Below are 58,352 nucleotides of genomic sequence, written 5' to 3' on the forward strand. Positions count from 1 at the left end.
TTATTTTTATCCTATAATATCTTTTGATTTATCTTTTCTAATTATCTGATTTTTTTTTATTTTGATTTTTATTTTGGAGGGTTAGGATTGAAAGTTAAAGAATCCCACTGGGAGTGGGAATTCAATCAGAAGAGTCCAGACTGGATTCAAAGATTGAATTCTCATCCAAAGGGGAATTGGGATTGATCAGAAACTCCTGATCAATCCCTATATAAAGCACCTCCTGGAACAGAATGAAACACACAGAAAACAGTAAGCAAAGCTACTGATTTGAGAGAAAAGGAGGTGTATAGGAAGTTAGGAAAAGTTTAGGAGTGGTCTGGGAGTGAGAAAAAATTTTTAGAAATTTTTGGCGAAAAATTTTTCTGGAAATTTCTGGGAAATTTCCAGAATCCGACGAAAATTCTGACGAAATTTGAATTTTCCGGTAACAATTCCGGCGAACATTGAAGTTTTCGGTGACCTACCCAGTTTCCGATGAAGAATCCCAGAAACCGGCGATCTTCCGACCAACTTCCGGCGAAATTTCCAGATTCCGGCGACATTTTCCTGAATCCGGCACCGGTGTTCTTCGGTTTTTAGAGAGAAGGGAGAGAAAAAAAGAAGAAGAGAGAGAGAGGGAGGAGCGTTCTGCCGAAAAAACGAAGGGGATTGCCTTTTATACCCTCCCAAAATGACGTCGTTTTGGCCTTAAGTAACCCAGAGGATCCGCGCGTTTTGCCGAACCCGACCCGACCCGGGCGTCGACCCGCTTTCTGACCCGCGCGTGCCAGCCCCCCTCCGAGCCGAGCCGAGCCGCCAAGCCGCTCCCCCCGAGCCGTTTCTCTTCCTTGAGCCGAGTCGAGCCGAGCCGCGATCCGAGCCGCTCCAGTTTTTTTTTTTTTTCTTTCTTTCTTTGTTTATTTGTTTATTTTATTTTTTATTTATTAGATTAGGTTTATGTAATATTCTTTTTATTTATTTTTTATTATTTTATTTTCTTTAAATAAAAATACAAAATTTCAAAAAAAAAATATTTTTGGGGAAAAGTTGAAAGTATCAATTTTCCTTAGAAAGAAATTTTCAAAAAAAGGGTTTTTGAGGAAAAGTTGAAAGTATCGATTTTCCTCAGAAATAAATTTCAAAAAAAAATATTTTTAGGGAAAAGTTGAAAGTATCAATTTTTCTTGAAAATCAGAATTTCAAAAAAAATATTTTTGGGGAAAAGTTGAAAGTATCAATTTTCCTTAGAAAGAAATTTTCAAAAAAAAGGTTTTTGAGGAAAAGTTGAAAGTATCAATTTTCCTTGAAAATCAAAATTTCAAAAAAAATATTTTTGGGGAAAAGTTGAAAGTATCAATTTTTCTCAGAAATAAATTTCAAAAAAAAATATTTTTAGGGAAAAGTTGAAAGTATCAATTTTCCTTAGAAATAAATTTTCAAAAAAAGGGTTTTTGAGGAAAAGTTAAAAGTATCAATTTTCTTTGAAAATCAAAATTTCAAAAAAAATATTTTTGGAGAAAAGTTGAAAGTATCAATTTTCCTTAGAAATAAATTTTCAAAAAAAGGGTTTTGAGGAAAAGTTGAAAGTATCAATTTTCCTTCAAAATCAAAATTTCAAAAAAAATATTTTTGGGGAAAAGTTGAAAGTATCAATTTTCCCTACAAAAAAATTCATTCTTTCCTTCCTTTCTATCTTAATTTTGATTTTGTTTTTTTTTCTTTAAATAATCCGACGACGGAGCCTCTGCAAGTGAAACAGTAGTTCTTTCTTGTATACTCCTGAGGTGAGGAAATTTTCTCAATTTTTTGCTAAAAGTATTAGAGTCAATTGAGAATAATTTCCAACAACTAATTACTTGGTAAAATTTTAAGGCTTTTTGGATAACACAAGTTTAAGCTGGTACCATCTTTTGATGGGCGTTGTGAGGGTGCTATAACCTTCCTCACACGTAACCGAACTCCCGAACCTTGTTCTGGTTAGCAGACCTGAACCTATTCTTTTAGGGACCCTTAAACTTAGGTGTTCCCTGAAAGGACAGATTCCTTAGGTGGCCAATCGCACCTAGATAAAAAAGATTGGTGGCGACTCCCTAAAAGTCAATGTCTAGCGATAGATCCCCGGATCTAGACGTTATGACAATATGAATACACTATGTGTACTTATTAAATTACTGAGTACGATTATTTCAAAAAAGTATATTAATATGGCAACGTTATCAATTTTAATTTCGGATATGTGGTCAATTTTTTGAAATACAACAATGTTCATTATGCAAATTCCAAAATGTAATTCATAATATCAGATATATAAACGAAATATTTTCTGAGCATAAATAAACAACTGACAGCAAACGTTTTTCTGGGCATAAACCTACAATTGACTTCATATATAAAGTATCAATTATGTTTTTTTGATGCAATTAATGAAGGCATTTTTAGCAAGAAAATGCCTTCAATCACCCATAACAGAAAACATTGAAGGCATTTTTTTACCAAAATCGCCTTCAATAATCCTCCCAAGAAATTATTGCCTGAAATATTGAAGGTATTTTGGGCAAAAAATGCCTTCAATAATACTAATTAAAAATTAATCGAATGGATTATGAAGGATGTTTTTCTACGGTAACGCCTTCAATAATCCCAACAAAATGTTTATGAAGGCGTTTTTGGATATAACCGCCTTCAATAATCTGACAATTAAAATTTATCGTTGGAAATATTAAAGGCGTTTGGAGCCTCAAACGCCTTCAACCATCTCATCCAAGTTTTGTCTATGGAATATTGAAAGCGTTTCTTACAAAATCGCCTTTAAAAATCTAAAAAAAAAATTTACTGATTGGATTATAAAAGACGAGTTCGACAAAAAACGCCTTCAAGAATCAAGTCCATAATTTTGCTATTGATTATTAAAAGCATCTCTCCATAAAAAACACTTTCAATATTCTATGAAAAAATTTTTAAACCAATTGATGAAGGCATTTTTGTCAAGAAAACGCCTAAACTAATCAATAACAAATAATCTGTGCCTAAAACCAAAAAAAAAAGCTAAATTAAGTACGGATCGAACCAACAACCTTATCGTAAACATCCGTACAATCCAAACAATTTGATAACCTTAATATTGAAGGAATTTTTGCAAAAAATTAAAAAAAAAAATTAATAAGCCTGGGAAATTTTTAGTCTAAACATTAGAGGCGTTTCTTGTATATAGCACCTTCATTAATCTCATACAATTTTTTATGACGTGATTATTGAAGGCGTTGTCTGACAAAAATATGCCTTAACTATTCATCGAAACTTTTAATAAAAAATATTCAAGGCGTTTTACTCAAGAAACATCTCTAATATCAAGTCTTGGGTGGCGTTTATAAGTAAAAACGCAGTTATTTGAATATTTAGTGGCGTTTGGATAATAAACTGTCATGCTCCGAGATCAAGACGTAACACGGCCATATTACCTTGAAGAAAATCTCAAAGTAATACGAAGCCTTCTTTCTTAAACATTCTAAAATTCTTCAATAAAACAATCTACCAAGTAAAATTCATATCTTTAATCCAACTGATGATACATCTTTATATATCCAAATACAAATCATATAAAATACAAAACTGCCTCTTAAAATCTCATCGGCCAACATATTCTCTGACGATTAAGTAATCTTTCCCATTTCATCTTCTAGCTTCACACAAAACTAACCAAACTTATCACTTAGTCATCTGTAAAGAAAAAGTAAAAAGAGAATGAGCAAACCACAGCTCAGTAAGTATAGGCTCACACACCTTACCAGATCAAGCATCGTTTTCTTACACATCATATAGATCATTCAAAACATTCATTAAATCATAATATCAAAATATTTCAAGATCATCGTTTTGTCAAATATTTCATAAATTCATAAATCAATGTCAAAATATGTCACTTCATAAATCATTGCAAAATATGCTATCATTCAAATATCATAATTAAACCAAATCATGGATCAATCATTAAAATCATTATTATCATTATTATCATTCATTTATCGTTAGCTATGGTCACTGCTATAACCCGTGACATTGGCCGTATCGATAATTTCATTTTTATGATCATTGCTAACTATTATAACCTGTTAGCCAGGGCTTACGCTAACTACTATTACCCGTTAGTCAGTGTCATATGATCATGTCTTTGCTAACTACTATTACCCGTTAGCCAGGGTCATAGAACTAAGTTCTGGTGTCGATGATCCCACTTCCCGGGGATATAAAAACGTAGCCATCATAAAATCATTCTTTAAACATAAATTATTTTCTCATTTCATTCATAAGCATGATCCATCATTTATATAGAGAAACACAAAATAATCATATGCTTGATCCTATTTTCATACATCGAAAATAAAGAAATAAAACATTATTTCATTTAGAAACATATATATATATATATATACATAGATTCGGAAACAAGTAAAGTGTGTGACATTCTACTTATCTCTATTCGATTCCACCACTTAGGTTTTCCCCCAAAATAATTAATGGCCTATCCAAGATCATTTCAATAGATCAGAATTTAATCAACCCTTTTTGAGACCATTTATACAAAATCAACTAAGTTACACAAAGGGTTAACTTAACTAATTAATACTGGCAGCCTGCCCTCTTTTCATTAAAACAGTCATATCTCAATATATCCAAATCAAAATTATGATCTCTTTAATGCGTTAGAAACTAGACTTGATAAGCTTTCTGACCATATATGGCACACATCATAATTCGTTGTAGATTAATTATAACAATTTTTGAAATCCACGTCATATACTGCTGTCAAACAGCCTGTATACCTTCTAATAAAAATTATATATTTATTCACAAGAAACTCCAAATTCAATTCCGCTTATTTCATTGAAAAGTAGACTCAATAAGCTTTCCAAACATGTATGGCTCAATCTGTAAATCCTTGTATACAAATTAAGAAGAATTTCGCAATTCAACCCTGATGCTGCTGTCTTACAGCCTACATATCCTTAAGTTAAAATTTAGACAACTCTTCATAGAAAACTTAGATTTGACTTTTGTTTGTTTCATTAAAAACTAGATTCAACATGCTTTCCAATGATATATAATAATCACAGCAATAATATATCAATTAATGCAAAATTTTATTTTAATTCATTATTACAGATCACAACATCTCATCCAAAAATAGAATTTCTCCTTCAATTTTTAAAAACTCAAATCCTTACTTTCAGCCTTCAAACTCCATTCAATAATCATCAATAAATCTTAAGAATATGAAATAAACAAAGCCAGTAATTTACCCAAATAGATCATCAAGATTAATAAAGGATTTCATGATTTTTCTTGATTTTTCTCTCAAAACTTCAACTCCAAATAATAACAATCAACTTAATATTTCTTTCAAATAAAAAAAAGGCATGTACTCACCTTTAAGGGATTAACTTGATTGTAGCCTTTGATTGTGAATCTCCAACTTGATTTTTCATATTCTCTAACCCTAAGGAAAATGAGGAGAAAGAACTATATTTTCTTTCTGTTTCATGATAGTTAGGTTTTCTTTCATCTAATACTTCAGCCCTTTTTCTTTTACTAAATAATATCTTAATAAACTAATTGACTTTAGTATTAGTGTAGCCCAATTATTATTTGGGCTGGGGTATTACATTCTCTCCTCCTTATAAGAAGTTTCATCCTCGAAACTTGATTTACATCCACATCTTATTCCTCTAGTTTTGCAATCATATCTCTTACCATATGATTGTTTCATTAAACTTTGAAAAAAGTAATCATCTTACCTCAAAACTTGTTCTTTCTAATCAACCATTCGAAAAAAAAATAAAATAAAATTTCGATACGTTAAAACTCATATCATCTTGAATTTTTAAATACTTATATCCAATTACATAGCGTCGACTAAGATATTCTCTTAACATAGATTCATCATATACACTAAACATCAAAGGTGACAATATTTTTATTTATTAAAGATTCATCACTTTCTCAACTAATAATAGCACAACAATTTAGAACTTAAAATCAATTCAAGCTTCCACTGCGCACTCTGATATTTCTTTTCAATAAAATTCAAACAAATTAACTTTCATAACATCGTTTTGTAACAAGAAAAGCATGTGTTCACAAAATTCCTTGCAATATGCTTCACACCATGTGTTCATAACCATAACAACCTTGAATAACAATATCAACAAATCATTTTGTCACCAAAAAGATATCATATAGTACTTTAAATTTTCTTTTCTTTTCCACCGACAACATAAAATTTTCTATCAATTAACCACTAGAATACATATGACATGAATGCAATAGATCATATCCATAAATTTATACCATATAAATTCAAACATAAATCTTTGGTTACCTAAGTTGTCTCCAATTTCAAATATTGTTCTTTCTAATATACCAATTATCATATAACAATTGATTCTTCATAATCCCCACAAACATCATAATGTCTCAAATTCTCTTTTTACCAAATATATTGCTATCATCTTCACATCAAAGTTAAAAACTATGCACATAATCCAAAAAAAAAAATTCTTTTATAAAGTTTGAACCAATAAGAACTCCAAACACTTGAATTCACACCAAAAGTATAATTATGAACAATAGCCAAATGCATCACATTATTTCAGAAGTTCTATCAAACTTCTCTAAAATTGAATAAATGCTCAGCATCACCAAGTACACAAAATCATCACTTATAAGATTTCAATCAATCTTTTACCCTTGTAAAATTCAAACAATCATTTGCACTTGTAAGATTTCAAACAATCATTCTTAACCAAAACATATATATATATATATTTCTGTAAATCGATTACTCTTTTAAAACCAACTTCTTTACTAAATTATTTGGATAACCACAATTTTAATTTCTTGCTAAGTACACAACCTTATACCACAATAGGCCATATTCTCCATAAATATAAAATTCGAAGGAATCTAATAGTATACTTCAATTAAAAACTATAACCACAAATTAATCACTTTAGCCATTAAAAATATCAGTACACCTCAAATAAGAATTTAATAATCAAACTTTAAATTAACTATACAAACATCCAACTTGCATAATCAAACTTTAAATACTTTCTTAATAAAAATGTAGAACCAAATCAAGTGAGCATCATTCTTTACGTATATAAAGCTATTTACCACAATTATAACATTTTGGACTAAATCCATCAAAATAAATTTCCAACATTATAATCTATAAATAATTGCATCAAAATTTCAACATATCATTTCATTCCAACTCCAATATTGTATACTTTTAATTCCAACAATGTACACTCCTATTTTAATCTTCATCCTTGATCAAGGATTCACTTAACACTTATCAAATAATTTCAAAACCTCATTAAGTCAAAAGTCTTTTCTCAAACCCATAAGATATCCAACGACCAAATTGTTCTCTTAAATAATTCTTTAACTTATAAAATATATCTCATTATAAATCGCGTCAAAAATCTCTTCAACTTATAAAATCGCACTATATCAAAGTAATTACACTTTCTCTTAACTACAAGATCCAAAAGCAATATATAAATATTAACAAAATAACTACACCAAGAATCCATTGAATCATTGATTCTTTAAAATTCATTGAAACTTTAACTACTCCAAAATTCATCGAATCATTTACTTGTTCTCGCCACTATAGTCTATGGATCAAAGTTATGTCCTTGAAAAATTATCACATTATCCAGAGATCATCATCTAATTCTTAAAAATCTTCACATAATATATAAATTGTAACCATACTCATAGAATATCTCTTTCAATCCAAGGATTATAAACCATATTCTTTAAAAATCACCGTTAATCTATTTATCATAAATTAACTTCTTAAAAATCTCCAAAGATTATAATCATAGTTCTTAAAAAATCCTCAAAATCATATTATAAGCTCCTTAACATCTTACATAGTTTAAGGATCATAACCTGAACTCTTAAAAAATCTCCAAGAAACATAACTTAAGCTTTTAAAGAAAATCTCAACACAATCTACAAATCATAATCTACCTCTTAAAATTCTCCAAAGATCGTAACCTGGCTCTGATACCACTATTGTCACGCCCCGAGATCAAGATGTAACACTGCCATATTACCTTGAAGAAAATCTCAAAGTAATACGAAGCCTTCTTTCTTAAACATTCTAAAATTCTTCAATAAAACAATATACCAAGTGAAATTCATATCTTTAATCCAACTAATGATACATCTTTATATATCCAAATACAAACCATATAAAATACAAAACTGCCTCTTAAAATCTCATTGGCCAACATATTCTCCAACGATTAAGTAATCTTTCCCATTTCATCTTCTAGCTTCGCACAAGACTAACCAAACTTATCACTTAGTCATCTGTAAAAAAAAAGTAAAAAAGGGAATGAGTAAACCACAGCTCAGTAAGTATAGGCTCACACACCTTACCAGATCAAGCATCGTTTTCTTACACATCATATAGATCATTCAAAACATTCATTAAATCATAATATCAAAACATTTCAAGATCATCGTTTTGTCAAATATTTCATAAATTCATAAATCAATGTCAAAATATGTAACTTCATAAATCATTCAAAATATGCTATCATTCAAATATCATAATTAAACCAAATCATGGATCAATCATTAAAATCATCATTATCATTATTATCATTCATTTATCGTTAGCTACGATCACTGCTATAACCCGTGACATTGACCGTATCGATAATTTCATTTTCATGATCATTGCTAACTATTATAACCCGTTAGCCAGGGCTTACGCTAACTACTATTACCCGTTAGCTAGGGTCGTATGATAATGTCTTTGCTAACTACTATTACCCGTTAGCTAGGGTCGTAAAACTAAGTTCTGGTCTCGATGATCCCACTTCCCAGTGATATAAAAACGTAGCCATCATAAAATCATTCTTTAAACATAAATTATTTTCTCATTTCATTCATAAGCATGATCCATCATTTATATAGAGAAACACAAAATAATCACATGCTTGATCCTATTTTCATACATCGAAAATAAAGAAATAAAACATTATTTCATTTAGAAACATATATATATCTATACATAGATTCGGAAATAAGTAAAGTTTGTGACATTCTACTTATCTCTATTCGATTCCACCACTTAGTTTTTCCCCCAAAATAATTAATGGCCTATCCAAGATCATTTCAATAGATCAGAATTTAATCAACCCTTTTTGAGACCATTTATACAAAATCAACTAAGTTACACAAAGGGTTAACTTAACTAATTAATACTGGCGGCCTGACCTCTTTTCATTAAAACAGTCATATCTCAATATATCCAAATCGAAATTATGATCTCTTTAATGCGTTAGAAACTAGACTTGATAAGCTTTCTGACCATATATGGCACACATCATAATTCGTTGTAGATTAATTATAATAATTTTTGAAATCCACGTCATATACTGCTGTCAAACAGCCTGTATACCTTCTAATAAAAATTATATATTTATTCACAAGAAACTCCAAATTCAATTACGCTTATTTCATTGGAAAGTAGACTCAATAAGCTTTCCAAACATATATGGCTTAATCTGTAAATCCTTGTATACAAATTAAGAAGAATTTTGTAATTCAACCCTGATGCTGCTGTCTTACAGCCTGCATATCCTTAAGTTAAAATTTAGACAACTCTTCATAGAAAACTTAGATTTGACTTTTGTTTGTTTCATTAAAAACTAGATTCAACATGCTTTCCAATGATATATAATAATCACAGCAATAATATATCAATTAATGTAAAATTCTATTTTAATTCATTATTACAGATCACAACATCTCATCCAAAAATAAAATTTCTCCTTCAATCTTTAAAAACTCAAATCCTTACTTTCAGCCTTCAAACTCCATTCAATAATCATCAATAAATCTTAAGAACATGAAATAAACAAAGCCCAGTAATTTACCCAAATAGATCATCAAGATTAATAAAGGATTTCATGATTTTTCTTGATTTTTCTCTCAAAACTTCAACTCCAAATAATAACAATCAACTTAATATTTCTTTGAAATAAAAAAAATGCATGTACTCACCTTTAAGGGATTAACTTGATTGTAGCCTCTGATTGTGAATTTTCAACTTGATTTTTCATATTCTCTAACCCTAAGGAAGATGAGAAAAAAGAACTCTATTTCCTTTCTGTTTCACGATAGTTAGGTTTTCTTTCATCTAATACTTCAGCTCTTTTTTTTTTACTAAATAATGTCTTAATAAACTGATGGAATTTAGTATTAATCTAGCCCAATTATTATTTGGGCTGGGGTATTACATAAACACCTAAAGTTTTATAAAAACACAAAAATTAGTAACGTTTGTAAGTGAAAGGCCGTTACAAAACTGTCGCTAAAATGCTATTTTGCTGTAGTGTTTATAGATATATACAACATGAATCTTGTTTAGATGTGTATGGTTTTGGTGAAATGGATGGGATAGAAAAAGACAATAGAAATTGTTGTGAAGAAAGAAACATATACTAAATTACTCAAAGAATATGTATTATACACCACTTCCACTTGAACAAATATTTTTTTTCTTTAAAACGTTAATGAAATTACTATAAAAGATTTGACAATATAATACCCTACTTAAATATAGGCTAACCTTGTCCAAAATTATACGTGACATCGATTAAAAATGTCTCTTTGATAAATAAACCACAACAAAACAACCTAATTTTTACTAATGTTTTAGCATATTATATATATATGAGTTGTGGGTCTATGATTAAATCACGTTTAGATTTTGTGATGACTCTTAATAAATCTATTTTATGATATTGAAACTTATTATATAATACTTTATAATATTCTTTCGCTAAAACTAAATTCATAATAGCCAATAATCTATCTGTTGGTAGAATATTGAGTATTTAATTTCAATGAATAAAATTCAAACCTTAGCATTATAAATAAAAAATATATAATATATATAAACAGATTCATAATCAATAACTTAAGGCGCCCATTGTGGAGACACAAATGATTAACAAATTTTGGAAAAATTAAATATAGAAAGCTTATAAAGAAGCCATGAGGACATTATTTCTGAAATAGGAAAAATATTAAAAATTAAAAAGAGGTTTCAAGGTGTGTGTTAGTACCACTTTATTTAAGATTTTATTTGTTTCCACTACTTAATTAATGGTATGCAAAAGAATTTTTGACATATAAAACTCAAAAATATAATCAAACTCAGTGATTAATTGTGCTTTAAACTGATGAAATCAATCTAATGAGCATCAACAATGTAAAAGCAAAATTATTTGACTTGATTATAGAAAACTAGCATAGAATTTTTCCTGCTTTTGTTCTATGTATATAACTTCTATTCAACATAAGTTGGTTTTGTATATTCCAAAAACCAGAGGATATTTATTTATAATCAATTAAACGTCTTTTTATAAGTGTACGTAATTATCCAAATAGATGACTGTTTGCACCTATCCAAATTGGTGTTTATTTAGACAAATACAATTATCACAAATAACTTTTAATAAATAATTATGTCTTTTAAAAAGAATTTTTTTACTATCACATATAATTGGTGTCTTTAAAAGAGTTATGAACATATATACATGGAAGAACCCCCATTCTTTGCAAGCTAAATCGAGCTTGGCTAATTCAGAATCCATGGATTCTTCACAAAGCAAGTTCTTCGGATCGATGACCGGGATTTCCAACGTAAGACTATCATCGGAATTGGTCGTTTGATCAAGATCAGGATGTAGGTATCTTGGTGGAATGGTGGTCATGGTATCTTTAGCCAACTCTTGAACACAAGGCACAAGCAGAGAATTCCCCAATACCAATTTTGATTCCATGTTATTAATAATTTGTCTTCTTTTTCTTCAGCCTGATCTTCAGGAATTTTTAGAACAAACTTTGAAGAGATTAATGAAGATGCTGATCAATATAAATTTCAAAATCAAGGAGCCTCCACCTAGTTTATAATCCACCTCTGCATGGATGCAGAATCTCTCTTGTTGTAAAAGACAAATTAAGTGGGAGATCTACCACGACCTAGTAATTTTAGTCATCGAAACCAAAAGTTTAGTACTTTATTAACATTTCTATCAACAATATTATCGATTGTTGGTTATTCTGAATTTGGTTTTGCCAAAAGAATATTCTACACTATTATATAATAAGTTTCATTCTCGTAGAATCAATTTATTAAAAGTCATCACAAAGTCTAAACGAGATTTAATTATAAACCTGCAACTCATGTATAATATGCAAAATGCATTAGTAAAAAGCTTTTTTTTTTTTTTAGTTACATCAAGAGGACAAAACATTAATACAAGTAAGGAAAAAAGAGAGAAACCTGGTTCAAAATCAAGCCTTTGATGTCCTCTCAAGCGTCTTTAACCACTAGGCTAAAGGCTTGAGGACAAAAAGTTTGTTGCTTTGTTGTGGCTTTTTTATGAAAGTGACATTTCATAAGGTTGGCAACTCTAACTCAAATGAGTTTATATTTGATAGCTTATTTTATTTTCAAATCGTTTATAGCAATTTCATTAACATTTGGAGAACAAAAAATTTGTCCAAGTCCAAATGGTGCACACTACATATTCTATGAGTAATTCAGCATATGTTCTTTTCTTCACAATCTCTTCCCTTGTCATTTTCAATCCAGTCCATTTAACCCAAGCCATACACATTTAAACACATACATGTTACACACACACATATATATATATATAGAAAGAGAGAGAAATTATGTGATTATCGTTGGTAGAGTTAAAAAATTCCACTATCAATGTATCAAAAATGAAATTACTTTAACCTGATATCATTTACATGATTTGCCTAATCTTTTGAATAAGTCATACTCTCAACCAGGAAGAAGACTTATTCCTTATGGAGGAACTTGTGAGCCTCTTGGATTGCCTTCTTATATCTTGCAAGGACGACCTCGACAGAGGTACAATTTTCATCCCATAATTAAGAAAGAGATCGAAGCAGTTTTAGGTAAAAGCCAACTGTTTCTACAAATGCTGGAAGGCAAGGACATGCATAACACCTTCTAAAATTCTAGGTTTCTTTTATGTTTTCCAACGTTTGTATTTATTTTCCCTATGTTGCTGCAACTCTTAACTGAGTATGCTTTTATTTCAAGCTATGCTAGCTATAAGAAATTGCTTGTTCTGCTGCTGCTTAATCACAGGCTGATTGTTTATTTTTACATAAAACCTATTTGTACGTGGAATCAACCAAGGATTGTGTATTTTCTTTTTTTCTTACTAAAAAAAAGCTGTTATCAATGGATGGTTGGTTGACTTGGAAAAAAGAGTTTGCTCCTCTCTTTGTTTAGTAGGAAACTGTAAGAAGGTAATTTCTCGTGAATTCACTAGATCCGGTGTATAAACCTACATCAATCGGCCTAAAAAGATAATGTTTTAGGCAAAGCTTGAGAATCCCTTGCCCATTAATAAAAAAGCTGTTGAATACAGACAAGCATTACAAAGCTAAATGCATTTATTTCTTTGTTCTTACATATGTTTATCATATAAGAAATAGATTTATGTTTAATGTACTGTCAATGTATAGATTCATTATCAGTAAATAAAACAATAACATCTCGTTAATAACATATAATCTGATTTACTGACAGTGTATAAAATCTATATATTGACAATATATCAAATATAAATCTTATAAGAAAGACCATGAATGTTTAATTTTCAATCCACATTTATTTCAGAGCATTGGCCAGGCAATTGAGTCAGTTGATTTGTGGCCTTAACCATGCTATATTCTCATGGTATCAAGGTAAGATTTGCCTTGGAGCTCACGAGCAAATAAACCCTTGAAGTATTCTTCAACTCTTAATGTTTTAAATAATGCTGGTTTTTGTGGAGAAATCAAGCTTGGTGCTGGACCTATTTCACCATCATATCTGGGGCTGTAGAATGTAGCGATCGAGAGTCTCTGTCTTTCAGAGTTCACTGTTGCACGATGTTCGATGCTCCGATAAGCTCCATTTGTCACCATCTACCCACAATATGATAATTCAAAAAATGATGCATCAGCAGTTAAAGTGGTTCAAGTAATAAATTAATCGGAACATTTAGCTCATAATTTTCTTACTCAAAGAGTTTGGTTTAAATCTTCCGTACCAAATATAAGAAAAAAAAAAAGATTATGCTGATATCCATCCATTTAACTTAATGATTGATGCATGTTTTTCCCACTCAAAAAGTTTGGTTTAAATCTTCTGTACCCGGTAAGAAAAAAAAGATTATGCTTATATCCATGGAAAATGTTTCCTTTAACAAATCAAACTTATGCTTCTCTAAAGTGTATTGATGAATGATTATTACCTCTAAAAGGTCTCCAACATTGACAATAAAGGCATTGGGAAGGGGCTTAACAGGAATCCACTTCCCATCTTTCTTGATCTGAAGACCTTCAACTTCATTAAGCTGAAGCAAGATAGTTAGACCAACAGCATCAGAATGAGGTCTAAGGCCAATGGCTTGCTTTGGTTGAGGACATGGAGGGTAATAGTTCATCCTAAATGATTGCATTCCTCCTTCAAAAAAGCCAGTCATTTCTTCAACTTTCATGTTCAGTGCTTTTGCCATCTTTGTCAATAGAGTCATGGCCAGAGATTCCAACTCCAATGAGTAAGAATCCAATGTTTCCCTACATTCAAAATTAAAAAAAAAATTTTCAAATGTTTCCATTTTCATGTAGAAAACCATATGAAGGAAAAAAAAGAAAAAAATTTTAATCTAATCGTTGAGCTATAAAATCACACATGTTGTTACAAGTCAACTATTAGTATATATATATTTTTTTCTATCGAATGAAGTGTTAAAGAGAAATGAGAGAATTGGAGAGGACCTCAAAGGAAGAGGGAGATTGGGGAGCAAATGGGGTTTTCTGAAATGGACAGGGAGGCTGGTAATGAAGAAGAGATCACCCCAATCAAGCTTTTGCTTCTCTGATACAACAAAGGATTGCCCAAATCCTTCTACTTCTCCTTGATATTGCCAAAACTTTTTCTTCTCGTCCATTGGGAGGTTGAAGAAGTCTTGAATTTCTGTCTTTGTATTCTCCACTAGAGAAGTGCTCACTTCATGATTTACCAACTACACAAAATAATTTTGTAAACCTCTTTTTTTTTTTTGTTAAGTTATAAAAAAATTTTCACTTTGAAATACATAAAAACATGATTTAATTACTTTTTTTTTTAATTTTTTTTCTTGCCATCTGTATAGTGGCATATATTAGTGTTACCTATAAACTACTATTGCAATGTCAGTAAACAAATGAATCATCCAAATTCCTTTTATCCTATACTCGATCAATACTTGCTAGCATGATAAAATAATCAAGTACATTAATTTTGAATGAAAATAATTTTTATGAATGAAAAAAGAAACAAATTATTAAGTATAATTTTTTGAACAAAAATAAGAATATTTCAATTCTGAAAGTAATTAAAGAGACACATACACTTATTATTAAACAAGTTTTTGGCACATATGAAATGTACGTGTAATTTTTATATCTAAAAATTCAATTTAATAAATAATTTATTTTGAATACTATGGTAATAATGAAAATAATTAATATTTTAATTTTAATTTTAGTATAATATAAGTAAAATTTGATAATTAAATTTTTATACAATTTTGATTTTGGTAATATTTAATATGTTTTGGTAGCTTTTGTTAAAAGACTAAGAATTTTCAACAAAATTTTGCTAACTTTTAATATAATTTGGGTAACTTTCGGTATTAATTTAGTAACTTATGATATAATATTTGCAACCGTTTTGATAATTGTTTATTAAATTTTGGTAACTTTTTATATGTTTTTGACAATTATTGATAAAATTTATGTCATCATATATCTAATTAAATTTTTTTTATTGAATAAATTCATCATTGTAAACCCTTAATTTTGTCCAAATTGATTCAAATTTATTTAACTTTTATGCTTAATTTGAACATTTCAATTTGAGCTAGCTTAAGCGTTTTAATTGAATTTATTTAGATTTTGATTTAGATTAATAGTTTTCAAATCATTCTGCATAAGCCAAAAGTCCAACCTAATTTCATTTCGGCATTTAAAATTCAATCATTTGGATTTGAAAGCTCAATAAAAGCTCAAAGCATAATTAAAAGACACAAAATCTAATTGTGAACCCAAATATATTTTAAGGTCCAATTTCATTTTATTAAAATTTAATTACTTTAATTAATTGAAAAAATTACAACAAAAATAAAAAAAGACAGAAGCTTGTTTGACATGGAACTACCTTTCTCATATTCACTTTCCCTTCCTCAATTTGTCCCTTTCATTTCTAGTTCCGAATTTTTCGTCTTCAATTTTAACCCATTGATTTTAAACACAATTCATCAAATGACTCGTTGTCCCAAAAGCCAACAAGCTCCACCACCCTAGGAGCAATAAGCTCCTCTACCTTATTGCCAACAACCCTCTAAAAAAATAGTCCCGAGGCCAAGTTTCAAAAATCGACTTTTATTAGAAACCAATTGACAAAAGGTGAGGGGAGGGGAGGTTCCAAAAAGATCACAAATAACACAACAAGGGAAAAGCTTGAGAACAAAAAATAAAAATAAAAAGAGGTTCCAACGACAATTTCCCACCCTCACTACCTTCATCACAGCCTATCATCAAGGGAGCACGCCAAACCCACTACCATTGCCTCAATAGCCCCCTTCCATCCCACAATCACTAACACAGTGCCACACTTCCATATCACTACTCTTGACCAAACCAACAAGAAATCACATAAAAAAAGGACCCAAGCTCTACAGCCTCTCTAGCCAAGCCAGACTGAACCCCTCCTTTGCCACTCTCTACCTCAGCGAAGCCTCCCTTCTGACCTTCTCAAACTTTTTTCTTCATCCACAAAACCACCTACAACGTCATCTACTTGGTCTTGCCACTAGAGTTCCATGCCATCTCTAAACGAACATCCCCATCACCACCAAAAACACTACCTAAAACAACCCGTCTCCAACCTCTTTCATACCCCAGAATCGAAAATCAAAACAAAAAGGGCACAATCTTCCCCAAGACCTTAGTCACAGCCACAATAAACACACGAAAAGAAAAACAAAACAAAACAAAATAAAATTACAAAACAATCAAAATAGAAAAAGAATGTTTTGGTTCATAGAATTTTTTTTTTTTTTTTTTGGTTTACAGGCATTTTAGGAAGAATATTTTCCATCTTATTGAGAAAGAAGTGTTATAGGCTAAATTATTTTATTAGAGTTAATGGACCTGTATGTGGACTTATGTAAAAGGCCAGTGCCTATAAGGCTCTCTTTTATCTTTTCTAGTTAGTATTTTTCTGTTATGTTACCGTTAGAAATCAGGTGAAAGGGAGAAGATGCAAACAATGAAGAATATTGGTTTGTTATGGTTAGCTGTGCATAAAAGGAGATGAAGGAAATAATTGTAGATTGATTTTGTTTTACGAAAATGAAATGAAACTTTCCTCTGTCTAAAAATTTCTTCTGTTTGTTTTCCTCTATTGTTCTCCTATGTTTCCTTCCTTGTTTTTTACTGTTGTTGATCCAGAAGGGTATGCATAAGTGGTATCAAAGCTCAAGACCTGGCAACCATGGCTGATGAAATCACTACTCAACTACAAAAAGAGATTCAACAGATTCAACAAGACTTAGCTAAACTTTAGAATGAGATACAGTAGATGGATTCTAGATGCGAGCAACAAATGTTAGGGATATATTTGGAATGGAAGAAGGATTTCAAGGAATTTCTGGACCAGATGTTTGCTAAAAAGGTAGTTTCACGATACAATGGGCAAGAAAGAGAGCAAGCATCTGTTAGTAGATTAGAGAAGAGGCTGGGAAAAGACATTGTTTCAGCAGTGAAGCACCAAAACAACCTTTATGATAAGAATGTCTTGAACAACTCCTTATCAGCCATCCATAATAGGTACTTAATTTTAAATTTTTCTAAGGGTTTTAAACTTGAATATCTTAAATTTAATGGGGAAGATTTTAAAGGGTAGTTCATGAAATTAGAACAGTATTTTGAGGCTGAAAAAGTTCATAAAATTGCTAAAGAGTTGTAATGTTAAGTCTAAAGAGGAAGGCATTATAGTAGCATTAACACTATACCAAGACTCAATGTGGATTTGAGAACTTAGTGCGAGTAAATTATATTAAGGAGATGAAAGACATATTTGCCTGTGAAGAATATGATGATCCCATGGCTGAATTAGTTGAACTAAAGCAAATAATCATTATAGAGCAATTTTATGAATTTTTTTTATGTATCTTAAACCTTTTATAATTGTCTGATTCCTATGCCTTGAGCATCTTTATCAGTAACTTGAAACGAAACATTTCTTAATCCATTAAACTCTTTAGACCCACTACCCTGAACCAAGCCTTACACCTTGCTAAGCAAATTGAGTCTATCATTTAACCCAAGCCCAAAAGAATCCACACAAGTACAAAACCATGCATCCTATACAACATACCAAACTATCTCTAGCAATACTCACACCAAAACCATCCAATTACCACCTCTGTTACCTACACCCAAAGCCCCACCTGACCCTTACCTATTATCTTTCGACAACAATAAAACTTTTACTCAACAGCTTAACAAATCAAACACTTATCATAGCAGCAACAACAGCTTAAAACCCATCACCAGAAAACCCACCCCAACTGAAATGGGGGAAAAGAAATAAAAAAAAGGACCATGTTATTGGTGTGGAACCAAATACACAACAGGCCATAAGTGTATGAGGTCTCAATTGTACCAATTGTTTGTTGACAAATACAAGGAGAAAAAGTGAGATAGATGAGTTCTCGGACTGCATAGATAACCCTGAAGCATTTTTATTGAAAATGAATGAAGTGAGCAGCCATGGCTCTCTTTACGTGCCCTGTAAGGTTCTTATGGATCCCAGACTATGAGAATGCAATGGGTAATTAAGGATCGTGAACTGATTATGTTGATAGACTATAGTAGTACCCACAACTTTATAGAAATAGCAGTGGCCAAAACATTGGGGTTATATACAATACAAAACTACCAAGTAGGGTTACAATAGCAAATAGGCAAAGTGTCAAGGCTGCTAGGTTATGTTAGATGTTGCAATGGTCAGTTTCGGAGTCTGTGTTTATGGTTGACTTTATGGCTCTATCACTGAAAGGGCATGATGCTGTCTTAGGAATACAATGGCTTAAGACCTTGGGGCCCATAGATTGGGATTTTTTTGCCTTGACTATGCAGATTCAGTACAAAGGTCAAAGGACAACATTTAAGGGCATACAACCTAGAATGTTTGCTATAGTCAATGGGAAGTAAATAATGAAGTTCTCACTATCATTAATTGATGAGATTGAGAAGAAAAAGAATGACAAAATTAGAAGCTGCAAATCCCAAACTTTGGCTTGCAATTGCAACACAAAAAATAATTGAAGTGAATGCCTTGACCAAGGTATTGTTCAAGCAACAAGATAAGTTTATTCAGAAAGCTACTACCTGGTAGAATTTTTATTATTATCGTACCATAAATGTCTTATATGGTGGTGGACTTGGTCCTAGTGTTTTAAATATTGTTTACGGTGCCAAAACTCATGGTGTTGTCATGTTTGACGTAAACAAGGATCCCACTTTAACTGCTTTCGTTGTTGCTGGTTTTGTTGCTATTGGACAAGGGTGCATGCTACTTAGCACAATAGCTTTTGTTGGTGATTCAAAATCATGGGATAATAAGTTGAAGAACGCGCCAAACTACTGCAAGATGGAAAGTTATTTGTTCGAGCAACTAAAGACTGTGTAACTAAGACACTGAAAATACTAGAGGGGAGGATTCATGTGCAAGCTTTGAACCATTTGCTATATTTGACAAATGTAGCATATATATTCGATTGTGTTATCATTTTTCAAGAATAACATATTGCTTACAAAACTAAGGCTTCTTGCAAGGTGACCATAACCAAGCTTCAAGCTGGTTATATGTTTTTTGCACCTTTACTGAATTATTCAAATACAAAAAGCCTTAAGATTGGTGATACTATTGAGCTTATTTTAGATGCTATTACTCCTGAAATGGTTAAAAGACCTCATGCATTGTTTACACTAGAGTGTTACAATGGTTATGGAGATGAACTGATAAGAAAATTACTAGCTTCCATCCTTGAGGACAAGGATTTCTTCATGGTGGGAGTATTTTTACGGGCTAAATTATTTTATTGGACTTAATTGACCTACATGTGGACTTGTATGGAAGGCATGTACCTATAAAGCCCTCTTATCTTTTCTAGTTAGTATTTTTATGTTATGTTATTGTTGGAAATGAGATGAAAGAGGGAATATGCAAATAACCGCGAATATCTGTTTGTTATGGTTTGGTGTGCATAAAATGAGGTGAAGGAAAGAATTGCAGTTTGATTCTGTTATGCGAAAATGAAATGAAACTTTCTTTTCCCTAAGAAAGTTCTTCTGTTTCTTTTCCTCTATTTTTCTTCTCTGTTTCTTTCCTTGTTATATCTTTCTTTGATTTTGCAAAAATTGTTGTTGATCAAGAAGGGTACGCATCAAGAAAAGAACAGTGAGGTTGAAGAGCTCGGTTTGGGGTTGCAAGCGACGGTGGGAGCAATGGTCGTGTAGGTGTCGACGATGGCAACCGAAGTTTTGGATGACTAGAAATGGTGGAAAGGAAGAGAAGAGCGAAGGTAACAATATATCACATTTTGGAAGAATTGAATGATGGGCAACAGTGAAAAAGGTATGAAGCCAAGGGTTTTGAGTTTAGATCTAGGAAATCCCAGTCAAATTTAGGCAAAATCGAGCTTAAAATGTGACAGAGGAGGCCAAAAGAAGTTCAGAGTTATTTTTTGGAAGAGAAAAGACGTGGGATGCTGATAGCTGATGATGATGGCAAGCGGCTAGGTTTAAGAGGGGGTCTGGCTTCTGTCTTTTTTAAGAAGAAACGAGCTTTTAAAAAAAAAAAAAAGAAAATGAAATGATAAAAAAAAGTTTGCACTCTGTAATTGGTAAGAAAAAAAAAAGGGTTAACCTGACCCGTGACCTGACCTGGATCCACTCCAAAGCCTTCTGCCTGACCCAGAGAAAGCCCAACCTGTAACCCATTCAAGTTTTGCTTTGTGGACCAGCCTAAAGGTTTCATTTCCAGTATCTTCTTTATTTGTTTATCTTGTCATTTTGTTACATTTAATTATATTAATGCTTATATAGGTTGAATCATGAAATATATAAATAAACAAATATATGAAAAATAATATATTTTTAACAATGAATTAATTTGTGGATGGTTATGTTTTAAAAAAAGTTACTATCATAAAAATTAAATAAATCAAAAAATAAAAAATAAAAAGAGATTTTTTTTATGATGAGATTTCAAACAAAATCGTGTAATGATTCTTATGAAATCTTTAAATGAAAATATTTTTTTTTAAATACTGTTAACACATTGAAGTATTTATAAAAAATTTTCAATTTAAAAAAATTTCTCTCTTAATCATAAAGCAAAAAATGCGAAAAATATGATAAAAAAAGAAAAATTAATAATCAAAATTAAAAAAAATAAAATAAAATGATGATAAATAAAATTTTAAAATAATAATAATAATAAATAAATAAAATATAAATACATAAATAAAGTGTGCATACCTATGCATGAATATTATGTTTTATTATTTACATCTTAAATACATAATTTAATCATAAAAAATAGATGTAAAATTTTTGAGAATGAGATTATAAATAAGTCCAAGTAGTGAATCAATAAATTTAATAATTTTTATATACTTCTTTCGACTTAAATTGTTTCGGTGTTATTGACTTTCATTCAATTTAAAAATTTTTTTGACTTTAATGTATTTAACGTTAAATTTTAAAATTTTTTATAAAATTAAAGTTTATGATTTTTATTGTCAAAAAGTACATAAAAAATCATAAAAAATAATTTAAAAACTTAAAAAAATAAAAGTTTTAGATTTAAAAAAATAATTTTGAAACATTCTAAAAAAAAGTAAACTAAGAAAATGGAACGGAAGAAATATATATAATAATAACATAATTCATGAGTTTAAATGTGTATGACGTAGGTGAAATGGACTGGATACAAAAAGTCAACTATAGAAGGTTGTGAAGAAAGAAACACAATACTGAATCACTAAAACAATTTGTAGCGTCCGCCACTTCGACTTGGACAAATATGTAATTTTATTTTTCCGCAAAACGTCAATGAAATTGACAAAAAAGATTTGAAAATAGAATACCCTACTTAAATATAGCCTAACCTTGTCCAATTATACACGACATTGATTAAAAACGTGTCTTTCAGAAACAAAACCACAACAGAATAATTTTAATTTTACTAATATTCGGGCATATTATATATGAGTAGAGGGTTTATGATTAAATCATGTTTAGAATTTTTTATAAAAAAATTCATAATTTAAATTTTTTAAAATAATTTTTTAAGAGTAAACAATTACATTAAATATCAAAATTTTAAATTTTGTTGTGAGTTTGAATTATTTGAGTTAATAAAATCAAATATTTTAATATAATAGTGTCGAATACTCTTTCAGTAAAACCAAATTTATAATTAAACACCTTGACCTCCCATGGTGAAGATTAAAAGTATAATCGAGTCGAGTCAAGTCGAATTGATACAGTGAAAAGTTCAAGTTCGAACTCGACTCACAACTCGCAGTTTGATATTCGATTTAAACTCGATCGAATTTTATCTTTCAAGTTCAAGCTCGATTCGTGATCGAATTCGAGCTACTCGAACTCACTCGATTAAGTTTGATTAATATGTAAAAATAAACTCAATTCGTATACTCGATAAGAGTTCGATTATTTATACTCGAGCCCAAACTCGAATTCGAAATATTTTATTAATTAAAATAATAAAAATATATTTAAATATAAAAATTTGATTACGTTCGCGAGCTACTCGAACTGAATATAAGAATACTCGAATTTGGCTTGATCAAAAAGTTAAATTACTCAAGCTCAAGCTCGACTCGATAATAATTAAATTGAATTTAAATTTTTTTCGAATCGAATTCGAGTAGCTTACGAATATTAATGTATCATTTATACTCCTAGTGAAGACACAAATAATTATTAACAAATTATGGAAAATTAAATTAAATATGAAAAAGGTTATGAAGAAGGCATGATGTGGACATTATTTCTGAAACTATTCAAACTTTGACGCATTCTCAAGTAATCAAAAAGTAGATTAAAAGTGGATTTTGATGGTTCCTTAGTAACTTCCATTTCTCTTTAACATTTTGGGTTAACCATGTTTAATATTATTAATCAGAAGTTAAAAACGACTAAAGGCTGCACTGTTTTCTTGGATACAAAATCTGTCCATAATACATGTATTGGTATAGATCTACATAATCAAATCAAATTATTCGTGAGTTATTTAGATTTAATTCAAAAAAATTAAGTTTGACTGTTAAAATTTGAATTATTCGAATAATGAATTAAATTAAATTTGAGTAGTTAAATATCATACTTGATAAGTTAGCAAGCTTAATAAAATTTAATCAAAATTTTATTTTTTTAATATATAAAAATAAATAATAAATATTTAATATCAATATTTATAATTTTATTGAAATTAATCAAGTTTATGAGTTTAGCTCAAACAAGTCAAAATCAAATTAGGAACAAAACTTCAGCCTAGCAGTGTATAGACCCGATTTGGCTTGTTTACTCTCCTATTGTGATACATTTATTTTAAGTTCACAAATATTATGTATGAACAAGAGCCAGAGATGAATGTGCATACCTGGAAGAACCCCCATTCTTTGCAAGCTGAATCAAGCTCGGCTAATTCAGAATCCATGGATTCTTCACAAAGCAAGCTCTTCAGGTCGATAACCGGGATTTCCAACATAGGACTATCATCGGAATTGGTCGTTTGATCAACGTCAGGATACAGGTATCTTGGTGGAATGGTGGTCATGGTATCTTTAGCCAACTCTTGAACACAAGGCACAAGAAGAGAATTCCCAAATACCACTTTTGGTTCCATGTTATGAATAATTACGATTCTTTTTTGTCAAACCTGATCTTCTGGTTTTTAGAACACACTTTTGCAGAGATTAATGAAGATGCTGATCAATACATGTTTCAAAGTCAGAGCCTCCATCTAATTTATAATCCACCAATAGATGGATGCAGAATCAATCTTGGTATAAAAGACAAATCAAGTGAGAGACCCACCCTAAGCGTGATTCCATGTGTGTGCCAATTCATATATGAAATATGTACATTAGGTAAATCTGATGTTGACATGTGATCTGTTTTTAAAACATTGAACTTTTTATTTTAATGATTAAAATTTAAATCTTAATAATTTTAAGTATAAAAAAATTTGAATGATTTGCTTCTCAAATACATCCGCTAAGCAAAATTTAGACAACAAACAAAATGCAATAACAATTTTGTATTACTATTTATGCTTCCAAATGCAACCTTGACAGAATTTGAATTGAATAAGTCATCTGAATTTTACATTTTGTATGAAAATACCAGAAGCTAATCTGGTAAGATTAATTGCAGTAATAATAACATTTAAATCCCATTTGGCATTGTACTACCAAGAAAATTTTCCTCTAAACAAGCTGTCAAATTTAAACAGGAACCAACTTTTCTGAATATGCAAGAAATATGAGAAAAGGGCTAGCAACCAATATCTGAAAGTGGAAAAACCAAGTAGAAATTTATTTCAAGTTCATCACAGATTCAAGTTAGTAGGAGATTGAAACAATGTTTCTTGAGCTACTCAACAATGGACTGTTTATGAAATTAAGTAATTAACTACAGCACAAGTCAAAAACATCAATTCCAGTGAAGAAAAGGCCCTAAATTATCAAATGTATGATCCAATGAAATCACCAGCAAAATTACAAAACCACATCTGAAATCTACAACTACCAAAATAAAAGTGAAAGTAGTATCTCCAAGTTTAAACAAGTTGGCCCACTATTTGATTACTTCTTGTGCTCATCTCTAGCTACAATCTTGAACTTTCCTGTCTGTTGTTGCTGCCAATAGAAGAAAACCCATCAATAAAAACTTCAACTAGCTATTACTAACAGGTTTACATTTGATGCCTATGTGTAAGCCATCACTAAATCACATGCTACGACCTCATTAATGTGGAAAATAAAAGTTTGAAAATCCTGAAAATTACTCATAAGTATTTCATTAGGAAAAATAATTATTTCAACAATCATCTTAATTAATGAATTAACATGTGTTTACTAACGAAATATAATTCACTAACAATGAATACAATTTATACACAGCACATCAGTAATAACCCCTACATTAAAACCAAAAATCATTAAAATTACGTAGACAGCTTAAAAAAGATTTACCTTTTTCCACAATGCAGTGTGGCATTTGCAAAATCCAGCAACAACAGCACCCTTCTTTCCTTCTTTATATTCAAAGCAAAGATCCTCATTCAAACCACAAGTGACATGAAACTCCAACCCACATTTAGGCTCCGAACACTCGATAAAACACCCACTCCTACCATTACAAACATAACATTTCCCTTTCCATCTCTTCTCAGGAACCTTAGAACAATTAATCCTTTCTCTCCCTTCAGGATCCTCAAAAAACACTTCGGGAACCAAAACAGCACAAACCAAATGAGCCCACTTACCATCGACATTTGTGGGCTTCATTGCACCTCCTTTGGTTGGACATAAACAACAAGCAAAATGCTTATCCTTGTTAGTTTTCTCTGATTTGAAAGCTAAGCAAAGATTGCAAAACCAATCACCTTCGGGGATTTCTTTTATCAGTGGATTTCCATAACATGTGGAATGTACCATTAAGTCACACCCATCGCAAAATACTATTGGATCTGTTGGATCACCATCCGTACTTTTACAAATATCGCACAAAATCCCATCTTCCTCCTCTTCTTTGCTAGCCTCCTTGAAACGTAGGATTTCTTCTTCTCTTTCTTCTTGGCTAATTTTGATGCTTTTTTGGGAACTTGTTTCAAGTAGGGTTAGCTTGTTTTGCTTCAATTTATCCTTTTTAACATCAAAAATGCATTTTTTGGGACTTTTAGCAATTGGGTTTTTCTTGCTTTCCTCTACAAGTTGGATTTCATTTTCTTTATTCTCTTCTTGCCTAGCTCTGATGCATTTTTTGGGATCTTTGTCAAGTGGGATTTTTTCGCTTTTCTCCAAAATCTCTTTTTTAGAATCAAAAATACATTTTTGGGGACTTTCAGAAATGGGGTTTTTCTTGTTTTCCACCGTCTCTACTTCCGTCTCATACTCAACATTCAAATCAAAAGGGAAAAGAGGCTTACCAGAAACAAAATCAGGTTGCCAAGCCCATATTCTCTTCTTGGCTGGCAAGCAACATGCAGTAGTTTCACCTACCGGAGGAACCCTGGACTCCTTCCTTTTCTTCGCCGGGAGGCAAAAGCGGTTAGCTTTAGAGTTATTGAACTCTTCTTCTTGTTGTTGCAAAAGCCTAAATCTTTTGACAGGAGGTAAGACTTGGAATCTGGTATCCATTGTTTAGTGGTTTTGTGAAGAGAAGATTGAGATTGTTTTTGGATGGTTTGCTATAGTGTCTGGATTTTGTTTTTGGAGGTTAAAGGGATTTCAGATTTGAATGGAAAAAAGAGAGGGTTTTGGAGCTGGTGGGAAGAGAAGCCGGGAACATGGAAATATTTGTTTTTTGGTCTATTTTCAATTGTTTTTGGAATTTGGCGGTAAAGTTAAGGAAGCAAAGAAATCGGGTTTTGGTTAAAAAACAACCTTTGATTAGTTTTGCTCAAAAGTACCCGCCAAAATTTGGTGCAAAAAGGCTTTCCTTTTGCTCAAATTGTACAATTTTGGGCCTTTTCTTGGGTTCACAAAGGTTATTTAGTTTAGAGATGAAAATAATATATTAATATTTATAAATTATTTGAGTTTTATTTAAATAAAATTTAATTTAATTATTATTAAGTTAAATTTAAATTTAAATAGTTTGATTTTATCGATTTAATTAATTTCAAATATTTTTATACTCAATTTAAGTAACTCATAAATTTAATTAAATTTTTATATTTTAATATATTTTTATTTTTTTATTAATAAAATATTTTAAATTTAAATTTGAATTCAAACACAAATAATTAAATTTTTATCAAATGTAAAAATTAAACTTATTTTTACATGTTTATCAAAGTAAACTTCAAATCTAAAATTTAAAATTGAGCTCAAGTTTAAACTTAATATTAAACTTGATTGATTACACCCTTAACCTAACCTTTATTAAATCATTAAATACTTAAAAAGGACGTCAAAATTAAAAGCTAATTGAAGTTAAATGTTTTGGAAAGGGACAGGATTAGGAGTATTAAAAAGATAAATACGTTTAAAACATGACCTTGAACCGTGTATAGCAATTACTATTTTCATACGTGTATAGATGATGGGTTTCAACATATATAAGATGGTCTGAAAATTCGGGTTCAAATCCCCTCCTCTTAACAAAAATATCCATAAAACCTCACGGCAAGTTTGTCATTTACCCAAATTTTAACAGTTGAAATCTGTTTATCCACACAAAAATTTTAAAAAAAAGAAGATGATTGTTAAACTGACAATTTAAAGAGCACAACACGTAATTAAATGATGCAAAATTTTAACAAAAATCATATATTGATTTAAGAAAACAAAAAATATATATTTTGTGTTTTTCATTTAGACTTTGGTTGTGACACATAATTTAACACGATCCGAATTCAAGACGCTAATTGCCTGGTCTATTGGTAATGGAAGACAGCAGCAATTTTCATACACTTCCCTGCAAAATAGGGAGTAGAGACATTATTTTCACCAGTCGGTGAAGAATTTATGTTTGCATGGCACCTCTTAATGGAAAACTAGTGTTAGCTGCATACCAGGGTGTGCCCTGTCTGTGTTCGAAACATGTCAAAGGTGGACAGTAGAAATTAGTTGTTGAGTACACAGCTTTGGAAGGGCCTAAAAATTTGACACCACTCATCCGAAACAGCAGCGGCAGATTTCTTCTGACCTATAAAAGCTTATCAAAGGCTTCAACATGATACACCCATCCATCTCTTTGAACTGGAAAACATCATGAAATATCTCTAGTTATAATAGCCAGATCAGATAAAAGCTAGTGACCAGAAGAAAGTCCCCCTTCATTCACTGGATCATCTGTCTTACAGCTTAAAAAAGTTGTTGCACACCACAGCAAAGTTATCATCCCTGTCACCACCTCATACCATGAGCTTGAGAATTGAGATAGCATTGATATTTGGTGGTTTCGTGAAATTACTGAAACCAAAACCCTATAGATCTTCTGGTATTTTCTGTTGCCCCAAGAAGCCCTGTGAATCGGCAGTGACACAATACATAGAACCAAATCTAAAGCTCTCACTGCCACCAAAAGCAAGGGCATGTGCAGAAGATCTTGAAAAGACTTTAGCTCTGAAAGAAAAATCGGAGGAATCCTGATAATTCCTTTAGCATCAAGTTACAACTAAAATTTGCCATTATGCTCCATGGCCAAGAAAATGATTGTCTTCAAACTCAAACATAGTACTTAAATATGCTAGAGTTTTCTCCAGCTGAAAGGCACAAAAGCTATCAAAATAGAGGTACTGCCTAGTGTTGAAGACATCAACACCTAGAAAATAGAGTTCAATTCATCAATATAGGTTAACCAACATAAAAGCATTTAGAAAAAAAAAAAGTCATGCGTTGTACTGAATTAATAATTTTGAGGTGACTTTAGGGTGTAACTGCAAAGAATATGTGCCCATGGTTTAAATTTCAAAGGCACTTTGCCAAGTGAATGTGAATAGTTAATCAAGTCATAAATGACCTTTGAAATATGCTATGATACACAGCCATCGAATTTTTTTGTTACAATTTCAATTTTGGCAGTTCAAGATTTTGTTTCACGAGTTAGTAGAGAATTTATGATCTAAGCTGCTTAGTTAAGTCTATGTTACTCCCTAGTAAGGATTTTATCTTCATTTATCAATCTCTCTGCCTCTCTCAACTAAATCTAAACCAATTTTGAGAACAATATGGCCATTTACGTGAAATTCAAATACTAAAATTGCTTATTTACCGAGCTCTAAGCCCATTATGAGCCATATAGGCAGAATTTGTAAAAGTTTGCCTGGAACTATTAGGAACACAACAGAATAATCCTTTTTCTCTGCACCAACAGCTAACATTATTTGGGAGTAAATGCAATTGGAAAGTGAAATCTTGGTCAAAATCATTAACACTTGATGATTTTATCTACCTAAGGCTAGGGTATGATCTTGAATCTCTAACTCTTTGGTAAATATGGGTATTATTGTCTCATATTTAAAGTGTCTTAAAGGCAAACACTTCAAAAATGGAGTATGATATATGATCATAGAATCAGAGTCAAATTTTTATAAGATGTATATCTAAATTAAGTGAAAAGAGTAACAAGAAGTCCTGAAAATTTTATTGAATATTAGAAAGTAGATGTAAAGTTCTAGCTAGGCTGATATATGTTTTTCATCCTCATACTGAAGTAGTAATCACAGTTTTGGTGTTTACTGATAAGTGATATTGGTGGCAACAGAAAACAAGGCAATTGGGAATTAGTCTTGCTATAGGGACCATAAACTTGTAGCAAATATAAATAGTAGGGCTATAGGAGCTAGTTTGCACACATTTTGAATGTTTGCAAAATTTTTCTTCTAAGAAATACATGCTTGTGTTATTAAGCCATTGTCCCTCGTATCAAAACTTGAGCCTGATATCATTTATGGGATTTGCCTAATCGTTTCAATATTAGGAAACACATGCTTGTGCCATTAAGCCACTTTCCCTCCTTTGAAACCTTGAACCTGATATTGTTTACGTGATTTGCCTAATCATTTTAACATTAGTCATCCTCTCAATGAGGAAGACTTGTTATTTATGGAGGAAATTGTAAACCTCTTGGATTGCCTTCTTGCATCTCACAAGGACCTCTATTCAGGTACAACTTTCATCCCATAGGAAAGAGATTGAAACAGTTTTAGGTAAGCCAACTGTTTTCTGCAAATGTTGGATCACAAGGACATGCATAGCATCTGAAATTCTAGGTTTGTTTTATGTTTTCCAACATTTGTTTATATTTTCCCCATGTTGCTGCAACTCTACCTGAAATAGCCTACGTGTCTTTTATCTACAAATGCCGCCGGAAGGCAAGGATATGCATAACACCTCGGTGTCTTTTATGTTTTCCAACTTCTGTATTTATTCCTTAATGTTGCTGCAACTCTTCTTGAAATGCCCTAGGTGTCTTTTATCTACAAATGCATAATGTAGCTAGAATTCATCATGCCACAAAAAATTAGATAGCTTAACCTTAGGAGGACTTCATATATTTAACAGTGGGCAGGTTTGTTTAGAAAACTATAATTACTAATTTAGAAGATGTAAAGCCTATTTGCAATCTTCATTCAAATAAAAGTCCAGCCCGCTATAATGATTATTATTGATAGGCTATTTGACATTAAAAAAGCTACACAAGAAGGGACACTATCTACATGGCCTTCTGCGATCAACCAACCTGGCTTGCTACTAGGAGCTCAATCCTTCAAAAGAAAACTACACATATAAATATCTTCTAGGACTCTTTTAGTGATATCCAACTATGCAAAACAATGAAATGTCTACAGTGCTAGCTAACATACCTCATGCATCATTGGATAATCACTGAAGCAGAAAATTTGCAGGGTACAAGTTTGTAAACCTGAAAGGGAAATATAGAAAAAGTTAAATTAGTATGTAAATAGCTCAGATAAAGTATTATAAAATGTGTAAGCATAAATATTTAAACGTTGAAAAATAAAAAAGAATATGACATGTAATTGTTGAGTAACTAGGGACGGGATACGTTAGAAAGAAAAGGGGGAGCAAGAAAGAGGAGATAATAATTATCAAGATAGATAGCACCACATTTTATTTCCTTAAGCCACTAATCGAATATGAAATGGACAGTTAAAATTTACAATATTTGACTGAATACTACCAATGATGACCAAGAAAGCAGTCATGTAAGTTCTTGATAGCTGATAAATCAATAAAATATAACATAATTGCATATAACTATGCCTGGCAAGGAGGGAACAACAAAGTGATATAATATGAAGACGATATGAAATATCAGGCTTAGATGCGGGAACAGCAGCCACAGGTTAATGCAATTTTTATCACATGTTATAGCTGACACAGCTCAGAAAATTTTATGGTACTACATCCAAAACGACAGAGCAAAATGATATATACGCTTTCAGAAAAGAATGGCGTATGCCCTTTGATCTACTCAAATAAAACCTCTAGCAAAATCATACAATTTTCATGCCAAAGACATGTAAGTTTCAAATCCAGGAAGGGAACTAATCTTACCATAAAAATTAAAAGACAGCCAATTTAAGGTATAGCTTTAGCTTTTTCTACAATTATTAACCATACAAGATGGCAGACACTTTAAACCATTTGCATTTCTTCATGATAAGCCAGCTATATAACACCTAGAGTTCAAGCTGAAAATGCAGCCCCTACTTTCCTACCAGGAATTACTTATACTGCACTTTACTTCTACATGATGCATAACAAGTTACTTCCTTGACTCTTCACCACAAATCCCTCAATCACCCCCTCCTCAAGTGGTCCCTCCAATTATGCTTCCAGCATTCTTTGCTCTGAGACCAAATAGGTGAGTGTCTACTAAAACTTACATACAAGAAGCACAAACCAAGCCTGCTGCGTATTTACATAACAAACTAAATGAACAGAAGCGTCATCCACTCGCTAATAGCTACCGATTCAGAAAACTATTGCAAAGAGGCAATACACAGCATAAGACGTATTCCAAAATAGCTACAATGGAACAAGTAATGAAACCATCACTGCAGCTCACACTGACACATCAAACCTTCTCAATATGAAAGTCAAACATTCAATAATCTAGGAATGTCACAAGGCACTACTCAACCATGGATTGCAGCACCATACAAATTTTACTAATTTGGCAAACTATGTGTCTAAAAGAGCAAAAAGAATGAAAATCTTTGAACAACAACAAAAACAATGGAAAAAAAAAAATGAAAAGAAGGTGATTTTCTCAGAAATTTACATCACTTACTTGACCAGAAAACTCATCCTGCATCATCTTGTTGACCATGTCTTGGCAATGTGTCGCATAACTCATGCAATGAATAAGCTTCTTCCAGCACTTAAGTCACTGTTTTTCCAAATTGAACAAGACATGGATGGAATCCCTTAAAGAAGTGTAAGAGAGTTTATCTTGACGCCACTTTCACACAATAAAGGTATTGAGGTATTTCCAATCCATGACAAACTCCTCTATTCTCTACAATTTGCTCCATCCACTTCAGTTGAGTAATCAGCAGAAATCCATTTCGTTCTAGTAAACTAGTAGTAGTATGAGAGACAGACAGACAGACAGACAGACGGACAGACAGACAGACAGAGAGAGAGAGAGAGAGAGGAAGTAGACTAGAATTTTACAAGCACACCAAAAGGCAATTTTTCCATGGAGCATAAGATTTGAGTTATAAAACTCAACTAGAGATTGCACGCTTACATAAAACAACTAATAAAATCTTCCAGAGTCCAGTAAGCTCTTAAAACCAAGCAGTAGCGAGCAACTTATCCAAAGACCAGTCAGGGCTGAATTAAAATTCAAATATGACTTCTTGAGAAAGAAACAGCCTATTACTCACTGAAGCAACAAAAGTTAAAGACTAGCCAAGTACTTGTCTTAAATTCATTGCTCTAAGACCCAAAAGGGCAATAAAAAGCATAAAGCAAAAAAGAAATGGGAAGAACACTAACTAGTAAGCAGAAAATTAGCTACTGAGAAAACATTTAATTCACAACTTGGCACTTTGATTTTTCACCCATGGAAATATGAGTACATAAATTATGGAGAAAATGGTAACAATGATATATGATATACATACACAAATATGAGCAATTTGCTTTTAAAGGTGAAGAAGCAGCTGCAATATCAGCAGCAGTACCAATGCTTCCATACAGGCAACCAAGGCTGTTAAATTCAGATGTGATGTGAAATCAAGAGGGAAGCCATTAAGATTATGAACAGATTCAGTTCAAGAAACTTGACATACTATAGGATAGAGAATATAGAATCCACTGCTATATAGATAAGAATATAAAAAGAAATCCTAAAGCACATATTCCTTCAATCATACAATGGCATAGTCTTATCTGAACACTGACATACAGTCTACGGATTTCAAAGTCAGATATTTTACATGGTCATAGTCTGAGCTGAATTACTTCATTACCTGCTTTATTGCCAGATCATTCTTAAATACCGTTACTCAATCCAACAACCATATATGTCCAGTCCTATCCCATGTGACTAAGTTTGAGGCAAGTGGGTTCTTTTGTTAGCCTTGTAAAAAAAGAGTCTAATCTTATGATCTGGATCCTGGTTCCATAGGTAAGATATTAAAAACTAAGGAATAAATTTCAGAAGCAAATTTATACAGAATTTCACAGAGTTGAAATAAGGATTTGTATACTCTGCTGAGTTGTTGCTTTCAACTTCGCAGTTAGGTAAAGATTAGGAAGTAGGGCTAGGATGTTTACGTATTGCCCAGATTAAAATGGAACCAAAATACAAAACTAAGACAAATGTTATTTATTATAACAAAAACATGATATATGTTGTACAATCAGATAGTCAATATAACCAAACTACCAGATGACAAGAAATGCCAGTCTGGTATAATTGGTACAATTACAACAGTGATCCAAGCAATGGAGGCCTGAGGGTAGCCACCATGGTAAAGTATGGTTCTACTATCCTTTCAAAATCTCTGATAAAGGTGGCAATAATCCCCAAAAAAAATGGTCACAAACTGTGATGAAGTGCTCTAGTAACCTAAGTGGCAGACTTCGTAAATAAATACTAAAAGGCAGGCCAGTGGAAACCAGATAAAACTGGTAAGAATTCTACTGCTCTTACATTTATAGGAACTCCAGGTCTCAGCTACTTGATCTCACTTGTATCCTAGAATTTATACCAGCACAAATAATTCTCCCCAGTCAATCTACCAACAAAAAAAAAAGTGTCCAATTAATGCTTTCTATATCACAACCCTCAGTCGTTCCTATAGGTGACATCACCTATAAATCTATGTAAGCTGAGCTTAGGAAAGGCATATGATCAGCGAACAATAAAAGAACATATATGATCTTGACATTGTTTTCTTGACACACCCAATCAATCCCATAAAATTATAGATGAAAATGAATCAAGAATCGTATAATATAAAAGTACAATTTTGCCAAAGCAAGTGAAAATTATGAATTGGAGCAACAATGTGCTCCTACTTGGTGCAAATCATAAAGTTTTGCACCATTCTTACATATAACTGGGAATCTAGAGTTTAGTATATAGATCAAATGGCACAATCAAGAAAAAGGTCTTAAGGCTAATTTCTGGTATAAATAAACAAGATGCAACAAACCTAGCAATCACTTCTTAATTGCAGGAAAAAGTTGCCAGAACATACTTCTATTATCTTATTCTCAGTTAAACAGAAAGACTATACAAAACTAAGCTCCAAATTAGAGAACAAATTTAAGTACTTCTACCTAATATACAAAAAACTAAATAGAAACAATTTGGGAATACCCAGAAATATAATCCTACTCAAACTGGAATTTTTAGAGCAACACCAGAGGCATGTCTAGCATACAAAGGATTTATTAAACTGCCCACAACTTAGAAAAACTTTAGAGAACCTAAATTAACTGAATCAATGGCGCAAAAACCAAGGAAAACATCAAAACAGACTCAATATTATCCAGAAATAGAATGGAAAAGGTCATTGAAAAAGCTCCAAATCTGTTGGTCATTTGTTTTCCTCAATCCTTTTTTTCTGCATTATATGCATTATGGTAAAATAGGCTAAGGACCTAACAGTAAAAAGCAATGATATGCAGTCAGATGGAAACTAAAACCCCTTGCCTATTTACACAATCCATTATGCAACCTTTTAAGGAACTATATGAAAAATAATGGAGCAAAAGTGTGTGAGCATAGCAAGGCTGTCAAACTAAGGTGGAAAACCAATGGAAAGACAACTACCAAATGAAACAGAACTAAGGTCATCATAGAGGTAATAGTGATCTTAAATGGAAGAAACCCATGAGAAAACACAATAAAGGAAAGCTTGAAGGCTGACTAAATTTTATCAATATGTTGCTAAATTGTGTTAGAGACAGGACAGCTAATGGCTTTTCTACAAATAAACAGCAGAAGTACAATCGAACAACCCCATATTCCATAAGATATGGAAGAGGAAGAAGCAACAGCAGCAATATATGTATGGGTCACAGGAATTCAATGATTCCTATTTTTCAAAACCAAACATCTAGCCTCAAAAGGGCATCTCAAGGTCTAATCTTTCTCCACATAACAAATGGTGAAATTCAAAATTCATAAGAATATCTACCAAAAACAAAGTATCAAATTCAAATACTTTATCATAAATGAAATGAGAAAATATTTGCACCAGATAATTATCAAGCAGACAACAGCATACTGCAATTTCAAGATAATATAAACTGTCAATTTTTTTGGGTACAATTCCAGAGCGCCTATCATAATATATTAGTTCAAATCCAAGCCTAGAGAACTAATAAGTTGCCCAGAAGTACCATATGAATCATCTTAGCATGATTTGAAAAATCACATTAGCGATGTCCTTGAGCTCTCTTCATGTCATATGCAACCCAGGAACCAGCAGCAGGTCCATACTGAGGATAACCATCCATACCACCCTGAACCAGAAATACAAGGAGAAAAACTTAATACCCAATCACTCTTTTAAGAAAATAATCCATATACATCTCATCAATGCAGCTCACATGCAAGTCCATATAAATTTAAGCCCACATACACCAAACACTGTTGAGCACCTACATAAAACAGCATAACTTACAGGATTCAGGCCATAGTTGACAGGATAAGTGTTTCCAGTATATCCAGCTTCAGGGTTTCCATAATTTGCATTATAACCAGCTACTACTGGAAATTTTGGAAAAAAAAAATTATTCATAAACAGAGGAAAAACACTATCAGTCTGTTACATAAACAGAAAAAGAAGATCCATAACAGTACATAAAGCTTCACAAGCTTAAAGGATCATCACTAAAATAATAACTCACTGGGTGAACTAATCAAACAACTAACTAGACCATATGTTAAATAAGATGTCGTAGGCCTTCTACCAATAACAATAAGTATTAAAAACACTAAAAGAAAAAGCAGATTCAGTGATTAAATTAGCTCAACTACTGAAAACTGATTTATGTATTTTCTATGCTCTTAGCATTGACAGCACATACAGCCTCAAGACAGATTGAAAACCAACCCAACCTCTACATTAAAACTTAACTTGCAAGCAAAGATTATATCATAAAAATAGAAAACTGGAAAGACCAGTACATGAAACTCAAACAGCAACGTGAAGCAAAAGCCATAGAAACGAAGTCCTTTATGCTGGAAAAAGAGAACTGAAATAAATCTCTCAATGAAAAGTCTACATACCAGGATTACCACCAGTACTACCAGCGGAACGAGTTCTCTTATCTGCATTAGCAATCTCTGCACGAAGTTTTTCCAACTCCCGAGCCATTGAGATCAATTTTTTCTCCATCACCTGACCATGTTCATAATTCTCAGCATATCCTTTCTTCTCATACTCAATGGCAGCTCTAAAGGTCAAGGAAGACATAAAAAAATCAGAAAACCAAACTCCATACAACAAATTAACAAAGGCACATAAATGATCCAAACATAAACTCCTACTTCATTCCTACAAGTATTGTTTATTCTCACAAGAACTATCCCATAAAAGAATTTCAAAAAAAGGCAAATTTTCACCTTGCACGTTGCAGTTCCTGCTTTACATTTTCAATCTCTGCCTTCAATGCAGGAGCCTGTTGCAATTCACCAGTAAATCTAGCCAAATCTTGACTCATAACCTGAACCTGACCAGTAAGATCCTGCCTCACAGCATTAAGCTGCTTGATATCAGCATTAACCTTAACAAGCTCAGCTCGCATAGCCTCCACTCCACGAAGATCAGCCTCCAATCGAACCGACTTCTCATACATCTCCCTCATCTGAACATCCTTCTCCATCCCCAACGAATCTGCATAATGAGCCATACGCTGTAACTCATGCTGAGCAGCCTCCAATTCCTGCTTTAACGCAACATGAGTTGCTGCCAGCCTCTGATTATCAGCCAGGAGGCCTTGAATTTCTTGCAGTTGAGCTGCAAGACGCTCCTCAATGATTGCTGGGTGGGGAGGCAGGCCTCTAGGACCCAAGCCAAATTGGGATTCTCTAAATTCATCAAGTAAAGCCGGGTGTGGTGGCATTGGACCTAGGCCTCTAGCATATGGGGGTTCATGAATCGGAGGCAGTAGTCCAGCATGAGGAGGCCCTTTCATTGGAAGAGGCGGTGGCCCACGATTTCTTGCAGACATAACTATTTATCCTTTAAAATCAATGCGAAATCGATAAACCTAATGAAATAATGAATAAATTTTGGAACTTAATAAGCAAATTAATGAAACTTATAAGCAGGCAAATTTCACAATGTTACAGTAAATTGCAATTCTAAATCCTGAACCTAACAGGCTGTTTCCTTACCTGGAAACCTAAAGACAAAAAAAATTATATATAAGAATTATAACTAAAATTTTCAATATGAACCCTAAAGGCTCAAGTTGACTATTTGTTGAAGAAGAGAATTTTAGCGAAAAGCGAGAGAATCGCTTTCTGAGGAACCAAACAGTGGGCATTTTCATGTCCAGGAAAATTAATTTATCAACTAGATAACTAAAAAAAATCCAACAAAATCATGAAAATACAAATTACTTACCTTTGAAATTTTACCAATTCTCAAGGAATTGATCTGAGAGAGGGAGAGAGAGAGGGGAGGGGTAAAGCCGATAGAGAATATTTTAGATTTTTTCTTTTCTTGTTTCCATGAAAACCCCTAAGACTTGGGATTTAATAAAATAAAATTGATTAATTGTGATTCTTAAAGTTGTACTTCATTAGTATTACTTTAGATAGTAAAAAGGACGTTTTGGATAAATAACGTAGAGGCACCTATAATTTTAACATATTTCGATAATGACCCATAAAAGTATTCAAAACATACAATGTACCCCCCAATATATTTTCAACTATAGAATCCTTTTGTTAGGGTGGCATTCTTAATTTGATCTCTAATTTAGGAAATTATTTTATTTAATTTTTATATAGCCCTTTTTCTTTGTTAATGGAAGTTAATAATAATGAATTGATTTAGGAAATCCATAAAATCTCAAAAAAAAAAAAAAGAAAATTTAAATATATGTCTATATAAATGGTGATCCCATGAACCTGGTTCCGTAAAATTTATTGTAAAATTTTAACTTGGTTTAAGCACAACAAAAACTCCTAAATCATAACAAATAAATCTGCAAATAGATTTTATTTTAAATATTTCAACTACATAACTTAGATTAATAAATCTAATTTCAATTAGAACTTTATAATTGTGATTAAACTACGACCAAAATTTCATGATAACTCTCATGCAATCGAGTCTGTAAAATTAAAATTCATCCAAAAAAAAAAAAAATAGAGTTCTTCAATTATAATTTTTACCATTATTATTGAGTTATTGTTACAAACTTACAATGTAAGATAAGCCTGTCTTAACAATACAATTATTATTATTATATCTTAACTTGAAGGGGATTCGAACTTTATTCTTTGCACAAGAAATCATATGTAATATTATTTCTTCTTTAAATAACAGTGTTATTTTTTTTTTTACTAAAAAAAAGGAAAATAAAAAGAGAAAAAGGAACAAAAGAAATAAAGAAAATCATCATTCCAACCTTGCATGTCTCGTGAATAGCCTTTATTGCTTTGAACGGTGGGATATGTTTCCAACGGCTAAACTCAAGTTAATTAGCAGGCCGTTGCTTAGAGGCCCCGACCAGCGGTGGTTCTCGTGTGAAACTCACCCCAAGTAGTTGATATATCATCCCCTAAATGGATTTCTTTGATCATATATGCGATTATGTTTCAGCTCACTTGATCTTTTTGTTCTCATTCTACACCAAGAATCCATGGAAGCATTGTGGAGTTTAGAGGAGAAACTGAAGCTAACAACTCAAGAAGCAGTCGTCCTCCTTGTTTGTGCTGCCTCGGCCGTCATCGGGCTTTGTGCTGCCACGGTTCTTAAAAAGAAGGCTCAAAAGAAGCGAACGGTTGATCGTGACCTGGTCGCTGATGGTCGGGTCCATGCAAAATGGTGTGAGCCTAGTTGCAATTGCGTTTCGGCTAAGAGGGTGTTGATGGGCTCAGTGATGTGGAGTGGACCTTACAGGTGGGGGGAGAGAAGCTTTGGTTGGGAGGAGAGGCCAGCAACATTGCTTGGATTGGAAGGGTATAACTCTAGTGTAGGGTGGCGAAGTCATAGCTCAGACTCACCGGTATGGCAGCGACCGATACTTATGGGGGAGAAATGTGAGCTCCCACGGTTTAGTGGACTCATTTTGTATGATGAAAGAGGCCAGTTGCTTGATCATTCTATTAATGGAAGTTCTGACCAGCAAAACATTCCCCAGGTGATCAGCTCTGCTATATCTAAAACAAAATTTTTACTGCAATTTTTCAAAAGAAAGTTCAAGCACCTTCCCAGCTAACATAGCATTGGTTATCTTTTGCAGGAGAAACCCACTGCAGTTGTGAGAACAACATTAAAGGACCTGCTCTAATTTTCTTTTGTTAACTAGTTGTAACAAGAACAGGTTTTCAGGAATGATTGAGCTTTTCTCTAGTCAAGTACAAATTATTCCATTAGGCGTTGCATTTCACGTATAATTATTTTAAGAGCTATTTCATCTTTAAGTAGTCAATTCAACCATAGCTGCTCATTTTAAAAGAAAATTTTTCATATGATTTAGCCAATAGATGTGACAACTGATCGGCTCAGGTTATTTCAAGTAAAGAAAAATTTGAATCATTTTAAGTTCGGATCATCTTGGATTCTTCGAGTTATTTAAGTTTGACACTTATGTTAAAAGTCATTTTGAGTTCAAATTTATAACTTCTTAAGTCAAATCTCTAGTCCAGTCAATCTTAAACTGAAATCACCTTTTTACTTCACTCATATAGTCATGCATGCAGACAAGCATAGATATTGTCTGTTACAGATGAAAGTAATACACAAGAATTGGAACATTTTTGGAATGACACACCAAATGAAATAATACATCAAGATTCCCATCACTATACGCTTCAAAATCAAAACTGCACATCTTTGAAAAACCCTTGGCATAGAAACAAAACGCATAAGCAGTTACCTTTCCCAGAGAAAGCATTTGTTACACATGTGACACCATGAGTGGTTCCTCAGAGTCTTCAATGGATATCCTTTTGTAGTAGAAGTACAACAACAGTTGTACAATCCCCAAAATAGTTCCTATTCCATTTGGAACCTGAAAATAAATAGGCAATAATTAACACAGAAATAGGTAACTTCTATATAGAAACAACAAATTGTCATCAATGTTGGATGAAGCTTACATAAATAAAGCCATCCAAGTTGAAGATGCCATATATGAAGAAGGAGGTGCTCATCAAGAAAGTAGATAGGGAGAGAAAGAATGGCATGAATTCAACACTCTTTGTTCGAATTACTAAATTCTGGGAACAAAGATCAAGTTAGACAACATGTTATTAAAGATTTAAGCAATTTTAGAAAACAATCTAATGCAGAGAAAGAAAATGTATTAGTGCATTTGGATCAACTCACAATTATAAACAATGGCGAAGCAAACATTGATATGAGAGAAGCACAACTTAGTAATCCTATGAAGATCCACCGTACTTTTCTGTCAACTATCTGCAAGCTCCCACCAATAATGATTGCAAGAAGGCCAATAACAGCCAGTAGAAGTCCAAGCATCCTTATCTGCCATTGACACAATGCATATGAATGACAGTGCAGAACAACACAGAGAATGCTCTCATGAAAGAAATTAAACCACAACAACAAATGCACATAAGTTTGAAAGAATAAGTAACCTTTATTTCTTTATCAGCATAGATGATGAAGAGGATAATGTAAGTTATCTGGAAAACTGCACCAATTGAATTGACTGTCATAACCAGTACATTATCATAAGATATTAAGGGCGTGCCATACCACGTGCAAATCAAGCAGTTCAAGAGGGCATATATGTAAGGCAATCCTGAAAATTGCTCCGTTGATTGATTTCTGATAATTCTCCTAAAGGTGGGTCTGAAAAGTTAAAGGAAAATCCATAACAAAACTAAACAGAGGATAAGATATAACAATCTACTCATTTTGCTAACAAAATTCTTACAACCAGGAATAAAAATAATTAGAAGTAGAACATACATGGGTGATACAAACAGCCCAAAAGCAAAGATGTTCCCTGCAATAAACAAGGATCAAGATCAGATTGAAGTTCTTTTATGTGATTTTTCAATCAGAACTTGTGCATAAAGCAAACAGCTCCCAATTTATAGTATGTAATTATACTATATTTCCTCAACAAACTGAATACAAAGAATTACCAAGTGGCATTTACAATTATAAATGGCTAAGAAAGCTTAGGTTTATCATCAAGTACCAAAAGGCATATTTTCTCTATAACTATCATTGGTGCATGTAAAGCATCCTTAACAGAGGTGGCGATACCATTCAGAACCAAGAGACTTATGGTGGAACAACAACAAACTTTCACAGGTGCAAGCAATATTTTGCGCTGGCACCTCTAAAAGTTCTTCATAGCAGATATAGCTCAAGATTTAACTCAATATTATGCTACAAAGAATTTCGAACAAAAGAAAAAGGTACAAACAATAAAGATCAATCTTTGAAGTGCTTCCATTTCCATTTAAATTTAGACATAGACATTAAATAGTAAGATTGTAATACTTTCCCTAACAAAATGAAAAATACTTTCAGATGCTAATGAAGATTATATCAAACCGAATACAAATTTCATGCTTTCCAACCCACAAAGTTCGTTTTAAGCATCATAACGCTTTCGATTTGCCAATAGGGGTGCTCACATAGAAATGATAAAAAGCATGAAGGGAAAGCCAGAATGTTCTAAACAGTGAACAAGCAACAATTGCTCTCTTATTCTTTAATTAGAAAATACTGTTTTCCAAATTTTAGCTGAGAGGTTCATACTTCATATTATAGTAAACTAAGCTGGAATCTAATGAATTCCTGCTATAAATGAAAAAAAAAATGTATACTTTCAAATGAAAACAGGATTCTTTGATGGAAAGCCAAAGCAAATTAATTAAAACTTTGAAAGTTGTAACAAATTGAAAATGACAACCAAGAAATATTTGTTCTCAACTCCCTATTACTCGCTGATTTCCAGAAATCAAGTACAAGTTTCTCAAAATGAACTTATACCCAACAATGAAGCAACATTTTTTGACCCAAAAAGAAACAGTAACCCTTTGAAGACAAATTCTGCGTCTTTAAAAATTAAATGAGAGATATTTTAGCATTTCCAACAACAATATCAAGCTTTTCTTCAACTTTTAACAAAACCCAATTAACAGTATGACTCTTATAACAAAAAATATGAGTCATGATCAACCCTTAACCTTAAAAATCTTCAAGAATGGTGTAACGGGTCTTTTTCAATTCAACAAAAAAAAATGAAAAAAAATTAACAGAACTTTTAATCAAATCAGTTTATAACAAAAAAAAATGTACATGAAATTCAATTTACAAGAAATAACAAAGAATCAGATTAAGGAAGAAGATGAAGAAGAGAAGATTAGATTACCGGCGACGCCAGCTGCATCTCTGCAAACAGTGAAGGTATCCGTTGGAATAGAAAAAAACATCAAAAAAGGAATTTTCTTACAGACAAAAAGTTTAAAAAAAAAGTAACAGAAAAACTGACCAAAACAGAAGCAAAAGTGAATGTTTTATCCCAGAAAAAAGGCACCCTCTCCACCCACTTTTTCAGACAATTTTCTTTCTCTCTCTAATCAAACGCTCCATTTCTCTCTCTCTAGATTCTTGTCTTTTACCTCGTTGGATTTTCCTTGTGTCAACATTGTCCATGTTTTGGCAAAAACATGTGAAAAATACAGTCCCCAGATATTTGAATTTTCATGTCAGTTGTCACTGTCAACAAATTGTTAATAAAAGATTATTAGTATCAGTCTCCATTACGTGCATACAAACAAAGAAAAGTAAAATAATAGTATCCGTCTCAATTTCGTTATTTTTGCATATATTTGATTTAGCATCCAATTGTTTTTTCTTAATTGAGTAATATGTTTAAATACCAAACTTAGACAAATTTTTTAAGTAATATATTCAGTATCAAATATAAAAAAAAATTTCTTACCCAAAATGATTATTTCAACCAAATAAAGAGTTGGTTAAATATAAAAATAATATTTATATTTTATTTTTTTTATCAATTTGATTATTAAAAAATAAAATTTTTAATTTGATATTTAATTTTTTATTGCATAATCCACTTTGACATTTAAGATTACATCGTCAATTAATTTATTGATATTATATAAATATTTCAATAAGATATTGACACTTATCAAAAATTTAATCAAAATATAACATTAATTGTCACATAATCATTAAAAAAATTTTAAAAATTCACAAAAATATAACATATATAAAATATTTTTAAAAATATTTTAAAAATAAAAATTAAAAACTGTAATATTTAAAAATTGTAAAAAATATATGAAAACATAAAAATTTAAAAACTTTCAAAATTTTAATAAAAAATTCAATAAATTAAAATTTTTTAATAAAATAAATTTTCTTAAAATTAAAAAAATTCACAAAAACTTTAAAAAAGTTGAAAATAATAAAAATCTAAAATTTTTTGAACAAACCTAAATTTAAAACAAAATTGTAAATTTTTTTTGAAAATTATGAAATTTTTTTAATGTTACATTTTAATTTTTTATATATTTTATGAAATTATAAGATTTTTTATTTTTATTAAAATTTTAATTTTTTTCAATTTTTTTATTTTTCAAAATTTTTTAATTTCTTATAAATTTTAAGTATATTTCATATTTTTGAAAATTTTTAATTTTTAAAAAGTTTTTAAAATTTTTAAGAATTTTTTTATAAAATTCTATATTTTTTTAAAAAGTTTTAGAATTTTATTATTTTCAAAATTTTCAAAACAATTTAGATTTTTTTTTAATTTCAAAATTTTATGTTTTTTAACTTTAAGAAAAAAAATTTTATTAAGATTTTTTAATTTTTCATAATTTTTTAGATTTTTATTAAATTTTAAAGATTTTTTTTATTTTTAAAGTTTTAATAAATTTTTAATTTTTACAATTTTATAAAGATTTCATATTTTTTTAATTTTGTATAATTTTTAAAATATTTTAGATTTTTTAAAAAATTTTAACATTTTTTAAAATTTTTAGAAAAATTTTTCTATTAATGTTGACATGGCAATTTATGATGTGGTATTAACTGAACTTTTGGAAACATGTCAATATTTTATTGGTTGTTCATGTCATATCAACAAATTAATTAATGACGTTAGTTTGAAATATTGACATGAATGACCAAATGAAAATTGAAATATCAAATTGATAAAAAAATATAATACATGGACTATTTTTTATTTAACCCTAAAATGGTATATGGTTCACGGAATCTTGAATTCCAGGGAAAGTGTGACATTCAGGAAAGTGTGATCCTCGATGAAAAGTTTGATTTTTAAGGTATCTCATTTTTAGATTCTTGTATTTAGTTGAAGGGAATTTGCATTTATAAAATCATGTATTTTTATCATAATATCTTTGACAACATAACAAACCTTTCGTTTTGTTTAAAAAAAATAAACATGACAAATGATACATTTATCATCAAATAAATGAAAGATTTTATAATTTTTTATAAATTTTAAAATGTACCAATTACTGCATTTATATAAAAAAATATGTAGTAATTGGTACAATTTAAATTAATAACAATGAACAATTATTGTGTTGTTATTAAATAAATGCAGCAATTGATAATGTTATAAAAATATTACAATGATTAAATACTGCGTAATGAATAAATAAACACTGTAATTGATATTTAAGGAAAAAAAAAACTGGACACAATTACTGTGTTTTTAATAAAAAATGTAGTAATTGGTCATTTAATAATATTTTAATAATTTTATGAGGACCTATTATTGCGTCTATTTAAAAAAATGCAGTAAAATTACTTATCTCAATTATTGCATTTATTTAAAAAAACATGGTAATTGATCTTTTTTAAAAAAATTAATATATTCAATTACTGCGTATATTTAAAAGAAAGCAATAATCGATATATTTTAAACTATAAATCCTTTTCGATTTTAGCCATTCTGTTTTATAATACCTAAACCCTCAACCAGCAAATGAAGCATCTGAAACAAAAAACCCTTATTCCATCATCTGATTGCTTTCATAGCTGGGTCTCCATCGTCGTCGCTAAGTCTAAACCGTCACCATTGTCGCTAACGCTAATTTAAATGCCTTACTTTTTCCTGTTTTTTTAGAAAATGAAGACTTCATCATTGTCTAATAGATGTAGACTAATAGATTGCAAAAACAAATAAAAATAGTAAATATTTATGAATAAAAAAAGATTAATTCTGGATTAATAATATGGATCAATAACTTGAATGGTCATGGTAGTAGTCTTTGTTGAATCACAATTTGCCTAGTGACAAAGTTGAATTAGAGTAAAGACATGGGATTCTCTTTGATTTTGAAATTTTTTTCCTTCTTTTGTCATGCTTCTTCTCTACTAGAATTTGTTTCTAGTTCAACCAATCCAATTTGAAATAAGGATAGTTTAGTACTAGGTCTTCTTTTTTCTTGCATTGTAATCTTCTAGTTGTTTTTCTTTTTCTAATTTGAAGATGTCGATTTAAATACATTGTCTGATGACATATTTAGCATAGAAATGTATTAATTATGGTAATGTACAACTTGTAACTTGCAAATTGGATCAATCTACAATGGTCTATTGGGTGGCTAACTAGGTTGAGTATTATATGGCATGGATAAAAATTTAAACCGTCACTTATATCTAGTGATAAGATTAAACATCAAATAAATACTATACATGATACAAATTGTTAACACAGAATGAATATGCAAAACAAATTGTTTGTTGTGTTTTCTTTGTGTTATGCCAAAATATCAAAATGCAAAACCATCGTTCATATTATCATGCATCAATATACAAAAGATTTAGCTATTATTTTGTATGTATATATTTTGGCATTGGTGGTATTTTAGGCTAATATCATTTCATTAATAAATTCATACAGATTTGTTTATATTATGGCTTTAGAATAACATATGTTTTCCTCTACCGAACATGAAGAAAAACTTTCAATTGACATATCCTCTTTGAAAAAGAGAAAATCTAGGGGACATGGTAAAACACTTGAAGTAAGTGAAAAAAAAAATTATGTTGAGTTCAATCAAGATGAGCAACTTGTGTTAAGTAGAGGGGCAAAGATGGCTAGCTACATTGGATATGTTGTCCATTAGACTATATCCATTAACTATTGTAGTTGGAGAAATATTTTAGATGATAAGAAGGACAGAATATGGGATTCAGTTGTGATAAATTTTTTTAATGAAATCCAAACTAATTCATCCTTATTGTTCATTGTTTATAGAATGCAATTACATTGTTGAGATATTTTAATTTAATCTTTTTATATGAACTATTTGACGTCTTATGTAAGTATAAAAAGCTTGTGCTATAATTTGCTAGATTAAAATTCAGAGGCTTTAAAAGTAGATTGACAACCAAATATATTTTACCATTCGCTGACAATGTTTAACAATTGGCTCATTTTCCAAAGACATATTTAAATGTTATTAGTGAAGTAAAGTAGTTGTAGCTTATTAGAAATCATTTATCAACTAAATTCGACATATGCATACCAATTTTCTTTTGTTTTTATTATATATTGTTCAAACTATATGTATGTTAATATGTGATTGATTTTTATTTTTGTAGAAAATCAAAGAACAATAAAAAAAAATACGAGCTCAACAAATGTATTATCATCAAACATTGAAAAAAGGTTTTGCAAATGTGAAGCATGATCTTGTAGGTATTTAAACGCTTTTATTATACTCATGGTTTAAGATTATGAACTTCATTTGATAAAAATTAGAAACTTATATTTTCATATGATTTCAAGAAACATCTAGCTCAGACACCGAAATATCAAGATGGGATGTTTGGAAAATATGGCATATGCTAAAGATGGAATGCATGAGAATAATGCAATTGAACAAAAAGATTGTAAGTTTATTTTATTTTTATATCACGTATGCTGAATGAGCTTTTATGCATGAATAAATATTGTATTTAATTACTCACTAGCATGTTGTATTGCAGGAGGATTTTGCTACAGGATATGAATTTGGTAAGTTACGAACCGATTATGACGAAGATTCTTTGTCCTTAGCTTTAGTATCAAAAAATAGACCTATTCGTATTTGAGGGGTTGAGAGTTTTGTCTCTTTAACATAATACTTCAAAAATTAACTTAAAACCCATGTAACAAAGAATGCTAAATATAAAGCTATAATAGAGCAGCAAGAGCAATGACTTGATGAGTAAAAGCAATGGCTTAATAAGTAACAGTAACGATTTGCTACATTGGAGGCAATGTTGGCAGTAATGCAACCTAACACGGCTTAAGGTCAGTTGTTATCGGTATTTTCAAAAATGAATTAGTGGATCAAGTCTTACAGCAAACATCTTTTTCGATAAACATCATTCTAGTTATTTTTGTAAATTGAGTTATTTTTTAATTTGATTTTGTAACAATAATATTCGATATTTGTTCGTAATATGATGTTCAACCTCAGATCATCACAGTTGCACAATTTGCCATGATTGCACTATCTATTTATGCTTGTGAGCGTTTATTAAAAAGAGCATGCATTACTATAAAGGTCAAGCATGGATTATTTGATTATCTCTTGACTACATTCATACGGCAACTATAGATTGACACATTTTGTGAGATAAAAGAGATATCAACTACTAAAATTATTGTGTATATGAAGTTAGCTTATGTATTGATTTAAATATATTCTATGAAAATATTTTCTTATATTATGTATAACAATATAATACTATTATTGATTTTTATCATGCAGCTTCCTTCATAGAGGGTTAAAGGAAAAACAATTGATTAATACATACAAATTCATTTACTTAAGTCGTATCAGTCATGGTTCTAGCTCTATCATAGTTTGTGGTCATACTGTAGGTCAAGCATTGCAAAAACAATTTGAATATTTTCTTGCACCTTATAATTTCAGGTAAGTTTAATTCGTAGTAATAATTGGATGATGTATGATATCCAACTTCATAATCGTTACATGTATTACATTTTAACATTACTGCATATTATTTTATAGGGGTTATTGGTAGCTTGTTGACATTGATATAAATGCATTTACTGTTTACTTATTGAACTCCAAAGAAGACGAGTCAAGTCTAAACCTGAGCTTGCCAATATAATAAAAAAATATTACATTTACGTTTAAGTGAACATTTTAATAAATATGTTATTATGTAATTATTAGTTTTTATGTTTACGAGTTTGTTTGTGTTGATTCAGGGGATTGGGTATTGTTTATAAAAATAAAAAGTTCAAATGGATGACATTTTCGGTAAGTATAAAATATATGTTTTTTATGCTGAATTTGTTTAAATAACTTTGACTACCGACTAAATTTCACTTTGAGGTTTCTCATCAACCAAGACTTGTAGAATGTGGATATTACGTCATTTGTTTCATGAGAGAGATTGTTATGTATAATCTAATGAGAACACTAGACAAAGTTAGCATAAATACAATTTACTAACAATATGTTTCTATTAAACATATATACAAAATGCAAATTGATTGATATTAAGTCCTTATATTTTGTCAATAGTGGGTAAAGAATGAACACTTCACATAAGACTAAATTGATGAAGTCCATCAAGAATGGTATGATTACATATCCATATTTGTACGGTGAAGATTAATGACAACCATTCAATTGTAAATTTATACAAGAGTTTCAATTTTTATGTATTTCATATGAATGTATAGTTTTTAATTAATAAAAATCATAATTGTTTCAATTAATACCAATCCCAATTGTTTCAATTAAATACTATCATGACTATTTTTTTATAAATTTACACAAGTAGGAATTGTATCATTCACTTAAGTATGATTTTTATTCTATTAATATAAATAAGAAAATAGTCATATATACAAGATTAAGTATTAAATTCAATTTCAAAAAAGGAATTTATGCTATGCCAATCTATTTGTAAATAAAAAAATCTTTATACTAATTAAATGTATATCAACAATATATAAGATATGAATGCTGGCAATATATACTATATTTTACATGTGTCTGAAGGAGAAAAGTTAAAAAATGAGCGATAGGCATTACACTCATTTAACTGTTTTTATATATAGTCTTTTTTAAATACATGTGGCAATGCAAAGAAAAACTCTACTTTATGATTTTATTTAAATATATACTCATAAACAACGAGCATTTCATCAGTCGAAAAATCATTTAGTTGCATAATTTCATTAAAAAATGACATTCTTCTATCACTACTCTTAGCTTTTTTCTTGAAGAAATCTAAAATGTCCTAGAGGAGGTTAGAACAGCTAAACCAATTTCCTTTTCATCGTCTACTTTCTTCGTATTTCCTTTATAATGGGAATCAAACTCTAGAGAAAAGTAAGCATCTTCAGTACCATTCATTACTTTATGGAATCAGTTGCTATTTCAACTCTGTGGAATGTTGCTCTGTCAGTTTCACAAATCACTTTAACATCATCAAAGAAAAGGAAAAAGTTTGTTCCTTAACCCCTTTAGTATATAGATGAGTCTACACAAAAGTTAAAGTAAATATGAATCAAATATAATAAATAGAAAAAAAAAACATATAATAAAAAAGCTAAGCGATAATTTAATCTTAAACAACTTAACTGAACTAACTCATCAAAACTTGATTTCTCAGTAGTAATACATTTGTCATAATCATTCCACCTAAATTCACTTGTATTTTTCATATCATAAATAACACGATATTATTTTTTTTAATAGCTTAACCTTTAACTTGATGTAGGGGTGACTTTAAGTTGGAAATTGGGAATGAGTTACTCTAGTATCATTTCAAGATACTCTAGATGTCCAACACAAAATGTACCATTATCCACTATATATCTAGGATCATCTACCAATACACCTAGGCATTAAACAAGATATAAATTCTCCTTTTTGTCTATGAATGGTTACCTATCCCCAGGCTTTCTATTTTTCTTTTGGATGGGCCTTTTACAGATTGAGAAAGATTGGTACGAGATGAAGACATGTTGATTTTCTAATCACATGGTTAGGTATTATGCAATAATATCAATATAGTAAATAAAAAAAAAGTAAAATGTCTACATTAGGGCATGAAGTAAACCAATAGACATGGAAAAAAAACCAAAATTATTGAAAACAATTGTCATATATATTGTACACTCAACAAGAAAAAAATACATAAATATATATTCAATAAAGGTAGGAAACAAATTGTACACTCAACCATATCGAACAAAAATCAATTAAACCAAGAAAAAATGATAAGAAATAAAAAAATCTATAATGTCCTTATCCCCATGATTGCAACCAATTCATAAATATCTCCTGTGCCAAATTGTTTCTAAACTAAGTCTAAGAATTAGTTGGCTTAACATGTGTAATCAAATTTTGATGTTCAAATTCATCTGGTTGGCTACTGCTTCCTCAGTCACATCACTTTCAATAGGATCAATTATCATCTCAAACCTAATAAAATTATAGAGAAAGCAACAAGCAGAGATGATTCTATACTGTGTTTTTATTGAATAAGATAACTTTTCTCTTAAAATTGCCTATCTAGCTTTCAATATACCAAAATATTTCTCGATACAATTTCTTACTTGAGAGTGTTTCATATTTAAGTATTCTTGCGAGATCGTTGGTTGGAGTCTTAACATCAAATCATTAATATTGTATCTTTAACCTCTAGAAGGTGCCACAAAACCTTTCTCGTTCGTGTATCTAGCATTACACAAATAATAATTATCTATTACAATGAAACAACATTAATACATAAAAAAAGATGCTCCATTCTAAACTAAACTAAAATATTAAAACTAATATCTTATGAGATTCTTAACCAATTATTGCATGTAATAGCATCTTTTAGCACTCTACCATCTGCTGGAGAACTTTCTCATCCTGATAGAACATATATGAATTGAATATTTAGGGTGCAAATACTAAAGACATTGATAGCAATTTTATTTTTTCTAGTCTTGTATCTAGGCTTGTCAATTGCGTCTATATTGACCTTAATGTATGTCCCATTTAAGGCACTCAAACAACATTTAAATCATTTTCATCTATTATTTGTTAAATTCTTTACTATAAGTTCAAGTTTTTTAAACAACATGGTATGCAGTCTCAAAACAAAATTCAACACAAAATAGAATTGCCTACTACTTTTCTTTTTAGATTTAGATACTTGACACTTCATAACCCTATTTTTTGTATGATAGGCAACGATGTGGAGAAAACTAATAATCAATTTTTCTATTGACATGTTTAGATGCCTTTAATCCCCATTTATTTAAAGCAAATGACATAATTTTGTAAAAACTCTCTTATCCATTCTAGTATTATCTACACAATGTCTATCATTATAAAAAATCATTGCATTTAAGTTTAACTCTCTAATATAGAACCTATCATAAGAGATTCCACCATAAGATACTCTACTTCATTTTTTAAGTTTTATTACAATTAAAGTCAGAGCAATAATAACTAACAAAGTCTTCATTTGGTTCAAATGCAACAAAGTCTTCATTTGGTTCAAATGCAAAATAAGCATTATGACCAATTGCATTTTATTTCTTAGTGATATACGAGCTATAACTATTTACAAAAAAAAATTCTTATTAATGTTGAAAATATAACTAAAAAACAGATCTTTGCATATGGTAGATGGAATCTATTACATATCCAAAACTAAAATATAAACCAAAAACAAAACATTTGTGGATGAAGGAGATAAACCAAAATGAATAATACATTTGATATATCAACATATTTCCAATCAAGATCTAAAGGAAATCTAAACCAATTTAAAAAGAAAATATTTTAATGCAACAAATAATGCAAAACAGATAATTAAATAACAGATAGTAAACACACCATTTATTAAAAAAACACATACAAATTGAATAGCATGAAAATTAAATGACGGTTGTTAAAACTAATATTAGTTGAAATAGAAAAATATTTACTTAGAGTTTTGCTATATAAAAATAAAAATAAAAAAGTTATCTTTATTATTGAAATATGATGAAGACATCAATAATGGTATTTTTTTATGTAGCAACGTCATAATAGTTATTAAAAAAATGTTTTTTTAAATTTGATTAGACATTACAATATTTATAAAAGTCAAAAATATTGTTTTCGAGAGAGAAAATTTTTTGAATTACTCAATCACTGTAACTATTTGAAAATAAACACAATACTTAATAATAAAAAAGCACTATATAAGATAAAAAATCGAAATTCTAATTACAAGCAAATGAGTTAAACTATTCAATTAATTACTATGTTTTAACAAATAGATGCAGTAATATAGTCAGTTACTACATTTCTACAAAAAAAAAAAAAGGTCATAATAGAAATATTACAAATGCTACATTATTTGATAATTATTGCTATTTTTTAAAAAAATGAAGTAATAAATATATGAAATTACAAAAAAAAAAATTACTATGTTTTGTTCGTTACAAATACGGTAATTGATTTTAAAAAATTTAATTTCATTGCTAAAATTTTTTTCAAAATGATAATATAAATAAAAAATTTTTTTATTTAGGTCAAATGTGAAACTTAAACAACCTTTCATATGAAATCATAAAATATTATATAAAAATATAAGTTTTTGATTCCAAAATTTTTTGATATTATTAAAAATCTGATTTTTTTTTAATAATCGATTAAATAACCTTAAATCAAATGTAGGAATAGATACTCATATTTAGGATTCTGAAAAGAAATTTTTGAATTTTTTCGAATAAACACCTCCTAAAGAGTAAAATTATTATTTGACATTTTTTTTTTTTAAAAGGGAGTTTTCGGAGGTTGCAACTAGAAAAATCCACATTCAGACAAAGGGATGATGAGCTGGCAAGTGGATCTGATCCATACAGTATCAACTTCGAAACTCCGAGTTTATTCTATCCGATTGTCAATCTGATCCAGTCAACATTACCACAATATCTTATTCAGTTGAGTCTGCCATCAACTATACTTATAAATAAATAAATAAATAAGTTTTTAAGTGGAATTTTTTAGTTTTTATTAGTATTATTTATTGAAATCAATTCATTTTCTTAATAAAAAATGGTAAAATTTATAACAAAACAAAACTTTATAATTCAAACATTAAAAAAAATTATTTTGTCTTGATCACATCTACGCTTTTATCCAATATACAATCAACATAGTATTGCTATTTGCAGTTATACTTGTAAGTTGTACCTCTCTGGTGCTTCATATGCAATTGTATGCGGCTAAAATATAAAAAAAACTTTGAATTATATAATTTTTTATATTTTTATTGTGTTTAAATAAATTTTTATTTTTATTTTTATTTTAATAAACTTTTATTTTAAATAAAAAAAATAATTTCGTTAAAAATTTATTTTAAGTATAAATTATAAGTTAAAAATTTATTTAAATATAATAAATTTATCAAAATTTATCAAAATAAAGTAATAAAGTTCAGAATTTTTTTATCATTATACCCTACGAATATCTGATACTAAACTTTAAAGCAGCTTGAGCTCTTCCATTGTGGACAGTGAATTCTGCCTGAAACCATAATTGGAGTCTAATATTTCAGAACTAGAGCTTCCTTTTAAACCCAGATTGTTGGAACTAGCTGCTGCAGTAATCAATGACTTAATGTTAAATTTGGGATCAATTCAGAATTTCAATTCTTCAATAAGATTTTATTTGGGGGAGCATATTCTTCAGTTGATTTAAATGAGAGAGATGTCTACCAAATATTATTAGTGTCTATTAAATTAATTTATCACATGACCAAACACAGGCAAATTTAAATTACTTGCCTTTTAACTGTTTTTAATTAGTAGTGTTTATAGATCCAGTTATTTGTCAAATCCATAGGATCAACTCGACTTTATTCATAGATGACTCTAATTCTGATATGATCGTTGTATCTCTCTGTTAAAAATGATTAGTAAGCAAGTTTTTAAGGTGTTTCTTCCTTTTTTTTTTTTTTTTTTTGGACTTTCACAAGTTCAATTTGCATGTAAATATTCATAAATTTGACTAAGTCAATATTATCCCAATATTAAACCATTAAATTTGCATCTGTTCGCTTTCTTTCAATTACAATTTTTGTTTATTATTTTATTTTTATAATATTTTTGTTTATTATGTTTAATACACTTTCATCATTGTTAACATGTGCAAGACTTATAATTTTCCGGTATGTGTCACACAAGATTTACAGGAAGGTAAACAAAATTTAAATTTTATCATTGAAAATGTTAAAATTTAGATTGTAAATTCTACCAATGTAACTAAGTAAATGGCTTATTGGCTTATATATTTACCTGAATGCCGGCATATCCGTTTTAAAGGTTGCTTTTTTCTACTTATTTAATTTATATGATGGAATCTGCCATACTTATCTTTTGTCATACTTCTAAAATTAGGTTGTACATGTTTTGTGTTTGTGGAATTGGTTTCAGTTCTTGTGCATTAATGGGGCTGCTGGACTTGTTGCATCTCATCACCGAGTCTATTGATACAATAATGCACTTTCCAGCCCAAACTCATGTTGATAACTCATTTGGCAATAGCTTTGAGTTTAGGTTTACTAAGAACAATATCTATTGGACTCATGTCATGCTTGAAGCCTGCAAAGTCACTGGCCGGATCAGGAGGTTCATCCATGTGAGAACAGATGAGGTTTATGGGGAGACATAAAAGGATGCTGTCGTAGGAAACCATGACGCTTCCCTACTTCTCCCATCAAACCCATACTCTGCAACAAAAGCTGGTGCTGAAATGCTTGTTATAGCATATGGTAGGTCATATGGATCACCTGTGTTTACAAGCCGTGGAAACAATCTTTATGGTTCCAACCAGTTCCCTGAAAAATTGATTTCAAACTTTAACCTCTTATTCCAATTCACGGGGATGGTTCTTGTTTGTGCTGAGCTCCAGTCTCAGGGTATTCTTGAAAAGATACAAAAGAAAAGCTGTTAAAGGCAAAAATAAAGAGTGTTTCATGCGTTGATATGCTGATACGTCAGAAAGGATGAGATCGGAAGTAGAGTAATAGGGAGAAGATGGAGTGGTGTGTGTTATTTTCATGATGCTTGTGTCATGGTCCTAAGGAGGATCCATGAATTTTACATTGATTGTGTATTAGAGTTGGTTTTTGAATATAAGAGTTTACATCATATTCTCCTTGTGAGGTATCTTTTGTAAGATAAAATCATGAGGTCAAGAGATGGTCGAAATGGATAATACCTCATAATGATGTGAATCATGACAGTTAGACTGATTTGGGACGCTGAATGAGTCCATGCTCGGGTCTTGGAGCCGTACGAGCTTAAAGATTGAGTCTCGGTCAGTAACAAGTGATATCAGAGTCAGCTTTAAGAGTATTAGCGATGTGCTACCAAAGACGATAGGTTTTCGTTGGAGTGGGGAAAGATGTTACAGTTTTAGAGAGGAGCCATGAATCTCACATCAGCTGTATAAGGGTTTACACTGATATTGGGAATAAGGGTTTACACTGATTTTAATCCCACATCGGCTGTGTAAGGGTTTATACCGGCCTTAGGATATAAGGTTTTACATTACCTTTTCCTTGTGAGGTTCTTTTTGTGAGATAAAACTATAAGATTAATCTTGAGGGATAAAACTGTAAGATTGATCTTGGGATATAAGGATTTACATCACATTCTCCTTGTAAGACGTGTTTTATAGGATAAAATCGTGAGACTAAAGGGGCCCGAAGCGGATAATATTCACAAGGGTATGAACCGTGATAGTCAAGTTGATCTAGGATATTGAATAAGTCCTTGCTCAGGTCTTGGAGTTATACGAGCTTGGAGGTTAAGTCTCGACTTGTGAAAACCGTGACAGTTAGGCTGATCTGAGACACCGAATAACTCCATGCCTGGGTCTTAAAGTTGCATGAACCTGAAGGTTAAGTGGGTCCTATAGTCGCACGAACTTGAAGGTTGAATCTCGGTTCATGATATATGCATTTTTATATTTATAGATAAGTAATAGAAAACTATTAGGGGACAATAAAAACAATGTCAATTTGACGTGGCATTGAAAATATCAGATCGACTTGATACGTAATTATCAAAATTATTCCTAGTTATTTGTCGAAGTCTTTTAATATGAAAAATTATTATTATATCATTTTAACCACTAATATCCCCAACAGTTCTAACGTTGCTGTGAGGATGTGGCCGAGGCTTATGAGTCATTCTTCACAAAGGTGAAGTTGGCCAAGTTTATTATATTGGAACAAAGAAGGAAAGGAGAACGTGATTGATGTAGCCAAAGATATATGCAAATTTTTCTCAATGGATCCCGAGACAAGCATAAAGTTTGTGGAAAACAGACCATTCAATGACCAGAGGCATTTTCTTGATGATCAGAAACTGAAGAACTTGGGATGGTCTGAACGAATTGTATGGGAAGAGGGGTTGAGAAGAAGACCATTGAATGTTAAACCAAACATCCTGATTGGTGGGATGATGTGTCTGGCGCACTGCTTCCACGCCTAAGAATGCTGATGTTGCCTGGTGGTAGACACTTTGATTCTGAAGAGGAAATGGCACATCATATATAAATCTTCCTAATTTACCGAATGGCAGTTCCATCAGCCAAAAGTAATGGCGCTCCTCGAAAACCATCCTCGAGTTCACCATTGATCTCTGCTGATCAGACCCTAAAAGAACATCTTCCAGCTCTGAATTAGCCCAATTAAAATACTTTCACTGTATCGAAAAGTAAATTTTATAGCTGAACTTTAGGGGGAGCCCTCTAATCAGCACCCAAATTTGTCTGCTTAAACTTAACCGTGTTGAAGTCAATTGGAATATGGAAACGTGACGAAGGACCTTTTTGGCTGCTGAGTCTTCATCGCATGCCTTTTTTGAAAACTTCTTTTCTTTCTTTAGACTTTAAGTCTATCACTATTTACGGAGTCTTCTTTTTGTTGCACATTTTGATTTTATATGAACTTCTCAAGAAGCTTCTGAGTTTAACATAATCCTCCAAAGTACATACGTCCATTTTTTCATTAAAATGTAATTTAAAGTTTTAATTTGACAAATAGTAGTAGCATTTTTGGATCCTTAGAAACATTATTGTCATTAAAAAAATAAAAATATATATTTATATTTAAAAATTTAAAAACCAAAATTAAATTTAACATGACTCTAATACTATTTATAAAATTTTTTAAACAGGAAAGATTTATAAGAAATTAATTCTTTTAATAAAAATGTAACATGTCAACATCCCATTGGCTAGCATTCCTAATCTTAATTATAATCACCCAATTAAAACTTATTTCTCATAAACATTTTTTTCCGACACTTTTTTTATTCTCTTTGGATTACACTGCACCCCAGTAACAGTGCAGTTGTAATCAAAGTTGTGCTAATCGGGATTTTGTTATTCCAATGACTTAGACTTCATTTGAATTGCATCTTATCTTCGGTAAGATTGCAATTAAAATACATGCAAGTTGTAATTTTTGCATCCAAATGGATGCATGGCGCGATGAAAAATTAGTCAGTCATCAACTGGTCATTTTTTGTCAAGTTGGTGACCAGCCAATCAATTATTTTTTTCAATTTTATCTTTGAGTTTTATTATAATAGCAAGAATGCCTTAAATTATTTTTATTTTGATTTGTTATTTAAAAATTATAAAATAAAATTTTT

The 58,352-nt window shown here is 30.7% G+C and overlaps 5 protein-coding genes across 24 annotated transcripts; 1 reads left to right on the top strand and 4 right to left on the bottom strand.

Moving 5' to 3' along the window:
* Window positions 1-13,468: 13,468 nt before the first annotated feature.
* Window positions 13,469-24,248, bottom strand: LOC111275970 (protein SRG1-like). The gene is made up of 4 exons (XM_022861644.2): window positions 23,855-24,248; window positions 14,890-15,137; window positions 14,364-14,688; window positions 13,469-14,034 (listed from the first exon to the last, which is right to left on the bottom strand). The coding sequence occupies exons 1-4, from the start codon at window positions 24,098-24,100 to the stop codon at window positions 13,792-13,794; spliced, it is 1,062 nt and encodes a 353-aa protein (XP_022717379.2). The 5' UTR covers window positions 24,101-24,248; the 3' UTR covers window positions 13,469-13,791.
* A 510-nt stretch (window positions 24,249-24,758) lies between these two features.
* On the bottom strand, window positions 24,759-26,957 carry LOC111276570 (RING/FYVE/PHD zinc finger superfamily protein). Its single transcript, XM_022862321.2, has 2 exons — window positions 25,452-26,957; window positions 24,759-25,115 (listed from the first exon to the last, which is right to left on the bottom strand). The coding sequence occupies exons 1-2, from the start codon at window positions 26,616-26,618 to the stop codon at window positions 25,062-25,064; spliced, it is 1,221 nt and encodes a 406-aa protein (XP_022718056.1). The 5' UTR covers window positions 26,619-26,957; the 3' UTR covers window positions 24,759-25,061.
* Window positions 26,958-27,726: 769 nt separating this feature from the next.
* Window positions 27,727-38,212, bottom strand: LOC111275969 (structural maintenance of chromosomes domain protein). Of its 20 annotated transcripts, XR_016333536.1 has the most exons (9): window positions 38,057-38,212; window positions 37,051-37,697; window positions 36,715-36,881; window positions 36,107-36,192; window positions 35,823-35,945; window positions 32,248-32,346; window positions 30,794-30,852; window positions 27,998-28,749; window positions 27,727-27,900 (listed from the first exon to the last, which is right to left on the bottom strand). XR_016333536.1 is itself a non-coding variant. In XM_022861641.2 (5 exons), exons 2-5 carry the CDS (start codon window positions 37,656-37,658, stop codon window positions 35,859-35,861), a joined length of 945 nt encoding a protein of 314 aa, XP_022717376.1. In that variant the 5' UTR covers window positions 37,659-37,697; window positions 38,057-38,212; the 3' UTR covers window positions 35,629-35,858. The 20 variants fall into 20 exon arrangements, 5 of the variants coding, with proteins under 5 accessions (XP_022717376.1, XP_022717370.1, XP_022717374.1 ...); XR_016333541.1 differs by lacking the exon at window positions 32,248-32,346 and having other exon boundaries at window positions 27,998-28,550; XR_016333534.1 differs by lacking the exon at window positions 32,248-32,346.
* A 669-nt stretch (window positions 38,213-38,881) lies between these two features.
* LOC111276569 (uncharacterized) lies at window positions 38,882-40,220 on the top strand. The gene has a single exon (XM_089754653.1). It carries the CDS (start codon window positions 39,246-39,248, stop codon window positions 39,879-39,881), a length of 636 nt encoding a protein of 211 aa, XP_089610779.1. The 5' UTR covers window positions 38,882-39,245; the 3' UTR covers window positions 39,882-40,220.
* A 97-nt stretch (window positions 40,221-40,317) lies between these two features.
* SWEET2 (Nodulin MtN3 family protein) lies at window positions 40,318-43,177 on the bottom strand. Its single transcript, XM_022862316.2, has 6 exons — window positions 43,023-43,177; window positions 41,603-41,639; window positions 41,266-41,482; window positions 40,994-41,152; window positions 40,765-40,884; window positions 40,318-40,676 (listed from the first exon to the last, which is right to left on the bottom strand). Exons 1-6 carry the CDS (start codon window positions 43,081-43,083, stop codon window positions 40,563-40,565), a joined length of 708 nt encoding a protein of 235 aa, XP_022718051.1. The 5' UTR covers window positions 43,084-43,177; the 3' UTR covers window positions 40,318-40,562.
* Between the last annotated feature and the right edge of the window lie 15,175 nt (window positions 43,178-58,352).

The sequence above is a fragment of the Durio zibethinus genome, chromosome 25 (assembly GCF_047325235.1).
Source record: "Durio zibethinus cultivar Kanyao isolate XHJ-2024 chromosome 25, ASM4732523v1, whole genome shotgun sequence".
NCBI lineage: Eukaryota > Viridiplantae > Streptophyta > Magnoliopsida > Malvales > Malvaceae > Durio > Durio zibethinus.

What these genes read in the sequence shown, in the direction of transcription:
- LOC111275970 (XM_022861644.2), bottom strand. Translation starts at nt 24,100, where the DNA reads ATGGAACCAAAAGTGGTATTTGGGAATTCTCTTCTTGTGCCTTGTGTT. An exon ending in AAGAATGGGGGTTCTTCCAG is followed by an intron (nt 15,138 to 23,854) that starts GTATGCACATTC and finishes TATTTTGTGTAG; the next exon opens with TTGGTAAATCATGAAGTGAG. An exon ending in ATGTTGGAGACCTTTTAGAG is followed by an intron (nt 14,035 to 14,363) that starts GTAATAATCATT and finishes TATTGTGGGTAG; the next exon opens with ATGGTGACAAATGGAGCTTA.
- LOC111276570 (XM_022862321.2), bottom strand. Translation starts at nt 26,618, where the DNA reads ATGGATACCAGATTCCAAGTCTTACCTCCTGTCAAAAGATTTAGGCTT. An exon ending in ACACTGCATTGTGGAAAAAG is followed by an intron (nt 25,116 to 25,451) that starts GTAAATCTTTTT and finishes TTCTATTGGCAG; the next exon opens with CAACAACAGACAGGAAAGTT.
- LOC111275969 (XM_022861635.2), bottom strand. Translation starts at nt 37,658, where the DNA reads ATGTCTGCAAGAAATCGTGGGCCACCGCCTCTTCCAATGAAAGGGCCT. An exon ending in CAGGAACTGCAACGTGCAAG is followed by an intron (nt 36,882 to 37,050) that starts GTGAAAATTTGC and finishes CTTGACCTTTAG; the next exon opens with AGCTGCCATTGAGTATGAGA. An exon ending in TAGTACTGGTGGTAATCCTG is followed by an intron (nt 36,193 to 36,714) that starts GTATGTAGACTT and finishes CAAAATTTCCAG; the next exon opens with TAGTAGCTGGTTATAATGCA.
- LOC111276569 (XM_089754653.1), top strand. Translation starts at nt 39,246, where the DNA reads ATGCGATTATGTTTCAGCTCACTTGATCTTTTTGTTCTCATTCTACAC.
- SWEET2 (XM_022862316.2), bottom strand. Translation starts at nt 43,083, where the DNA reads ATGTTTTTTTCTATTCCAACGGATACCTTCACTGTTTGCAGAGATGCA. An exon ending in GGGCTGTTTGTATCACCCAT is followed by an intron (nt 41,483 to 41,602) that starts GTATGTTCTACT and finishes TTAACTTTTCAG; the next exon opens with ACCCACCTTTAGGAGAATTA. An exon ending in ATGCTGATAAAGAAATAAAG is followed by an intron (nt 41,153 to 41,265) that starts GTTACTTATTCT and finishes TGTCAATGGCAG; the next exon opens with ATAAGGATGCTTGGACTTCT.